This window comes from Vitis riparia, chromosome 16 (genome assembly GCF_004353265.1).
Source record: "Vitis riparia cultivar Riparia Gloire de Montpellier isolate 1030 chromosome 16, EGFV_Vit.rip_1.0, whole genome shotgun sequence".
Lineage (NCBI taxonomy): Eukaryota > Viridiplantae > Streptophyta > Magnoliopsida > Vitales > Vitaceae > Vitis > Vitis riparia.
This window is the reverse complement of record NC_048446.1, coordinates 1,007,587-1,079,675: the sequence shown is the minus strand read 5'-3', so window position 1 is coordinate 1,079,675 and position 72,089 is coordinate 1,007,587. Positions and strand designations below refer to the sequence as shown.

Genomic DNA, 72,089 nt, shown 5'->3' with positions numbered 1-72,089 from the left:
ATGGTGGTGGCTCTGAACACCCAAATTGAGAAAAGATGGTGGCTCTGAACGCCCAAACTGAGAAGATAGTGGCTCTGAACGCTGAAACTAAGAAGAAATGGTGGCTCTGAACGCCTAAACTGAGAAGATATAGTGGCTTTGAACGCCGAAACTAAGAAGAGATGGTGGCTCTGAATACCCAAATTGAGAAGATAGTGGCTCTGAACGCCAAGCTGTGAAGGACAACTGTGAACGTCGTAACTGAGAAAATGTGGTGACTCTGAACGTCGAGCTGTAAGGACATGATGAGAGGGGGGATATGCCCCAATGTAGCATGCCTCCACAACTCTCAATCCATTGGAAGGGTCTGAAAGAGGCTCCTTGAGTCTTAAAAGATGCTCTATGTGTCACAATAAGTTAAATGCCTCTAACTCAAAATGCTCCGCTGGAGGAGTCCATGTCATCTCAAATGAATGATCCACTGGGAAGTCTCAAAAAAATACTTCGTCAGGGTAACTACCACGATCTCAATCTACTGAAAAGTCATGGATAGTAAGACGGTCAAACCCCTTAGGTCGGTCTCTGTTGAAGGCTCATCTCGACAAAAATCATCGAAACTGTCGCTAGTAATGCAAATAAACATCCCTTAGCCGAATAATGGAGACTATAATAGGTCTGTGAGGAAACAATCATCTCCATAACTAAAAAAAATGGAAATATACCCTATTATGGCAATTAGGGCATCCAGTCGGTCTTGGTGACTCGAGAATAGCTCCATGGGATGTATAAGAGATCTGACATGTACTCCACTGAAATGGTGATATGAGAGTCTATGCATATGGGATAATTACATCCAAGAATCACGAAAATATCATAAAGCCCGAGCCTGATGGAATGACTCAAGAAAGGCTCCACTAGAGAATGAGGACAAAATGAAAGCAAATCATCAACTCGGTGTGTATCTCATAAATGAAGATGATCATGCAAATCAATGGTGACCTACAAATCTCAACCAAAACGGAAATATGCCCCAGTATAACATCAAATGTGTGGTAGGTCAGAAAACCAGATGGCACCAAATCATCCATCACCAAGTGTGAAATTCTGGTCATCCATGTCTGCAGCTGAATCGGATCAACAGATCAAAGAAGCGTCTCCTAGAAGAAGAAACATGATGACGTCCAAATGCCAAAAGGGGTGAGTCTGACTGAATGGCTCAAGAGAGGCTTCCATGGGAGATCTTGATAAGATAACAAGCAAGTCATCGTCTCAACATGTATCTCGTAAGTGGGAATGAACATGCAAATCAATGGAGATCTACAAATCTAAACCAAAATGGAAATATGCCCTAGTATGACATCAAATGCATGGTAGATCGAATAACCGAACAATATCAAATCATCCATCATCAAATGTGCAATCTCGGTCATCCATATCCACAACTGAATCAGGTTTAAACATTAAAGAGGCATCTCCCAGAAGAAGAAGCATGATGATATCTAAATATCAACCAAATCTCAAATACCTGTCCAAGTAGGGGTTGTCGAAAACGACATCTGATCCCATGACCTCAAGGTGGTCTTAAGACACGGGATGTAACATAGGCTAGAGTGATAAGGTAATAGAAATGAAGGGAAACTAGGCCTAAATACCCAATGATGAAAAACCCATGTCCTCATGTATAAAATGCAACATGTATAGAAAAGCTCGTGAGTCATGGACCTGAGGGTGCCCAATGTGAATATAATATCAATAATGAGACGATGAAGCAAATCGAACTGGTAATGAGATACGTAAGAATGATGCAAGGGAAATATCAAACCTGGAATAGGTCAGTGTAAGAAAAGAACAAGGGGGGTGAAGCGAATGGGCTAAATCACAAGCAATGACAAGGATGATAGCAAAAAAATGAATATACGAAGAAAAGTGGTGATCAACTCAAATCAAACATGGAGTGAAGTCACATCAATAATAAACGTAATGATGGAAAGGACAATGACCCAGAGTCCCTAGGAGAAGATCACTCATCTCACTCTCAAAGAGATGTGGCAAAGTGAATACAAAGAAAAAGATGATCTTAGAAAGCTCACATACGAATTCTCACCAACAATCATACTCGATAAAGTGACCTCGAATATCAACATACACGCCCAGCAATGGAGGATACTATGCACATACACACAAGTGCTTATTTTTCTTTTCTTTTCATTCTCATTCATCATTTTTTTTTTACATATATATAAATGCACATACCCTGAACATAAAAAAATGAACCCCAAAGATGATATCAATAATATATAGATACGCTCTCAAGTGCTAAGGTAACAAAAACTCTCTCTGACGAAATAACCTTCTCAAACTAAGGATCTCTGAATTAGTGTCCGTGGGACAGATGGTGGAAATGATGTGACCATCCTCCATGAAATAAACTGAGGAGGATCACCACTCAAGATGAAGAGAATAGGAAACAAAACAAACATTAGATAGAATAAAGATGAAGAGATGAAGAACACAAACAATGAGATATGAAGGAATGCAGTAGTGCGATGGTAGGAAAAATAATGAGAGAAAGATGCACCCGTAGGCCCAAGGCTCATGAGACTTCCAAACAATGCATGCATACACTAAAGGGCCCCTATTCTGGTATAGAAATGTAAGAAAGACAATAAGAAAGAAATGCTTTGATGCATATGCGAGACTCAATGGGCTAGCAACGGTCTGTATGTCAAAAGAGAATAACAAGGTATATGGCTAACTGAAATGATGACCACCCATCCTGCGACCATGGTCTCAAACATAATACTTCTTCAGCTGATTTACGGTAGTTGGCTCTAAGAATTGGTTTCCATCTAGATCCATCAACCACACTACACCCTCCGGGGACAACTCCCTAATGAAATAAGGTCTTCTCCAATTGGGTCTGAACTTCCCTCTAGGATCTCTAATCAAACCTTTGATGACCCTCAAGATTGAGTCACCCCTCTGTAATGGTCTATCAACAATCTTTGCTATCTTCTCCTGCCAGTGGAGGATGAAGGAATAAACAGACTCATCTGATCTCTGTTTGAAACCATCAAGCTCTTTTCTCGACACATCTACGACGGTATTAAATGAAAACAGTCACAAACTCCTGAGCTAGGTCATCTCATGTCCTGCATCGCGAGGACTCCAAGATGTGAACCAACGCTGGGCTGCACCACTCAAAGATAAAGGAAACATGGTGATCATATGTGACTCGTCTAACCCATGGGCCCTCATCACAGTATTGTAGAGTCGAAGATGAATGCAGGGACAACCAACGCTCGTGTACCTTTCACTGTCAAGCATCCTAAACTTGGTCGGTAGACTAGCCACTGATATACTATCAAGATCATCCCAAGCCGATGAACTGTCAGATACTCTCAACTGCCTGATACATTACTCAATACGATCCATACGTGTATGAGTATCCTCAAGGACTGTGGTATGGACTACTGCAAACGGGGCAACCTCAGAATGACCATGTAATATATAAGGTGGGGCTTGTGACACTATCAGAACAGATGGTAGTGGTGGAGGTGGCAATTAGTCATAAGGTGTCTCATCCTGAACTATGGGTTGTCTAGTCTACTGACTACCTATCTCTTGCTTGAGACTGGCCAAAGCCTCCTGAATAGAAGTCATGGCGGCTGTGAACTGATTAACTGTGACAACCCGCTAATCTATGTCTGATCTCTCGAAAAAGCGAACTAATCTCCCCTCTACTCTGACCTAAGATGGTAAATACACACTGAGAATGAAGAACCAATCCTGAAGAGCACGAAACACAAGATATGGTATGCATAGGGAAAACATGGAAGAAATGCTAGTTTGAACTGGATAAGCAAGGCATCAAAGTGTAGAAGGACTGTCCGACTGTAACTTAAACCCGTATTGATCCCTGTGCACTCTCAATTGGAGACCAAATGAGGGAGTACTGGACCCAAAGTGTAACCAAAGAGGCCCTGAAGTCCCTCAGATGCACCCACGTGTAGAGAGGGAATCCTTGTCGAAGGATTTAAAGCTCAACCTACAGGGTCAAGGTGGCTATAAAAGGAGAATGATGGACTTTAAAAAAATCCCTATCAAAAGTGATCATACTCTCCGGTGGTATGCAACCCTCTGCACACCTTCGAATAGACGAGACGCTTCTACACAAGATGGTCATCATCTCCACACATGTACTACCTCGACATCCCAAGGGGTTTCTTATAGTCAAAGCTCTCGCAACTCTCGACACTCAATAGTTAACTAAAGTGCAAAGTGAGTGGTGAGGGTGCATTCGAAAAATCCTATAAAGCTAAAGTAGAAAAATAAACACACTGATCACACAAATATCTATGAAACCTAGCTCTGGGCTATACAGGTCTTCAAAGATCGGACTCCAATTAGTATCAATGTGTCGGCCTCCTCCAGAATGCTCCCAAACATCGATATAGTTCGTCGCTAGGCCCTACTCCTAACCTCTAACTCGATCAGAGAAGCAAACACACACAAGGTCTCACACTTGCAAAAGTAAGAGCCGTAATGAAATAAATGACTGAAACCAGAGGGTTAGAGGTAAAGGGATAGATGTGCGACCCACACAGACAAGCGACATGCAATCATACAGGAGAAGAGCAGTCATGCACCATACAGTCAAGCAAAGTACAGATATATCACTCATGTCCACACACAAGCTATGACAATCAAGATGAATAGTGACAAAGACAGCATGCTCAAAGATGATCAAGATGATATACAAGCGAGAGAATCAACACATCAAGTCAAACGATATACAACTATGAGTCTATACATGCGAGGTGAGCAGAATAAACATGGCAAGATCAAAGTCACTATGTAAGACAAGCAAGATAATCAATCATCACAATCAGCATGTCAATGTCCCAAATGGGTATAACAATGAAGCACAGAAAAAACGTTACATCGGAATCCTCAATCCAGATAATCAATCAACACAATCAGCATGTCAACATCCCAAATGAGTACAATAACCAAGTATGCATCCAATGATATCAGGAGCTCTCAATGTGCAATCAAGAGATAGGTACCCACTGATCGACCCATCAAATGTCACATTTGCCTCATCTTAAGTTCAAGCTTGACCCTTTAGATGATCCCTAGTGGAGTCGTCATTTTTTTAACCCCGTATTTTTGCTCGATGCGTTCTCACTCGATGACAAAACTCGTTTTTTATTTATTTGGTGAAAAATATGATTTTTTTTTTTTTTTTTTTTTTAGAAAATGCTTGGAGTCACCAATTATTTTTGTTTTATTTTTTAAGGGAAAAACAAAATAAAAAAGAAAAAAACCCTAATGTGACTCCTGAAAGAAAAGCAGGTTTGCGAAAAATCGAGTCTGGGTCCAGAGGTTAGGTTACTTATTGGGAATGTACGGTAAAGATTATAGCACCCCTCTAAGCCCTAAAAATGGGTCTCTACTAAATAAGGTGAAACTAGTGTGACAATTGATAAGGAAATTAATGGATACAAATGAAATGATCAGATAATAAAACGAATCGAGCATGATAACGAATAAATAAATGAAGTAGGATTGAGAACGTACCTTTAAGAATTGGAATTTTGGAAATTAAATTTGAAAGAAATTGGAATTTTGAAAATTATTTCGAGAATTGAATTTCGAAGAATTAAATTTAAAAAATTGGAGTTTTGGAATATTGAATTTAAGAATTAGAGTTTCGTAAACTAACTTTAGAATAAGATTTTACAAGATTATTTCGAAAATGATTTTTTTTTATTTAAAAAAGAATAGATAAATGAGTAGATAAATAAACTTGGAACTTTGGAATTTTAGGAGATTTTAAAGAGTTATTTGAGAATAAAAAAAATAAAGAAATAAAGCTTTTATCATTAAAAGTTTTTAAAAAATGAATAAAAATATGGCATGGCTACTACATGTGCATTGTTTTTCCCAATCACATCTGTCTGTCATGATTGCCAATAGTAAAGTTTGAACAAGAATTCCACTTAGCATTCTAGTCTAGATACTTTTGATGCCCGAAATGAAACAACCATCCCAAAAGAAACCAAAAGTAACTGCAATCCCAACAAAACCAACCTTGAGCTTATAAACCAAGAGCCAAGTAACAAACACGTGGACTAAAAGAGCTAACCCAGAAACCCAAGCAATCATTGCAACCCAACAACATGGAATCCAAATCAATTCCACAATTAGGCCAAGCCCAAAAACCAACCCAAACTGATATCTACATATAACATCTCAAAATAATCCATTCAAGTCAACAATCCAACCAAAAGGAGACCCAAAACACATATTCAAAGCCCAAAATCCAAACCCAATATTGAAAATAATTACTATAGAAATCAAAGAGGAAATAAATAAATAAATAAAACCTCACATTCGAAACCCTATGATTGGAGATGGAATGCAACAATACGCGATAGAAGGGGTGGCGGTGATGATCGAAGCATCGGGAGGTGGAGGTCGGCAGTGCTTGCATCTTCGACAACAAGATCTAGTAGGTGAAGGCCATAATAACCAAAGGAAAGAAGAAAAGGAAAACGAGAAAGAGAAAGAGAGGGAATGATGTCGAGGGTGGAATGTGGTCAGATTAGTGGCCAACGGTGAGAGAAATGATGACGGTGATGAATGACGATGATGAATGGGAGTCGTGGGTATGGTGTCGGTGAGGGAAGAGAAGGGGAAAAAGAATGATGCTCCCTAAAAAAATGGGTCGGCCGCCTAGAAATAAAGAAAAATCGGGGAGTAGAATCTAGAAAGGGCCATGGAAAAGAGAGAAAATGGAAGAAAGTGGGGGAGTGTGGTGACGTGAGGGTATGTAGACAAACCTGAATTCATTGTTGATCTTGAAGAAATATGGTTCTTCTAAGGCAATAGAGGAGGAAACCACATTTTTGTTTTCTCTTTTGTGATGGGAGGAAGGAGAGAGAACGTTTTTTTTTTTTTCTCTTTAGAGAAGAAAACTAAAAGACACCAAACTTTAGTTTTCTTTTCCCTTTTATTAACTTCCTCTATGTCTTAAGGACCATACCCATTGGGCTGTTGGGCCACATGTGTCTTAGGCCCATCATGTAAGACACATGTGACTTGGGCTCTACACACAAGGTGACTCATACTTAATAAATATAAATTGAATATATATAGATAGCTTAATCATAAACAATTATTAATATATGTGAGTCCATAATTATTTTAACAATAATAACTTAAGTATAATTTAACTTAAAGTCAACTTAAGTTGTTAAGTAATAAATATCAAATACTCCCTAAGTTTGATAAAAATTATAAATAAGCAAAATATTTGAGTGCATGTGACAATATTTTAAAAAAAAAAACACTTTTAATCTAAAAAGTGTTATTTAAAATAATAAAAAAAAGTGTTTGACAAAATTTAAAAAATATATTTAAAAATCTAAAAAATTACTTATAGTATTAAAAGAGAAACACTTAATATGTGATTATTTTAAAAACACTTCAACCACATTTTAAAAATATCGATATTAGAAAAGAAGCTTATAATTAAGAGTACTTGCAAGTAATTTTAAAAGGGATAGAAGCTCTTTCAAGTATAGAAAGAACTTTTGAAAAACTCTTAAAAAACAGTTCTAATTTTTTTTTAAATTACTTGAAGTTTACATTATAGTGATTTTGTTTTTTAAAGATAACTTTATATATATAATACATTATGAAAAATTTTATGAGAACCTTTTTTGAGTTAATATCCAAGCATCAGTAGTTCTCTTTGCAAGTGTCTATAATAGAAGTTGTGAAGACTAAAAAAGTTTTTTTCATGGCCACTTTCAAATGGGCTCTAGCCTATGGTAAATTCTATAGATTTCATTCTATAGATTTCATTAACGTTTTATAACAATAAGATAATTTAATTACAAAAACTTAAGGATAGAATATTGTCTCATTATTTTAAAGATAATTTGTTTTTTTGGAAAGTGTGAGAAAGGTTTTCAAATATTTAGAAATGTTTTTCTTAGAAAAATTAAGAGTTTGACAAAGTTTTGAATATCACTTTAAAAATCCAATAAGTTTTAATTAAATAATTCTTTTTTTTTGTGTTTTAATATTTTAAATAAATTGAAATAAGAGGAACTAGTTCTAACTTTTTAATATGATGAAAAAGAAAATGATTTATTGTTTAGTAGTTCAATGAATTTCTCATTTTTTTAGGATTATCTTGAAGTAATGTGAAAAGACACTGACTCACTTTGAAAATTTTATTCCACCCATTTTGTTTTTGTATGAAAAAGGGGATCTTTTTGTATGGATTTCGTCGAGTGATCTTTTCATTTGCTTTCTCTTTAATTAAAAAAAAAAAAAAAGACTCAATAATATTTGGGTCATTTTCACCTCATTAGGCTTTCGAGTTTAGCAATTAAGCCAAATTTGAATAATCCCATATTCTCAATGACAAGACATGACGAGCCAAGCCCACAGAGTGAATGATCAATCATCCTCTCTAAGGATTAGTCTTTGGTGTGGAAATGAAATAATTTTAGTCATAACATTCAGTCAAAACCGGTTTAAGTTACCTTAATGGAATTTCTAGAGTAATGATTTTGTAAGGTATGTCTAATCATTTTTGCTTAGTGGCAAAATGACTGATCTTTATTAGTTGATTGAAGAAGTATTTAAAGAAGAAAAATGTTAAGATGTTGTAGTGGTACTTATAGAATAAAAGACTCAAAATATTGAATATGTGTAGTGAGATTTAGGTCCTTGAATGAAAGTATAAACAAATGAGATTAAAGTATTAGAGTATAAATAACTGAGATTAAGGTACAAATGATATGACTTAAAAATGTGTTATCACATCAAATATGAGATTATGGTACAAATAAATAAAATTAAAATGCAAATAAATTCCAAGAATTTATTCTTGGAAGCAACATCTATTATTTATCAATCAAGTATTAGTAAAAAAAAAAAAAAAACATTTTAAGCAATTATCTAAAATATTAAAAATTTGTTAAAATTGTAATTTTATTTTAAGTAGAAAATGTTATATTACATCATATAAGAGAGAAAGTTACTAATATTATATAAGTGTAAGTTTTTATTAATCATATAGACGTGTTTTAAAATCGTGAAGGCTCTTATAGGTCCAAAGTAAATAATATCTATATAGTTGGAAATAAACATTGCGTCTACATGGGGAGTAATTGTGATATCTTATATCGAATATGAGGGAAATTTTTTTAACATAAGAATATGAGCTTCTTTTAATCATGTAGATGCATTTTAAAGTCGTGAGAGTCTTTTAAGTTTAGAATAAACAATATTTACACGATTGAGTGCAGATCATTACAAAAAAACATTTCTAATCCTTTAAAATTAATTTGAAATAGAGTTCAAAATAGACTCCAAATAAATGCACTTGCTAGAAAAAGGAAGCATTATTCATAACTTAGTAAACCATGCCTATGCCTATAAAATTTGAGACAACACCTAAAAATCGAAAGTTTTCAAGTAAATTTAGATTGGGGGATTGGTAATAATAAATTTTATATAAAGGTAAATTTCACACCATTTATAAAGAGAATGGATAAATTTCTCTTGTTTGGAGTTTACAAATTTCTCAAGTATATTATTAATATTTTTTATTTTTCACTTCTAAGTTTAGAAAAAGAAAAATTATATTATAGAATATAAACATGGAGCTAATCCATTTTTCTTTTTTCCAACTTTTTTAATCGTAAGAATACCATCCACTATAATTAGTCAATAAACGTACAAAGAAAGAAGTTGCTTCATTTTATTTTATTTTATTATTTATTTATTTATTTATTTTTAGGTTGAAGTCACTTTCAAGAAACAACTTCTTAGTTAACATCTCAACAAAGATGTGACTTTGATGTATATATTTTTTTAATCCTCTTTTTTAAAATAAATGGGATCCAAGTGTACCTCACGCAAAGTATCTTTGGTTCTTGTTTGACTTAATCCATCTATGAGCCTCAATTATTGACATTATCTACTATAGAAATTGTTACTTTATTTTATAGATCATAGGCTATGTACTAAATTATAGATCATAAAAAAAAAATTAAAAAAAAAAATCGATTTGGAAGATTTCAATGTCTACCAAGTTGCCATCATATATTCCACATCCAAATCTCTTTGTGGTAATCGCTTCACAATTTTAAACTTTGAGAGGTGGAGCTCAAAGATTCTCCCACTATCATCATGGTCTTTTGTCTTTTGTCTTTTGTCCCTTTTTTTTTCTTTTAAAAAAAAATTAGAAATCAAACATTCCATTCAAATATCCTTCTCTCATGTCAATGCTACCATTCTCCATAAAAGGTAATAGGAATTTGGCAAACTCATTCCCTTATATATCCAACAATTTATTTGTTCCAATTTCATGTCAATAAGCTAAAAGCTCCATTCTATGACAGCTTAGTAACAACTAACAAGGCAATTATGTGTTTATATATGTATATATACAACTCTGGAATCTTTCCATGATCAAACCATTCATACTCTTGGGGACTCAAACCTCAAGATGCTGATTGAATCTGTCACAACCAACACCAAATAATTTAAGGCATTCAACCAATGTTGGGATTCCAAACCCTTGGATATTGCACCTCTACCACACATCCTAGCATTCGTCCTAAGGCACCTGACAGGCACAATTATGTGTTTAATATTGTTGATTGACCTATAAGGAACATTACCTAGCCATGACGGCAAGCAAACACATTTATATATATAAAATGTATTTCTTATGGGCCACCATGCCTATGTTTAAAATAATTTATTGATAAGAATACATAGCTGTAATTGCCAAAATCTTTTGGTTATTACATGGACAGTGAGAATAATCTCAATGAGTTCAGTAATTATCTGTTAATCAAACCCAAATCGGTACAATGAGTTGAAATTGCAAAGTTGGCCTTACCCATTTGAGGTGAGAGGTTGTTTTTTCAACACTCTTCATACAATTATACATATGAATCTCCAATCTCCAGTCATGGAAATAACCCAGGTGATTTCCATGGAATAGAACTTCTACCTCCTCAGCAATGCTGCTGAAAAAAATTATTGGGGAGGTGACAAATAAAGATACAAATGCACACAAAGATCAAAACCTTATGTATCTGAATGATCATTGGTGTCCATCAGTTGTTGTGTCCTGCATCAATAGATGAGAACTGTAAGCATTTTTGCAGATTAATGTAATTAAGGTATGAAAAGCTTTAGAAAGTTCCCATAATATACAAGTTCTTAATGAATTATTAATTATTCATGTCTTAGAAATTTTAAGATGACAATTCATGGGATTCTTTTAGGAGAGAATGGATCTTACAGTTTTGAGGAAAACCAATGTAGATATCAAATACAATCCAAAAAAGAAATGCTATGAAGGTGAGTTTAAAATGTAGTAACCCAAAAAAAAAACATATAAGAGAAAAAAAAAAAAAGCACCAAATCACTATAGCCTTTTTAAGACTAAAGGCTTAGAAAATGTCAGAGACATCCAAAAGCTACATCCATAACTAAGAAACTTCCCAATGTAATAAGAGGAAAGCTTTTGTATCGAAAGAATGAATTGTACAAATATTCGATTTTTTGATCCTGGAGATATTCCAAAATTGATGCAAGTGCACTTCCCAGAGGAAGTTTTATAATGCCAATGAGCTCTTAACATTGAGGTGCCTGGGCTAAAGTGAGGCCCCGCCTCCTACTTCTATGTGTTTAGAGTATTCTGCATTTTTTTTCCTTTTTGGATAGATAAAAATTGATTGTATTAAACAACACAGAAGTATGCATGTTGTATACAAGGATGCCAACCGGCCAAAATATCAAGGCAAGGGGAACACAAAAATTAGAGAATTCTACAAAATCCAGTTCTAAACTGTTCCAAGGCACTCTAAACTGTTTAGAGAGTTCCACAATACTGTAGAGCACTCAAAGCTTTTGGAATATCCCGACGGTCTCTAAAAAGGTCAGGTGAGGGGGCAGATTTATGTAGAGTTTATTGAGCACTGATAGATAATATCTAGAACCTTCTGTCTAATGGGAGAGGATTTGCATAGGGCATTGAACTTACCTCAACACAATCTTAATGCAACCACTACCACCTTCCCTCTTCACCTAATGTACTTCTTCCACTCCTTGACTTCATTCCAAACTCCAACCTGTTTTCTCACTTTGTTCTCTAGCTACAACTGATAAAAATCAGTAACACATCCTTTAACATCTTACATAACATTACATTTATGTCCAATCCTTCATTTGATTCACCCTCCTACACAAACTCCCAAAACAACAGGCAAATTTGGAATTATCCATCCCTCTATTTATTAGCCACTGATTTTCAAGTCCAACTAGCTTCTTAAATTCCAATTTGACTCATTCCTTACACCAATCTTTCGTTCAATAACTTCATTCAAAGAAATTTCTATAACGCTATCAAAAGCCATAAAAATTCAGAGAAACATCAGATAAATGGATTTCTTTTCAATAAGATTATAAATTCCATTAGAGAATGGGGAAATTCTTTCATGATGCTTCTGAAAATAATCGTAAAATTATGAAATAGATGTCCCGGTGAGCAAAGCATCTTGCCTGTTGCAAATGACTTCCTTCAACAGAGTTGGAAGTTCTCATTAGTAAACTCATCCATTTGTTCAATTCTTGTAGTTATGGTAGAGTAAATAAAGGGTGGAAAAAATTCTCATAATAGTCAATTGCTATGTGGCCAACAGTTTACTTTCAATGTGGGTTTTTACTATTTAAACAAAGGCCACAGTTGAAAAGAAAATGTTACCATATGGATGTGTGACTAATTCCGAGCCCATTGCAGGTAAGTATCATTCCTTTAAATCTGGTAAGATATTCCTGCAGTGCAATGGCATAACATGCCATAAAATCAGTTTAAAGCACCATTGTATCACAAATCAAGAACATTTTACAATCCTCCTAAACAAATGAAAGTTGGCAATTCTACACCTGATGAGATTACAAAACTTCTTACCCGTAAAGTGTACTTATCAATCTCATAGTTTCCAGTTAAATCATAGTCAAGTCGTTTAGCAGGATCACTCAACACTGCAAAAGAATATAATAAGAATAAAACACAATGAATTCATGAACTACTAAATAAGATAATAATGGTTTTACCACATTATCTGATTCCCCAAAAATATTTGAAAACGACCATCAAATATAACAAAGTTTTACACAAATAGCAGTGAATAACTCTGGAATGAGATTAGATATATATTTTTAAAATTTCAGCCTACTTTTACCAAACAACATGGGTGGACTATGGGTATGTCTTGTTCTAGGAGAGTAGAAGTTGGTTATCATGGTACTGAATCTACACTAATCAATGAATAGCTTAGAAATGCAGAATATCATTTGGGTTCCAATAGCTCAATATAAAAATGGAGAACATCAGAATTCTGCCACAGAATGACTTAAACCATTTCTCGTCTTTTCCTAATCACAGGTTGAATCATCCTACCTCGAATATGGGAGACCAAATGATTAATAAGTTACTCAAGATGAGAAATCAAATAGATTTGTAAGGCATATAACTCCCATAAGTGGGTGACCACAAAAAAATGCAGATTGCGCATCATATAGCATGCAGGGATACAAGTCATTTGGCTAGCATGCAGGATACAAACCATTTGGCTTGCCACAAATAAGAATATTACCTTTATAAGCTTCATTGATCAGTTGAAATTTTTCTGTAACAGCATTGTCACCCTTATGCTTGTCGGGATGCCACTTCTATGCACGGACAGCAATATCTTCATCAAGTTCCCATTTATATTTTTAAGCAAGAAAAACTTATAAGCACCATCTAAGAAGCTACTAAAAAAAGATCGATCACTAACCAGTGCAAGCCTTCTGTAATTTAACTTGATCTTCTCATTAGTTGCATCATAATCAACCTCCAAAACTTTGTAGTAATCCTTGAAACAAGTAAAAAAATTGTGATCAGATTGTACATTGTCGTAGCCCAATTTTATCATAAATATAAACACATGAAGAACAAAAAGTTAAAATTGTGGTTCAAGCAACTGATAAATGGGTCCCAAAAAGAGATTTTGTATTGTAGAAATTAAGTGAACTGGAAAACAGATTGCCTTTTGGTACCCCCTGTATATATCTTTTATACTTTAGTGTATAGAATTCTTGTTCTTTAATTATAAAATTCCCCCCGTTACTGATCAAAATAATAGATTGCAGCCATCAGATATATGACACTGTTTTGGAAATTCAGTGTAGGTGAATTGGTAGAAAAAGATGAAAAATGTGGCATATCATCATTAAAAATGATATGAGCATCTTCTATTCTGTCTTTGAATCCTTTCCTACTGGAGAGAACTCCGGGGGAAACATTCAAAAGGAGAAGTTCCACATTGTAAACTGAAACCACTGGTAGACAACCGTCAAGGTTTACCATGTACTGGTACAAGCACAACTGATTAGAACGTTTATTCTGACAGTATGTATCACTTAGACGTAACTTATTAAAGGAAAGTACAGGGTCCCATTGGTGTACCGAGGTAACTGTAATCCTAAATGGGTAAACATTAAATCCTTGATTCAGCCCCCCTATTCCTCAATCACATGATTCCAAAGCCACAACTGACCATCTTATGGATTTGCATAAGCCGCCCATATATCTTCAGTTCCCGAGCATTTCTTGGTTTGCAGTTCACACTTCACAGCCAATTTAAATAGGGAAAAAAAATTTATCATAGTGTATTCTAATCATGAAACGACATATGAACCTAGAGGATTTGGGCCAAAAATGAGGTATTGGGCATAAAGTATGCTTTTCTTTTTCCCAGGTTTGCCTTGACTTTCTTGGCAACCAAACGGATCTAAAATATGAAAACACCAAGAAATCTCTTCCCCGTCTGTTCCGAAACCAGCAAAATTGTTATGCTTTCATAAGCATATCCCAAATTGCAACCTCCTTTACCCCAACTTTCTTGGCAACCAAACAGAGGGCAAGTATGAGTGAGCACAAACATATCCAATCCCCCCAAAATAGTTACATTTCCTTAAGTATATTCCAAATTCGAATCCCGGCTTCCCGGAAAATTTCAGAGAAATTCCTGCATCACTCTGCAACAAAACAAACAAAGATTTCCCAGAAACTACAGCTCTAACATGTAACAATTCAGTATCCAAACAACAAAATGCAAAAATTGATGATAAACCCCAACAATACTTTCGCTCCTCAATACTCAAAGAGTTCAAGAATTCCAAATAATGAAGAATCAAAATCACACATACGAATCACCAATAATATGGAGAAAACAAAATTGAAGCAAAAAAACTCCTGAATCTGAAATGGGCAATGACTGAATGGAGCCGTTATTACTTGCAACAGAAGAAAACAGCATCACCCATAGAAGGAATAGAACAGAAACATAGAGATAGTATGGAATATTGGGTACCTTGTGGGTGGAACTATCATTGCTTTCCATTTGCTGCCACAGCTACATACTTCATTGATGGAGAAAACAGTGATTGACCCAGCTCTGATTGATGATATATAACTGAAATTTGCAAGATTTTTTTTTCTTTTCCTATGTTTTTTGAAAAATTAATTTCAAATTATTTTGGGAAAAAGAAAATTAGGGTTTTTGTGGTGGAGCGTGGAAGGGGTGAGGAATGGGAATTCTGTGTACCACAATCTGAGGGCTTTGGTATTTTGTCCCAAACTACATGGGTCTTGTCTTTATCTCAAGGCCATTTTTCTTTCCTTCTTTCCTTTTTTATTTATTTATTTTTCTTATTCATCTACCAATAAGATATTTATCCTGAGATTTATTGAGTGGTTCCAGGGCTAAAAATAATTTATTTTAAAAAATGATTATTTGATCAAAAAGTTCATTCAAAACCCAATTTTAAAATTTTAATATTTCATCATTTTTTTTATATCACTTTGACTAAAATACCCTTATTTTTTCTTATAAAAAAACAATTTCTTTTTATAATATTATAATTATGAATATTATTAATAAAAAATAAAATTAATTATTAAAATATAAATTATATATAAATATGGAAATAATGTTAAATATGACAAAGTTTTCATAGTTTTGAAATATCAAAACATTTAGAGACAATATATACATTTGATATTTTTTTTTTTTATAAAAAATATCAAACATTGAGATGGGGTATAATTTCTGTTCTAAATTTAAAGTAGTATAATATATTCTATTCGAAAAAATATCTTAAAACATCATTTTCTCTTTAATATAATACATACATATATATATATATATATATATATATATATAATGCATTTGAAATTTGCCCCATCACCAAAATAAATAAATAAATAAAATCATGGAATTGAAAAGAAATATTGGTGTTGGCAATTTCACCATCTTCCCCCTTTTGTCTTCTCTCTCTCCAATGGGATTCAACCTTCTTCATTTCCTTCTCAAGCACATGTATTTGTCTTGGAATGGAGACTTAATTTTCTCCATTCTCCAAAACAAAAAAACAAAAAAAGCATTTAGCAACTAAAAAATAAAAAATTGTTTTTATTCTTAACACCAGAAAACATAATGTTTTTCAATAACATCTTTTAGTTATTTAATTATTTTTTTTAAGAACTGCTTTAAAAAATAATTATACAAATATAAAAAATGATTAAAAACAAAATTCTACATATAAAAGTTATTTTTAAAACATAGATAATATGTTAAAAATATTTAAGTTCTCGAATAGATATTTGTTTTATAAAACATTAAATGACAATTTTCAAATCCTATTCTTAAAAACGATATTTTAAAACTACTTTGGAAAATAATTATCAAATAAGACCTAAGTTTTCTTGTCACCTTACTAAGAATATATCTCGTTTCTTTTCTTTAAGGAATGTATATTTTGGCTAGAAGTTATCATTTTTGTCTTTATTAGCATAAATTAAGTATTTTTAGTTTTATTGGTAATGGGTTACATATTATAAAATAATTGAAGAATTTTTCTACTTTAATTGTCAAAATAAAATACCAATATATATATATATATATATATATATATATATATATATATATATATACACACATATGTATATAGATATATACACATATGTATATAGATATATACACATATGTATATAGATATCTTATGTCTCTACAAGATTCTTACTCAAATGAGGTCCAACACATGGATGGTGGGGCGTCTTGCTTGGAAGGGAGAGATGGATATAGGAATCTTTGAAAGAACTCAATTTAAAACTAACAAAAATGAAATTTAAGATGAAGAGAATTTACATTTTTGAGAGAAAATTTCTGATCCTTCAAATAATCAAGATCCCCTGAGTTCATGGATAAGAGTAAACTAAATGTCATATGAATATTGATCAATGACATTTTCAAGCCAAATATAGAGATAATATCTAGGGATGCTGGAAACCCAAAAATAGTAGATAATATCTAGGCCAAATATAGAGATAAAATAAAAGGGTCTAGTATAATTTTTCAATTTTCTTTCTATTCTTTGTAAACATTAATACATGTTTTGATACGATGATTTTTCATGAACCTCAAATTTTATAAATCAGTTTTGTCTTTCTTCATTTAAAAATATTTTAAAAATATATGCACTTTTTTCATAAATCCGATAATTATTTTTTGAAATGACATTTTTTCTTACCAGATTAATAACACCAATTTACAATTTAAAAAAATTAAAATTAAAATTAAAATTTAAAAAAATATTAAAATAAAATATTAACTTTCACTTCACTAAAGCACACTAATAGAAAATATAGATATTGAGAAAGAGTTGAAAATATAATGAGAGTCAATATTTTATTTCTTTAATTTGTAAGTTTTTGGTTTTAATTGTATTTAATTTTTAAGTATTTTAGTTTCAATTGTATTTTAAATTCTTAAAATTTCTTATTTTACTGTTGATGTAAACTAACAAAATTTTTATTCAATTTCATTAAAAAAAAAAAAAGATGAATGGATTTATATAATACATGATATAAAATCATTATTAATTAGGGAATTAGAAAATTTTTATTTATCACTCGAGAATCATGGAGAATTTTTACATAATTTTTGTATCTTATATTATATAATAAAAAATTTATAATATATTTATTTATAAGATACTTCAATAAAATTAAAATGGTAAATTAATTTTTTTTGATAATTTTATTTAATATTTTCGTGTAATACCCCAAACCCAATTTAGGGGTAAAATTGTAATTTATAAATTATTAATTAATTAAAGTAACTTAATAAGGGTAAAAAAGTCTTTTCATATTTAAAACCCTAGATATAAATTAGATTTTTCCTACCTTCTTTATTCAGAAAACCTTTTTACACAAAGATCATAAAAATCAGAAAGCATAGGCCTGAAGATTTGGAGGTTTAGGATATGAAGATCAATTTTTCAGGTAAGATTTTAATCCTTAAATTAATATTTTATATTCATTAATTAGTTTTGAACACTTTAGATATTATTTGGAATATCTCAATTTTGATTAAAGTTCGTTTCATTAATTTATAGGTCAAAAAGATTAAAAATTTATGAACACAGATTGATTTATTAATGGAGATCAACATATTTTGATTACTCAAATTAAGAGATCTAGAAAAAATAAATAAATAAAATAAGAGTAACATGATTTTCTGGAACAGTGAAGAGAAAATAATAATAATAATAATAATAATAATAATAATAATAATAATAATAATAATAATGTAGATATGTGTCGTGTAGTAGAGGGTTTAAAAGAAAAAAAAAACAAGGATACGTGTGGACATCTAGGAAGGAATAAACAAAGGAAGAAAAAAAAATGTTATTATAATAATAATAATTATGGGTGTAGTTGGTGGCTTGGAGTAATGGTGTTACAGGGTCTTTGAAAGCAATAATAATAATATATACGTGTGGGGGTGAAATTGTGGTTAAGTGACACTTGGATTATGGGAACAATAATAATAATAATAATAATAATAATAATAGTTTCTTGCATAGGTTTTAATTTAATTTAAGTATATAAAGAAATAAATAGTGAGGGTAAGATTATGAAAGAAAATGAATTTTACAATAATTTGGAAACTTAATAAATTAATTTATTATTGTTTAGTAAGTTGAAAATAATTTTGGGTAGTAATAATATTAGCAAGATAAATTAATTAGGATCCCTAATACTAAATAAAATATTTTTTAGGATTGTCAAATTTTTACCTTTAGATAATTGTGTATGATATTATGTTAGGTGAAGAGTAAATTCGTCAAGCTAAATACTTCAAGTTTTTTAGCACTTCTTCAAGGTAAGGGAAATTAATGCAAATTTTTATAAAAGAAAATAATTTTCTTTTTATATTGTATTTTGAAATGTGTAAAAATATTATTTTTATCTTTACGCATGGATCAAATATGTCTTTTGTATGAAAAATATATTTGAGAATTTTCTTTGTTTATAAAAAATGAAAAATTGAGGAGATATGATATTTTGTTTTGTAAGTTTGAATTAATGAAATAAAGTGTTTAACTCTAGATTATATGACCTTAGTCAACGGGTTATAATAGTTAATCTTATAACCCTAGTCAACAAGTTATAATTCTTGACATTTGGTTTTGTTCACCTTAAATGGAACAAATTTAAAACTAGTTACTCAATTGTAAAGTCCCACCTACTTGGGCACCCTTTGTCATACGATAATCAGAGTAAAAGATATTTTGAATGTATTCAATTTGGTTTTGATAAGAAATTGTTTTCAAATGAATATGAGAAAGTTTTGTTGAAAAGTTTGAATGTATTAGTATTTTGAACTCAAAAGTTTTTATGAAAATAAGTATATGTTATATCTTTTATTTGCAAGTATGATTGAAAATGTTTGATCCATGAAACTATATTAATGTTCCTTATTGGGCTTTGAGTTTATCCTATTTGTTGATAATCTTTCAGGTAACCTCGGGCGAGGAGTGACCATTAGGAGGGAAATTTGGCTTTATTATGACATTTGTTTAAACTCTCTTTATTTTGGACATTATTTAGATGTTAAAACTTAATTCTCGTTTGAATTATTTTGAGTTTGGAGTTATTTGGACAATAACACTTTAATTGATGTATTAGTTTTTTTTTTTAAAAGTTGATACTCAGAGATTTTAGAATTTTGTTTTACTACTCTAAACAGGAATTTAGTAATTGGTAAATGTCCAGTTAGAATACGAATGTTGTGTCGTTTCTACTTTGAACCTTTGGGTTTGAGCTGTGAAATGACCGTCATTCTCTTGAAGTAGGTTAAAGGGCATGACATTTCGAGTAAAAGGGTATTTCAAGAAATAATTATTTGATTTATGAATATATATATATATATATATATTATCTTTAAATAAATTTAATTTATGAAAGTCCACTTATACCTTTCATTTTTATTGATAGAAAAGAAATTTTCTCTTTGGATTTCTACCTTATTTAGGAAGGTTTTTTTATGTTATATTTAATGTTATTTTACTCAAATATTTTGAAGGCAATCCTCTGACTCTAATAACTCTTGAATCTATATTTCATATATTATTACATGGCAAGCAAATTAAGCCTAAAATCCAAATAAACCAAGTTCAATTAGATTTTCTAAGTCCCACTCTCAAGTTAGTGAAGTATAAAACATTTGTGTTAGAGCCTTAGAGGTGGCAATGGACAGCTTGGATATGGGTCGCCCCTATCCTATTCCTATTATTTATACTTATCCTCATTATTTATAATTATTCTCATCCTTATAAAATAAATACATAAATAAACATTCGGGTAAGTGAAAATCTTTGTACTTGTCCCACATTGTTTAATATTTTATTATTTACAAAAAAAAATATTTTACTTTTATGAAAAGTAATTCTTTATTATATGTATTAAAAAGGGAAAATGAAAAAAATAAATTAAATTAATTTTTTATTTAATTAACATATAACGAGAGGGTTGGAGCGAGGGGTTTGTGATTGAAGTAAAAATATATATTCCAATGACACATATATGACATGATTTATATGATATAAATAGTTCAAACCATCCACCTTTAACTTAAAGTGATGCTAAAACCCTAGTTATGAATTTCACTTTTATTTTTAATCTAATTTCAGGTTTAAAAGATGAAAAAAAAAATATGATAAATGCAAAAATCATTATTAACCAATGAAGCAGAAGTTAAACATACATCTCAAGACTTGTGAACCATGAAAAGTCCAAGCAATGGTGTAATGAGCAAGTCATAGGCATGAAATATTAGTAACAGATGTTATGGAGTGAGATAAATGACAAACAACCATAATGGAAGAGGTTTGAAGCAAATGCAATCAAGTTCACATAGAAATTCGGAACTCAAAATATGGCAACAATATGTATTATGAATTTGAGATTAAATCAAGAGCATTTCATAAGGCTATTTTTGAGAAAACTATATATGTTTTTAAATTTTGGAAAGTTAGGAGTCCAATGCTTCAAACGATATGCGAATCGGAGGTGAAATGAGGAAGTTATGTGCATTTGAAGCAAATTGCGCAGAGAAGAATGTTGAGTTTGAAATTGATAATTTGATTTCGAAATGGTTTTTTAGTCATTTAAAACTCAAAGGAACACAATGATACTTTTGGTTGATGCTGAGTTCAAATCCTTCTACCTATTTCGAACAAGAGGTAGGCATTTCGAACTCGAAAATACGGCGAAACAACATGGACAGTGGTGGTGATTAGTTTGAAATTCATAGTGAATTTCAAACTTACTTCCTAAATTTTGAATTCGACAATTTTCCTTCACATATGAGTTTGAGATTGATTGGGAATTCATCCCAATTTTGAATTCGACAATTTTCCTTCACATATGAGTTTGAGATTGATTTGGAATTCATCCCAATTTTGAAGTTAACCACTGGTGATTGAGTTTTAAGTCGTGAAACATGTCAAAATGAGTTACAAATGCCTTCATTCAAGCTGAAATGCATGGTACTCGTTTAGAACTTGTAATATTTTAAGTCTTTTAGGTTGTTTATAACTTTTCTTTCATCTTTCTACTTTATTTTCTTGGCAACCAAATATAGCTTATGAGGAGAAATCCTCCACCATGTTTGGCTAACTTAATTGTTCCGAAGATGCCAACAAGAAGGTGAAGAATCCAAATAAGAGTATCAAGAAACGATAATGTATTGAATGGTTTGATCATGTTTTCATATTTTAATTGGTAGGAATAAATCCTCTATGTTATGTCACCATGGATAAATTATAAAGGATTCTTATTAATATATTAGTAATTCTTGGGATGACCTTGATTACTAGTTACTATAATTTGATCCTCTAAAGGTCAAATCCACAAAGATGGATATGGGTTTTTGATTGAATAAAATTGAAAATCAAAATTAATCATCATATTTAATTGGTTTAAGAATTATAAAAATGAGAATGGTTGGATTACAAATTATGAATCTTTAGTCCTATCTTTGTAAGATGTATTAGGGAATGATATGGTAAATTCTTACCCAATACTAGGGATTCTTAGTAGCTCTTTTACCATTAGTTATCCTGGTTTTCTCTATTATTGATAGCCCCAAAACAAAGCTACAAAAGTAAGACAGGTTAAAAAGTCAATCCTTAAACCGATAATTAATTTCATTCACTTCATAGTTTTAGGAATCTTTTTTAAAAAGGAAAATTGGAGTTCTAGATGCAATATTGGTCTTAAGATTCAATTTGTTCATGAATTGATTTTGATCCTAAACCTTAAATTTTATAATGCTCTCTCTCTAAGGATTTGACATTGGATTGCGAAACTCTCTGAAACATTTTCTTTTGTTTGATTTATTTCATTAAATGTGCTAGGAGATTTTTATTCATATGTTTGTCTTTATTTCTTTAAATTAAAATTTCATTAATTTTAGCAAATAATTAATCAATTTAATTTAAAAACAAATAAACACATCAAAATTAATCCTAAATGACGATAACCAGAAGTACTATAAAGTTGTGGAAACTCTATTTCTTATTTTTCTTGGATAGAGTTATCACGTATTTAAGTTTTAATATTTCAAGACAAGGTAATACTTGAACCCAAACTTAATCACTGGGTTTTAAAAAGAATTTTAAAATTTGTCTCTAATCTATTATGCTTCTTCCAAATCCATCTTATTAGGGATGAAGCGAGGCGAATATTTGAGAACAGTACCCATTCCATTTTCATCCCTAATATCAATATTATATGATTGCACACATTTGGAAGAAATATAGATGATAGGCAACAAAATGATAACTTCATACGATTTTCTCTCGGAAAATTCTATAGTACCACTTTGGTACCTATCGAAAAAACAATTTTGACCATTGGATGAAGATGGTTCAATCCGGACCGTCCAATTGGCTTATGTATTTTAAAAAATTTTAAAAATATATAAAAAAATAAAAGCAGGTTGTCGATCACCTAATTTCCTGCTTCTATCTTGCTTAATCTTGTCTAAAGACAAAAATTTGTCTGATGGGTATTACACTTGACACCTATTTTCGGAGAGGTGAGCTATTAGTTTGATGGGCATTACAACTTTTCCCAAATTTTAGAGAGTTAAGCTTCAGAAATTTGAGGGTGTGGAGATGGAATTTTCAGGTGAAATGAATATTTACAAAAAGAGTGAGCTAAGTGGGGATTTTGAAGGAGAAATCAGAGAGAGGAGAAATCAGCAAGAAAAGAATCAGGCGGGCTTTGGCGGATCCGAAACCAATCTCCCCCTGTAGGCAACTCTACCCACTCTCCTAGAACAGGTACTTCACTCATCTTATGTCATATGGTAGTGATTGAAATGTCGAAAATTTCGACGATATTTATGAGAAAGACATAATATTTTTACCGATTTTTTAGAAAATTTCTCGATATTTCCTACCAGTCTAGGCCGCGCACAAACACGATATTTTGACTGATTCAAAAATATCACTAAAATTTTGGTATTTTTACCGATTTTTTTTAGGAAATTTCCTGATATTTCCTACCAGTCCAGGCCACGCACAGGATATAAAATCTATCCATTTTTTTTTAAAAAAAAAAAAACAGAAGATGCTATTTGGTAATATAGTCATGATTTGCAAGCAAAGGTTGTGTTTTTCAGCTTGGCTAAAAAATTGTGGATTTAGGGTTCATGAAATTTAAATCGAATGGCACAAAAGCAAAAAGACTCCTAAAACATATCCAAAAAATCGAATGGGGGATGGATTTTGTTGGGAATCAAATGGGTATTGAAAAAAAAATGATAACATGATTAGATTAGTACCTACGAGGATTGAGAGTGGCAAAGTAAACTGGAGCCCTTTTAGGGATTCTCTGGTCTGGAGGGAGAAAAGGGCTTCTTGACGCCCCAGCCCCGAGTGTGAGAGGTAGTAAAAATAGGGCCTTTTAGGAATTCCTCTCTATATATAAATAATTAGTAATTATCCATGTATATTTTGATTAAATCTTTACCATTGAACTTTCGAATTTTCTTACCGATATTTTATGAATTAAAATTAATTTGATAAGATAAATTATTAATAATTTTAATTATTTAAATACATTAATGTTAATAGAAAAAATTGTTATCACATATTTTTAATAAAATTTTAGAAATTAAATCTCAAACAAAATATTTTATATAAATTAATTTTATTTTTCATTTAAAATGTAATAAAATTCTAGACTTTTGAACCTTTTAGTGTTAGAAATAATAATGCAACATGGATTTGAACCTAAATCTCATATAAAATATTTTATAGAAATTGAACTTTCGAATTTGCCCAAAACAGGTTTGCTAGATGGTTGTCTTCATCAACATTGTACTTGTAATAAAATGATGAATCCATTTCAGACTTTCCACACAAATATGCCAAAGCACCCTCTGCATCACCATTTCTTAGATGAACTCTACGATCAGCATCAACATGGTTATATAGATCTTTTTTTGTGAAGCCAACATTGTTATATCCACCTGATTGTTGCACCATGTAATCCATAATTTGGCTAGTTCCCATGCCAACACCTCGCATTGCATTCAATTGAGTTTTATCTGCATTTTTAATGACCCTATGGGATCAAAGGAATTGGGTATTTTTTTGTTCCACCAAAGGATGATTACGATCAGCCATAAACACTTTCACAACCCACTTGTTCATTTGTTTGTTAAACCCAATCCGAAATGTTACCTCACAACCAACTCGAGTTACTGCCTTAGGTTCTCGTTTTCGATTTTCATTCTCTAAACACACTTATGTCGATATCCTTCTTTCAAACAAACCCACTTACGAGATACTATATTTTGATTTTTATCTCGTTTCACATCATCCTTTCTAACTCTGAATCCGGTAACTTTAGCAAATAAATTATAAAATTCTTCTGACTCTTCTACTGAGCTAAACTCCATCTTCCATACATCTTCAACAGTTAAATCATTAAAAATATTGTCCAAAACTAGAATGGCCTCTTAATCAGACTCAGTTTTAACAATGCTATCATATTGGTAATCAAAGTCTTCATCGTTCAAATCAATGACAAATTCCTTTCCTTTGCCTTTGTCCATCGTATCTATGAAGAAACTGAAATATAAAAGATAGAGTAGTTAGAAAATTACATTATCTAGTTCGTACATATCTTAGAAAATTCGTACCTTGTCTTAGAAAGTTTGTACCTTGTCTTAGAAAGTTCGTACCATCTCTTAGAAAGTTCGTACCTTGTCTTAGAAAGTTCGTACCCTCTCTTAGAAAGTTCGTACCCTCTCTTAGAAAGTTCGTACCTTCTCTTAGAAAGTTCGTATCCACTCTTAGAAAGTTCGTACCATCTCTTAAAAAGTTCGTACCCTCTCTTAGAAAGTTCGTACCACTCTTAGAAAGTTCGTACCATCTCTTAAAAAGTTCGTACCATCTCTTAGAAAGTTCGTACCCTATCCTGGAAAATTCGTACCATCTCTTAGAAAGTTCGTACTTTATCTTAGAAAGTTCGTACCCACTCTTAGAAAGTTCGTACCCTGTCTTAGAAAGTTCGTATTTTATCTTAAAAAGTTCGTACCATGTCTTAGAAAGTTCGTATCCACTCTTACAAAGTTCGTACCCTATCTTAAAAAGTTCGTACCTTCTCCTAGAACATTCGTACCCACTCTTAGAAAGTTTGTACCCTCTTTTAGAAAGTTCGTACCCTTTCTTAGAAAGTTCGTACCCACTCTTACAAAGTTCGTACCCTCTCTTAGAAAGTTCATACCCCTTCTTAGAAAGTTCGTACCCGCTCTTAAAAAGTTTGTACCCTCTCTTAGAAAGTTCGTACTCACTCTTAAAAAGTTCTTACTCTCTCTTAGAAAGTTCGTACCCTCTCTTAGAAAGTTCGTACCATCTCTTAGTACAATCTCTTACAAAATTCGTACACTCTCTTACAAAATATTGATGACAATTTCATAACAAATTACTAAATGCTTTCAATTTGATTAAAAATAACTCAGAAAAAAATTTAAAAATCTAGATATTATAAATCATTACATATTTAAATGTCATTTAACATGACATTTCTACCTACAATAGTTATATGTAAATGGAAAAAAAAAAAAAATCAAATGTTACCTTTGAACACTTGTAATCACTTGACATCCTTCAAGACATATAAAGCTTCATCTTCAAATTTAATCTATGAACAAAAAAAAAATTATATAAAAATATTAATAACAATTTGATAACAAAATTTTATAATAAACTCATAAAAAATTCTAAAATCATTATTTAACATCACATTTCTTCCTACAACAATTATATTTGGATAGAAAAAATATCAAATATTACCTTTGACACTTGAAATCCTTCATCTTCTTCATATAATACAAATTTTAAATTTTCTCTCTCAAAAAGTTTTAAACTTGATCTTGAAATTTGATTCATCAAAATACATCTTACATATTTTGTAATTTGGTAGTTGAAATTATTTAATTTTCATATTAAATTACTATCCTTTTTTTTATATATGAATAATGAGAGTATAAGAGTAGTAGATAAGATTTTCTTTTTTTAGATAGAGTTAGGTAATGCATTAAATAACAAATTATATTTAATATTTGATAATAAATTATAAAAAACTTGTAATATTTAGATATATATGAAGTGCATGTGATTATTTCTCACCAACAAGTCATCTTTACTGGTTTGATAAATTTTTATAAATTTTTTAATGATATATACTTTACACATGTCATATTTTTATTGGGGTCAAATGGAGGTATGTACCCCCAAAATGAAGAGTGGGTACCATAGAACAACCCTTTTCTCTCATGAATGAAAATGGAACTGAGGAAATCAATCCCTCACCACTCAACTTCGTTGTTGGGGCTGATCCCTTCATCGATAATACCAGGTGAGTGAAAGATAGGTAAGAGACTTTACTCAACATGCACCATGAGTAAGCAAGCTATGAGAAAGGATGCTACGACAAAGGGCCAATACACATATCAGACAGAGCAAGCTGTACACATACTATTAAAATAGCAATAATAACTACTGTATATACACTAACTTCACCATCATTATATGCAGCAGAGCCAGATGAAATAAGAGCATCTACAGACTAATAAATCAGCAATGAATTCAGCAAAATAAAGAATTGTATACAGATTACAGACTACTAAATTATGAATGAATAAGAAGAATTCAGTCTTCATCTTTCACAGCTTCACCAACTGAATATGGATTTCCAGAAAAATCATGCTGCCAATTTTGCCATCTTGTGTCTCCTGTTCCTTGGTTTACTCTATGTTTTCGTGTGGACGCCGTCTCTCGACAAGCCTTTCTTCCCATTCCAGAACTATCAGTGTAGATCCTCCACCTCGAAGATGATGGTATGTAACTTTCTTTGATCTACTTCGAATTTAATTTTCTTACAAATTTTCAGAGAAAATTATGTAGAATGTATGTATATATAGCTCATTACCTAAATGATATTTTTAATATCTTGGTTTAGGAGTCTGGGGACAGCCATACAAATGAGCTAGAAAGAGCTTTATCAAAAGCTTCCATGGCGGACAAGACTGTAATACTCGCAATGATAAATAAGGCCTACGTTGATGGGGACAAGACGATGCTAGATCTTTTCTTAGACGGTTTTTGGCTAGGCGAGGGCACACGAGGCTTGCTCGATCACCTCCTATTGGTTGCTGTGGATCAAACATCGCTCGAACGATGCAAGTTCCTTCATCTTCATTGCTATAAACTTGAAACCGAAGGCGTGGATTTCAGTGGAGAGAAGATGTATTTGTCTGAGGATTTCATGAAGATGATGTGGAGAAGAACCTTGTTTCTTGGCGAAGTACTCAAGAAAGGCTACAACTTCGTCTTTACGGTAAGTGAACAACTTCATCTTGCATGTTGATTTTGAGATGATTGATTTGAAAAATCATTTAAGCAAAGAATGTTTGTCGCTAAATAATTCCAAAAATTATATATATATTAATAAATTTTTTATTTAAAATGTTTTAGCTTAGTTTTACTTTTAACCATTAGGATTAACAATTTTTTTTAAAATTATTAAATTGACATATTTAATTAACTTGTTAATTTTAATTTATATTTGTATTTATTAATTATAACTAATATTTAATTTCAATACTCTTAAGTAGTGAATTTGTTTACTAAATATTCACATTAAAAGTATTATAGAACAAATAAAATAACTATAAAATATTTACAATAAAAATTGAGTTGTGAATATGGAGTCGTGACTATGAAAGAAACTTTTATTAGATGTCAACAAATAGGATAAAAGAAATTTGAGATTTAGGATAAGTTAATTATTTGAATTCAATACTTGAAGTTATTTTTAATTTTAAGTTATATTATAAAGCTAATTTACTAAATTTATTAAATCATTAAATTGATTTGTCAAATACACTCAAAGCACAGAAATCAAAAATGGTCAAAATAAGAGTGATGAAGTTTCAAAATAAGAATTGTAAAGTTGGATTTTCAAAAATAAACCAAGAAAAAAAAATGTTCTTCATAACTCTTTCAATGGTAAGAGAGAGAGTAAAACCAAGGTTTACAAAATTAGTCCATATGACACCTACCAATCCTTTGAATAAAAAGGAAAAAGGCCACACATTTTTCAGTGGTATTGAATTATTTATACATTTCCCTATCCCAATTCATTAAAACTTTTTAATCCCTTTTCTAGTCAAAGTATTTTATTAGCACCCCAGAGAATTTTAATTCTAAATAATGTCATAGCCAATACGATTTTCTACCCCCCAGGAAAAAAAAAAAAAAAAGTCAACTTTTTGGCCATTTTTCTTAGGTGTTAGGCATGCAATATTGAGCCATCCAACCCAGCCGATTTTAAAGAAAAAAAAATTGCTCTCAAGATATACTTTTTTTTTAACCTTGGATGTAAACCGGTAAACCTCTAGTGACCCTAAGAGGACTCAAACTAATAATCATTGAGAGCAAACCCAAGGCGGAACCAACTGAACTATCCCTCAAGATTTGCTCTCAAGATGTACTTGAGGTGTGTTTTCCAATACAAATTTAATTTAGGATGGGCTCAATCAAGTGTTAGATTAACCCAAGCTTAATTCCAACTAAATTTAATATTTTTACAATATTATATATATATATATATATATATATATATATATATATATATATATAACTTGAAACCCGAGCTTAAAAGAATGTAACCACATCCAACTTTAGTTGAGCATTTAAGACTTAAAAGTTCTATTTTAGTGAGTTTAAATTTGAGTCAAGTTTTAAAAAATAATGTAATCATATCCAATTTCAAGTAATCACTTAAGAGTCAAAAGTTTTAATTCAATATATTTAAATTGATCAAACTCACAATGGTCACATATCCAACCCAATCCTTGAGGTATGACCTTATTACTCTCTCTCTCTCCCCTTTTTTTTTTTCTCAAATGTTCAAAAATTTTGGTGATTATACTTTTTCCTAAAACTTTCACTTGATTGACTCAACTAATGAATCGATCTTTTTATACCAGGACATTGACATAATGTGGTTAAGGAACCCATTCCCGAGGTTAACCCTAAACCAAAGCGTCGATCTCCAAATTAGCACTGATGACTTCAACGGTGACGAATGGTCAGAATCTAACCACATCAACACCGGCTTCTACATGATCAAATCCAACAATAAGACCATCCAATTGTTTGGGATGTGGTATGCTCAGAGGAACAACTCTAATGGTCTGAAAGAACAAGATGTTTTGGATGGAATGCAGAAAGATGGTGTGTTTAGGGACTTGGGAGTGAAAGCCAGGTTTTTGGATTCCCTCTATTTTAGTGGCTTCTGCAAAGAGAGTAAGGACTTTAAAGTTGTGACCACTGTTCATGCCACGTGTTGTCGAAGCATTCATGCCAAGGTGGCAGATCTGACGGTGGTGCTTCATGATTGGCTAAGGTTCAAGAACTCTCCCACCAATGAGGCTTCGACATTTCAATGGTCGAGCCATATTGCATGTATGCGTTCTTGGTGATTTCCATGTCGATGGCTCAAGTGATCCTCAAGGTCTCATTAATTATAAAGTTATTATGAAAGATATTTTATGAATGTAATCTTAATTTTAGATATATAAATAAATAAGTTTAATATTTAAGTATAATATGATAAAATTACAAAATAAATTTTTTTACAATATTTCAGTCTTAAAAGGAAAAAATGTGTTTCCACACTCATATAAAAAAATAATTACAAAATAAAACTCTCTAAAAATAATTAAAGTTTCATGTATTCACCAGTTAAAGGTAGTACGTAGATGATCAAAGTAATACCTATATCATTAAAAGATAGTACCTGAATGGTTAACGAAAAAAATGTGTTTTTACACATTCATGTAAAAATATGTATAAAATAGTAACTCTCTAATTATGTTTATGTAACTATTTAAAATTTATATTATATAAACTCGATTTGTATTTTGTAATTTTTTTCATATAAATGTATGGAAACATATTTTTTTTTTCTTTTTTAAAATATTCATTGTATAGTCAAATTTTGATAAATAATATTAATTTTTAAACATTATAAAATTGGTAAATATTTACTAAATTAAAGAATGATCTTTAAAATTCAATGTTTTTTTATACTTTGTTAAACACTTATTGTAATGGATATTTTATCATTAAAATGTTATAGCTTGTTGGGGCTCAAAAATAAAATAATAAATAATAATATAAATTTGAATTTGATTAATTTATAATTTTTTAATATTTTTTTTTTCTTCAAATGAAAAATAGAGCCATTGAATAATACAGTCAAAGTTTTGTTATTTAAATGGTTGTTCAAATTTGATGTGCCCATGAAGGTAATTAAAAAAATTTATTATTTGATCACCATGGTTGTACATAGTTGACTTTTTCAATGACCAAGTTTAAAATATTGAAATATTGTTTTAAAAAATAATTTTTAAAAATCGATTTTTATTCCACTTGTCCTAAAAATACAAAATAATAATAATAATAATAATACAAAGCAACAAATTCACTAAAAAAACTTGCATAATTTTTTTTTTTTTTTTTGTTATCCATGTAAATGAGGAATTTTATTTTATTTTTTTTTAATAAACAAGGAATGTTAAAATTTGAAAACAACCCACAAATACCAATAAATTCAAGTAAAATTAAATGTCCTTGGATTGCTAGAGCCTTACACCCTCACTATTTATATATGCTTTTGTTTTCCCTTCCCGCATCTTTATGTCATAAGTCTTCAACATCTACCGCACAAGCAAAGCCATCACCAAAACAATTTCTTTCTTTCACAAACATGAGCACGCAAGCCAACCAAGTCATAACATGCAAAGGGTAAATCCCCATCCAAACTTTTCGTTTCTATGTCTATCAATTTAAGTTTTTAGGTCAATTGTGTAGGGACCACCCCTAAACGAACACGTGGCAACCTCGCAAAGCACTCCTCCATTGGACACGTGACACGCCCAACCCCCTGTTCGGATGTACACAAGGACCGACACGTGGCACGTCCAACCCTCCATCCAGACTACCATGGGACTGACACACCTCCCCTGTCCGGATGTCCTATCCGGACTCAGTGAATAGCATCTCAAACAAGAGTCATGACCGCGTCTTGCGAGCAATCATTATTCATTTTACCAAAAGCATGCTCGACGGGACCTTCTTGGGTCACTTCAGGCGACCTGCCACCACCTGCCCTGCGCCGCTTGCAGAGCGAAAAGACAAGGATGGCGGCAAGTCATCCCTCCCACAATCTCTAATAGCCGCCTACAGGATAATGATGGCTCTGCAACCATCTAAGAACCATCATAACAAGCCAAAAAGTCTTCCCACCATTAAAGAGGACAAATCTCCTGACACTATAAAAGACCCTCACACAGTCAAAAAATGTAAGCATTCCTAAGGAGAAGGGCTCAAGAGAGAATATCAAAATGTTAGAAAGCAAAACTAACAGAACCATCGAAGGGTGTGTTTGAACCCCCTGTTCGGACATCTTTTGCAAGTTGAATAAAGGAAGCATCATCTTCGATTGAGGAGGCTTGTCCATCAAGCAATTGCAGTGGTCCTGGTAACGCGAGCCCTCAACAAATTGGTAGTTTAATAGAACCTTCTTCTCCTGATGTCTTGCAGCGGCTGTCTGTTGGGGACTTGGGGAGCAGGTGAAGATCGAGGAGATACAAGTTGATCCGCCGAGGTCGTTGGAGGCTAGGGTTAGGGTGCTCTATGCTAGTCTATGCCACACAGACATTGTGTACTGCAGAGGAGGATCAGTAGTAAGTTCTAATTAGAATTCAGTTCATCTCTTTGGCTCTTGGTTTGGTTTGTTTTGGTTTTGTTAGTCTGAGTTGTGTCATTTTGGTGCCTTTCCTCAGCCTTTGTTTCCAAGAGTTCCTGGGCATGAAGGTGTTGGGTAACTTTTCTATCACTCACCAACTTCTTAATCTCTCAAAAATTCTAAATTAATATCATATTTTTTTTGTGAGTTTCATGTGAAGTAGATGTTGTGGGGGCTCCCCTCCACGTGTCACTTACCAACCCACAATTGTCTAGATAGTGGGAGCAAGCAGTGTCTAGATTCTTCCATCCGGACCACGTCCAATACATCTGGTCACAAGGGGCCCTTCCCCTATGTGGACAAACAACAAGAAAGACCGGACTCCCCAACAGACGGAACCACCTAGTCAAGCCCTCAAGGCCTACTATTATGTGTAATCATTCATGTTTGACGTAGGAATAGCTGATGGGATCTCTCCCAACCCTCAAGTCCATGTCAATTAATTACCACGCACAACCCCATACCACCAGCATGTTGAAGGAACGGGCGGCTACACAATCAAACATCATGGCTTATCATCTGACAGTACCTATCAACCGTCTAAAACTGTAATGATTGTCCTGTCACCTACAAAACAGTCATCATTACAAAGAAGGTCAAAGTGTTTAATCAGCACTACAGTGATTTTCTCCTTAGCACTATAAAAACCCTCTTAAGGCACAAACAAAGTACGCACACGCATAAGTTGACCTACTCACTCCCTCCTTTAAGGAGCCTAAACTATCTTTGCCTAACTTAAGTCTCAGAGGGGCGTATCCAAACCATCTATCCAGATATCCTTTGTGCAGGAAAAAAGCTTGCCCAGACTTCTCCTTTGTTGGATAGAAGCTCTGAGAAGTATAACGTAAGAAGGAAGGCTATCTAACCTCAGTTAACTTAGACGGATATGACTTCAGTAGGCTCTGTTTCAACCGATGTGATTAAAAAAGAGAGAATATAGGATTTTTTTTTTTCGTCTGACACGAAGTAGATATGAGTGATAGAGAGAGATGGATTGAGAGAGATAGTGAGAATATTGGAATTTCTGTGCAATGGCTCAGTGGATAGGACTGACAGAGAGATGAATTGAGAGAGAGAATAATGGAATTTTTGTGGATTGCAGGTGATGTGGATGTGGTTAAGAGAGAGAGAGGGGATTGGATTTTTTTGTGGGTTTCAAGGGAAGCAGATATGATTGAAAGAGAGAGAGGAGGGAGGGAGGGAAAAGTTGAGTTGATGGGGAGAGAGGAGAGAGAAAGAGAGCGAGAATTTTGGAGTTTTTGTGGGTTTCGGGTGAATGCATATGATTGAGAGTGAGAAAAAATTGAACTGAGAGAGAGAGAGAGAGTTGAACTATGTGAGAGAGAGAGAGAATTGAACTGTGAGAGAGAGGAGAGACTTGAACTCAAAGAGAGAGAGATGGAGAGTTGAAAATGACACAGTTGCAACAATTGCAGTTCTCAAGAAGTCTACAGACTAGTCAATGTTGTGGTTTTACCAGATTTTGGAAAGTTAGGTGACGGAACTTGAAAATGGGTCTTTGGGAAGATTATGAATGTATATATACACACATTGGGAAGATTGCATATAAAAAACATTTTATATAACTTTTAATAACATTTTGTTTTCGGAGAGTCAGAAGAGACTCTGCATATAAAAGCTTTAAATGAAATTATTTGGCCCTTAGATATAAAATTCATTCTTGTTTTAAGTTATTGCAGATCTTCTTTTAAATTCCACTAAATGAAAATAGGATAAAAATAATAAAATAGGGAAAACTAAAAATAAGAAAAGATTAAATTTGGGGATGATTGATGGATTATAAACATTCTTTGGGACAAGGCCTGACCTCTACACATTAGGCAATAGAAGAAGCAAGAACAAAAATAATAAAATAGTAATTATTCCTTTATATTTAGTAATAGAAGATGCACAAGTAAAAATAATAAAGTTGGAAACTTTATTTTAAAAGTGTTTTTGTTGAAAATAAAGATAATATTAATATTTAAATTTTAATTAAATAAGAATATTCTTAGAGAAAAAAACATGAATCTCCTTATTTCTCCAAATTGCTAAGAACCAAAATGACACTCAAAGTTTGTGTTTCACAATCAATAAATGTTTTTACCATTTATGAAGTTCTTCGGTTTACATTGGATTTGGATTAGATTCAGCTTCTTGGGGAAAAAAAAAAAAACAAACTCAAGCCCAACCCCAGTTTTAAGAATGATTTTATAGACAACCCCGTCAAAGATCTAATCTAAAACTCACAAATTTCTCATTCTTCTATCCAAATGAATAAGAAAACAACACAATGTGAATGCAGTATTGTTGAGAGTGTGGGAGAAGATGTAACAAGCTTGAAGGAAGGGGACCTTGTGATCCCAACCTATGTAGGAGTATGTGGAGAATGTGAGAATTGTCTATCAGGAAGGAGCAATCTATGCAGAAAACACCCACTAATTCACAATGGGTTAATGCCTGATGGCACCTCAAGAATGTCTGCCAAAGGGCAAAGGCTCTCTACCATTTGTCTAGCTGCTCTACATGGACTGAGTACATGGTTGCCACTGCCAACTACCTTGTCAAGATTGATCCCAGGGCTTCTATGGCTGATGCTAGCTTCATCTCTTGTGGCTTCTCAACTGGTTATGGGGCAGCTTGGAAGGAAGCCAAGGTTGAGAACGGCTCAAGCGTCGCAGTTCAGGGTCTTGGTCCTGTTGGATTAGGGGTACATACTCTCTATTGCGCTAAAGCTAAGTCATGGTTTTAAAGACAATCTCAATACTGTGAGATTCCTATAAAATCTAAAAACGGAGTCCATGGGAAGCACCATTGTCCTTTTGCTTTCATGTCAAGCTCTTTTCACAGTCTGGAATGTCTGATTCAAGGTTTACCCTCAAATAATGAAATCTATTCAGCATAAGGAAAAAGAACTAAATGTTTCAAGACTTTCATGGCAGCAAAGCTCACATAACTTCACATTGTTTACTTCATTGACATTATATGTTTTGATATGATTGTAACTGCAGGTGCTAGTAGGGGCTCGGATTCAAGGGGCAACCAGAATAATTGGGATTGACATAATTGAAAGGAAACGTGAACTGGGAAAAGCTTTTGGAATGACTGATTTCATAAACCCTAGTGAATCTGATAAGACCATTTCGCAACTGGTTAAAGAGTTGACAGAAGAAGAGGGTGTGGATTATAGTTTTGAATGCACTGGAAATATGAATTTGATTAATGAAGCTCTTCAAGCAACAAAAGCGGTATGTCTCTAGATTCACATGAATCAAATCTATATTCCATGTAGAATAACTTGGAAACAATACTAATAAGGTTTTCTTCTATGATGGTTGCATGGGAGATCAGGGGAAAGGGATGTTGACTGTAGTTGGTGCAGGAAAGAACGCACCTGTACAGATTGATTTCATGACCCTCATTGCTGGGAGAACAATGAAAGGATCCATCTTTGGAGGGATCAAAGTCCAATCAGACATTCCTGTTATAGTTGAAAAAGGCATAAACAAGGCAAGTTCCATACGGTGAACGTTTTTTAACTCAACAAACCACCTAGGAAACCTGTTCCAAGTATCCTGAATTTCTAGGTATCTGGTTTAGTGTTACTGAAAACCCTTAATAGTATTAACTAATCTTTCACGCTAACAGCTAAGAGAGTGCTGTTTAAAAGACCTATTTCATTTGAACTCTAATTAGGTTTCTTCTTTCCCACAGGAAATTCAACTTGATGAACTTTTGACTCATGAGGTTCAATTGGAAGATATGACTAAAGCATACGAGCTTTTGAAGGACCCAGATTGTGTAAAGGCTCTAATCAAGATTTAATTGATCTCAGCAACAACTATACTGTGTGTATTGTCTTAATAAGAAAGTTCATATATGAGTTTTTGGAGCAGTTATTATATGTATTCTACAACAGCCAGCAAGTACAATCATTCAATCAGAAGAGCTAGCAAACTTCAAGATAGAACTCTTTGCAAGTCAAGTCAAGTCAGTTTGTAATTCTATTCATATTCATATCATTCAGACTTTCACAACAGGAAATTATACAGAAGCTTAAAAAATGAAGGGAAATGTATTCATCAAGCTAATGGTGTCGATTGATTAGATAAGTGTCATCACAAAAGGATTTCAAACTACACAAAGGGCATCTACTTGTTGTGGCAATTGATGGAAGGGAATACCACATCTACCCCTGATGTAGTCAGGAATGCTTAACTAACAATCGACATCCTATCTGCAATTGTCATTCAGTAGAATTACTTACAGTTCTTGATGATTCTTCCTTTCTCAAATCTAGACCGAGGAGAAAATAAGCGATCTAAGGCTTATGAAATTTAAGGTGCTATGTGAAATAGAGAAAATTGGTCTTTTACACGGTTCAGGACTCAGTTCAAGTGTGCCTAGATGATGGCAATCCACGCTTAAGAACTAATTTCAGTAAATACCTTTTTTAGAGTAGTGTATCGATTCAATTGATGATATAGATGACTGTAACTTGTCTCTTCCCTGGTATGACAGGCAAAAGGAGAAGATAATTAAGTTTCTCAATTGCCTTTGGGTTTAAAGCTTATTTTAATCAGATGAGAGATCAATCATGACGATCCATATTAACAAGGCTTCCTGACTTTAGACAGCAGTATTTCTGCTACAGAACTGAAACATTCGAAGCTGTTTCTCAAGGGTTGCTCAGTGGAAAACAAAGAATATAAATAAGAGACTACCAGTATGGTTAACCAGACCTCTAATATAATTGACAAGGAAAAGAAAAGGAACGATCTGTTTCTGCAGCTTCAAATATGCAGACTATTACTAAAAGACTACTAGTATGGTTAACCAAACAGCTAATATAATCAAGAAGAAAAATAAAAGGAACAATCTGTTTATGCAGCTTCAAATATGCTGACTATTGCACTGAAAATTTGTAGACAAAACTTAAGAAAGCAACCTCAAGCAAATTAATGACAAGAACAAATTGTTGCAGATTCAATTTACAGCACTATGTGATCTTTCAAAGTTCAAAATTCATTGTCCATATCAAGATTTAACCAGTTGATTTGAAACTCAAACAAGCTGAAGACATTAGCAAACAGAAGAAAATCTCACATTGTAGCTTCGACTTCGGGATCAGTTTCAATAGGTACTGAAGGTGAACTATTACCGCCTCTCAAGCGTGAAGATACATTGTCAATGGCAGAATTGAGTTGGCTTATTTTTGCATTTAATGTCTGCCTGGTCTTCTGCTTTGCAGAAAAGGAAGATAAATAAATAAAGGAAAGTAAATGCAAACTTCAATTAGTAGGAAAAGATGCATTCAGAATCTAATAGTATTCAAATCACCTCTAAGCCTTCATCATAATACATTGGTCGTTTTGCTCTTCGAAACCCATATTCATCTTCATTCAGCAGGGATCTTCTAATCTGAATGGTCAGAGAACAGAGCAAACCAGGATCAAACCCCACACAGCATAAACCAAAATCCAAAGAGGAATATGACAGAGAGTGAACAAGATTCAAGCACAAAGGATGAGGGAAATAACATGCTTTCTCATGCAAGTTCCAGTTGCCCCTGATGTCACAACAATATACTGGATTATGCATGCAAGCAACTTTAAGATCGGGTTGCAAAAGTGGATCATTATGGACACAGGCATTTGGAAATAGATGGAATGCAGAGACCAATAGACATAGACAACAATTATCAACAATGAAGCAATTTTTCTAACTACCAATCACTTTCTTGAACATTTTGTGTATATTGAATTGCTGGATTGTCCTCTACACATAATTTTATGCACAAATTGATCATGGTGAATGGAGTCGATATAGCAAATGGGTGCCACAAGCACAAAAGATGGTAAAGTTTGTACTCTGAGCATTTCATAAAATTCAAAAGATCATATTATCCATTCGACAGGTCAAATTTTCTTTACCACCACTGTTTTGACTAACAGATCATTACCTTAAAATACCATGTAAAGCACAAACAAGTCATTCAGTTAAGTTATGGACTCCAGGTAAATACATAAATCAGAACAGAACTATGCACTGTGATCAAATTATTGATTGTTGGCTTTCACACTCAATTATAGAGCTGCATCACAAAGGACTCCTTACAACCGCAATTCAAAGCATTGAGTGGGGTAAATCAGAGAAAAAAATTATAGAAGAAGATGCAAAAATAAGGCAGGTGAATGATCTAGTATTTTCTCATATTTTCATAATGAAAATCATTGTTCCTTGGCACATAAATAGGAAACTACTAATTTGCTCTCCTTAAAAATGTTCAATTGGACATCATTTATTTTAGAAATTATCAATATTGACTATCCTTGCTTAATTGTGTCATGCAAAACTTCACTTGACCATGGTTTGTTTGGTTGTTTGGTTGCAATTTTATAATAAGTCATGCTTAGAGTTTGTGGGCTCTTAGTAGGGTGAGGTTGCTGGTTTTTGTGTTTCTGAGCTTTTTTTTGGTTGCTTTGTATACATCGTGTATACTTCATTTTTTCTCTAATAAATTTACAGAACATAAATAATAAAGATGCAAGGAAATGTATAACTAACCTGTGGAGCAAACACATATGCTAAAGTTCCAAACACTGCACCTCCGAGAAGGAAACCAGCAACAAAATCACCACCTCCACCTTTATTACCACCACTACATACATCAAATGAAAAGAAAAGGATGAGCACTGCATAATCCATCAAATGACAGATAAATAAGGTCTCCATATTTTTAAAAACAGAGCGAGCAAATGCTAAGCATGAGGGGTAGTAAGAACCAGCTTCATTTACATATAGAACAATAAATTTTACCTTCCACCTTTAACACAAAACCCGCACACATCAACTCCCAACAATTATAAAAGTGTACAATCAATAAATCATCTCAGCCAATATGCAACCAAAAATTGAAAAGATCCTCTCTAAAACACATAATTATGTGTGATGTTATTCTAGTCAACCACAATTTGATATTTTCAAATCCCGTCAAATGATAAGGGATCTCTTCAAGTCAACCCTTGTTCGTAAAAAACATATGAGCTAAAATAACTTTCAAGTTGTTATTTTTCCCTAGGTATCCCCTCATTATCAAAGATTTTCTATTCCTCACCTTCTAGACAACAAAGACAACAATGTACAATTTTACAAATCTTTCCAAGTGTCAAAGCAACTCCTTATTGGCCCTACAATTGATTTTCAAACATCATATCTTTACAAGGAACCTTATATACATTTTAGCCACAACAACTCAACTTCCCCAGCAATAGTGGTTAAGTAATAAAAGGAAATACAATTGGAAAAAGCAAAAAGAGTATCTTCCTTTTACCTCCCACCCTCAACAGGCTAGAAGGTGTTCCACCATTAATTCCATCCAAAAACAGTCTTATTTGGTTATTAAAAAGGATTGGAAGGGTGATGCATATAAATCAAAGAATCATAATAGAAATTCATTCAGGTTTCCATTCCACAGTTTACTTACAAGAAGACTCGTCAATTAAAAATAGAAATATTATATAAAAAATAGAAACGCTCACACAAAAAGTATAGACTTAACTTATACCCTTAAAAATTACTTTTGAAATTTTAAAAATCTGAGGTAATAAAAGATTACTTTTATAGAAGTTACTACTATTTTCTGTTATTAAAAAATAAAAGACAGTAAGTGTATTCAAATGGATACTAAATTACTTAATTGCAAAAAAAAAAAAAAAAAAAAAAAAAAAAAAGCATTTAGGCCAGTTCACAAAAACAATACAAACTAAGGAGAACCGGCATCCAATGGAGATTGGTGCTTGCTAGAGGTGGAGCAATGCTTGAAAATTCTAGTGAATGTGTTAGTGTTCCAAAGTTTTCTTTTTTTTTTTGGTGGGGGGCTGCATGGGGTAAAGCTTTAACCCTAGATCTTGTTCAGAAAAGAGGATGGTCCTTGGCAAATAGATGCTTTATGTGTCTTGAGAATGAGGAGACCATAGATCATTTGCTTCTTCATTGTTCAAAAACAAGGGCTTTATGGGAGTTACTCTTTACCTTGGTTGGGGTGTCTTGGGTGTTGCCCTCTTCAATTAGAGAGACTCTTCTTAGCTGGCATGGTTCATTTGTGGGCAAAAAGCGCAAGAAGGTGTGGAGAGGTGCTCCTCTTCATATATTTTGGACGGTGTGGAAGACGAGAAATAGATTGGCATTCAAGGATGATGAGTTGTCAATCCAAAGATTGAAATATTCCTTTCTTCTCTCTCTTTGGTCTGAGGCTAAGTTGTTGATAGTTGAATGCCCTCTAACTATGGTTAATTTTATTGATTGGTTGGGATCCTTTTAAGGCTGTTTTTTGGGCTAGGTGACTTTTTGGGTCTCTTTCTTTTTCTTTAGCCTTTTTGGTGGTGGGTGTTTAGGTTTGTATACCTTGCATAGTTCTGTATACCTTGAGTCGCTTTTTTGGCGTCTCTTTTTAATGAAATTATCTTTACCTATCAAAAAAAAAGTTTTTTTTTTTGTTTCATAATAGTTTCCTTTTGCCAAAACTCAAACTTTCAAAACAAATAAATTCAAAGTGATATGTAGATTACTCTCCTTATACAACAGCATCCTCTAATTCCATCTCCTAACTCATAGACAACATTTTCATTCTTTTTCAAATTCATAAACAAGGAGACTTATCTAGGAATGTTTTAACACAAATGGAGTTCAACATGTCATACTTGTGCTCTGCACAAACAGATAACTTGCGGACATTTCTGTTCGATTTCCTTTGAATTGTCAGCCTTGGTGTTTTCCCAAATGAATTGGGCTTTGTGGACCAAAGTTCATGTGCCTTCAAATGAGATCCACCTATATCCAAACAAAAGCAGTTATCATGATATACAAACCATCATATAGAAGTATCAACAATGTAGTAAATAGAAAAGATCTCACATAAAACAGTTCTAAAATGCTTTTCAAAAAGAAAAAGAAAAAGAAAAAGCTACATCAAATCTGAGTTTCATTTAAAATATATGATACCAGGACTCAAGTATACTGGTTGAATGGAGGTCCATTTCCAGATGTGGGTTTATATATCACCAAATTTAGGAAAAGGCAACATGGTTGGTTAAATTGTCTCCAACTATCCAATTCCCTTCTTTTACACCCTAAAGGCAAATGAAGTGCAATACAACAGAAACTTTCCAACAACAGCACTCCATTAATTTTTTTTTAAATAACCATGTAAAATAGGCAACATTAATGAAGTATGTCAAGGATCCTTACGCTTGTATGCATAGACCATGTGCATCAATTCCAAATTTTACAAGAACAGTTCTCAACAGTCTCAGAGAAAGGAATAGTTTTAAACAATTTTGAGACTTACAACTCTAGGCTCATTTTGAGGTGAGCTTGAGATAAATGCCTTGAAGCACAATCATAAGGCTTTAAGTAATTAAAGGTCCACAACACAATTTACAAGGCTAAACACTGTGGAATCATCTCATGTTTGAAACAGGCACCTCTGCCACCTCATAAATTAAACAAATATATGAGGCCTCATTACAAGTTGAAGATTTGGAACTTCTACTTCAAAATCAAGGGCATCTGATTCCGTTTTTTTTATTTTTCTTCCTGATTCAGCTTTGTAACTTTAATATACCCCTATAACCTTTCTTCTAAAAATCTGATCAATCATAAAGGACATAACACCAAATTACAATCCAAGATATCTATATCAGACCTGCTAATGTAAAGTATCATTCAAGTCAGTAGACAAATAAAACTCACTTTCATGAGAAATGCTGAGATAAGCAAAAGTTATTACTAAAATATGAGAAAAATTAAGAATGCAAAAGTCCCAAAGTAAAAGAAAACAAAGTTAACACATAAAATGGCCTGAAATTCCATTTTAGCCCTTACCATAATGGTTTGCCATCACAAAATATTGTGTATTAGGTGCCCAATACAATCAAAAACTACAACTCATAAGATATGGTAGAAAGAGTGTTTCAATGTACCTATTACTCTTGCATTTATCAAAAAAAAAAAATGTACCTATTACTCTTGCACTAACACACATCTACACCCTGATTTCCCCTTCAAGAGAATTCAGGATTTGCATCTACTCTCCCAACCTTACATGCTACAACACATCATAGATCATGCAAAATGAATTGGCTTTAATGTTGAATTTTCATATCCTTAATTCCAAAAATTAAAAAAAAAAAATCAAAAAATCAAAAAATGGGATTAGTAAAGTTCTCACATAATCCTTTGTGAAAACAGAAACTCTTCCAAATGATATCTTAAATAGAAACCACACACAAGTATACATACATATGTATATAGGGGAATCTCCATTTGGTAGGTGAAAAAACCAAGGAAAAGAAAAGAAAGGAATTTTTTTAGGAAAACAAGAAATATCACTTGGATTAAGCTAAACATTTGTACTAGGCTTAGCCGAGTGAAGTTCTCTAATTTCTTAGCTTCCAAATAATGAAAAAAATATATTTGGAAGAGATTTAATTTCTTTGATTTTTCTCTCATTCCCTTAGAAACCAAATAGAAAACAACCTAAAAAATACCCTAAACATTTAAGATAAACCTCCCTTAAAACTTGAGATATACCTGAGTTTGCAAAGGAAGCCAAAGAGGTCACCATGAAAGAGTTTAGAGAGAGAAAGCTCAGAAATGGGAAAGAAATGGAGAGGCAAAGTGGGTTATAAATGAGTTCTTTTCCATAAATACCCCAATTCTTAGTAACAATTACTGAATAATGTATCTCCAAAAAGCAAATTTTTAAATTTAAATCTTTGAGATTAACATTAAAAAAATAAAATAAAATAAAACCATACATTATGATTTTCTAAAAATTAATCATCTTATTAGAAATGTACAAAGAAGAAAATCTAGTTGTTATTACATCATTATAAACATTTGATGTTAAGTTTTTCTTTCTTTTATTAACAAAATATTATTTTTAAAATGTGTGATTATCGGAATTGTGGTGTCAGACATATTAGAGCAATGGATCTAGTTTTATTAGTTTTCTCAGATCTAAAATAATGAAAAATCTTAGACCTAGAATTGCAGTTCCTTTTCCTTTTGCTCCCTTAATTTTTTTAGCTACCAAGATAGCATACCTATTATGAGACAATTCAAATATCTACAATATAATAATATGTGTCAAAATCTTTCATATGCAAGTAATATCACGCAAAAAAGACAAAAAAAATTACATATAAAAAGAATTCCATTGTAAAGTGGATAAGACTTTTGAAATAAATGAATAATGAGATCTAATTAAGTAATTTTGTATATAGTTTTGTAAAAACGTGTTTTATACAATTGAATCTTAGAAAACCTTAGCAGCTTAACTCCAAGATTTTTACTTTGGTTACTCCGCCCTCTTGCTAAACGCCAATGATTCTAATTCATTATAATTATCACATCTCCTTTTTGTGATTGCAAAAGGTGGAAAAAAAAAGTTTAATACCAAGGAAACAGAAACTAAGGTTTGCTTTACCTAATATCAAATGAGAGATACAAACAAAGCTACAGATAAATGAAACACCTTTTGAATCACAAATGTATAAATGTGATGTACCAAAAACTGTATGGTTTCTAATGAAAGAGACCACAAAGCTACTTTGCCACAGACTACTGCTGGATCACCATCCCACAAGGTGCTTTGGATGGTTAGAGAAAAATGGATTTGCAATTATATAAAAGTATTAGCAAAGGGAGATATCCCATTTATCAACCTACCCTGCTTATCCATTTATCAACAGTTCTCATTAACACTTTTGCTTAACACCTAAAATCCAGTATTGAGCTTAAATCGACATAATTGAATAATTAAGTTCTAAGTTTCCACACCTGAAATTTTGAACCACTATCAAATACCAGATGGGTTTCATGCAAGATGACAACCCAGATGGATATATTCTATTCCTTCACCAAGAAAAATTAAGAATTCCATGAATCACGAAGTAACAGAGAACAAACTTGACACATAAATTGGCCCACCCACAATGTTTTTCCATGAGGCAACATTTTTGAATTAAGTGTCACTACAATCAACACATACATCTACACCTGATTTCACCTTGCGCAGCAGCACTCAGGATTCTCATCTTGCCTTACATGCTACAAGGCATCATAGATCCATGCAATATGAATTGGCTTTAATATTAGATTTTTCATATGCTTAATTCCAGCAATTTAAAAAAATAAAAACGGGTCTACAGTTTGGTTGCTGAGAAAGGTGAGGAAAATATAAGGGGGGGAAATCACTTGAGCGAAGCCAAAAGAGTTGTAGTAGGCCTAGCAGAGTGGAGGTTTCTGATTTCTTGGTTTCCAAATAATGAATGGCAGGTATGTAATTTCTGTTATTTTTCTCGCATTTTCTCAGCAACCAAACAAAAGATATTTTCTTTCTTTGATTTTTCTGACATTTTCTCAGCAACCGAACAGAAAACAGCCTAAGAAAAAATCTGGAGATATACCTGAGATTGGAACGGAAGCCAAAGAAGCCGCCATGAGAGAGAATTTTAGAGAGAGAAAGCTGAGAAATGGGAAGCAAAGAGAAAGGAGACGTGGGTTGTGATGGAGTTTGTTTCCGTAAATATCCCCTTACCTGGAAATACTTACCATATCATGCGCATCTCCAAATAAAAAAATAAAATAAAAAATTAAATATCATGGATTTTGAAAAATGTTTTCCAAAAATAGGTTTAAAAAACAGTATTTAAGAATTGTTTTTTAAACTAATGATGTTTTGTAAAATAGAATTTTATTTAATAACTTAAAATATTTTTTTAAGTTATTTTCTTTTTTTATATATTATTTTATTTTCAATCATTCTCATATTGATATAATTATTTCTTTAAATAATCCTTAAAACAAGTGAAAGCAACTTGGCATATGCATCCACGAACTTTACTATGCTCTTAGAGAGCTATTTACTAAAATATGTTCCCAAAAACACTACGGGTATGTTTAATAATTGTTTTAAAAAATAATTCTAAAAAATAGTTTTTAAAAACTATTCTTTGAATTTTGTAGAGCAAAAGCTTGTTTGGAAACCTACAATTTTTTTAACTTGTTCTTAATAATTTTAAATATGTTTTGAAAATAATTTTTATATTTAGCATTTTATTTTTAATTATTCTATATATTTGTATAATTATTTCTTAAAACGGTTCTTATAAAACAACAGAAAACGACTAAAAGATGTTCTTTGAAAAGACTATATTTTTGTTCTTAAGAATAATAAACAGAAAATAGAAAATAGATTTTAGTTGTCAAATGTTTTTTTTATAAATTCTAAAGAACATAAAACTATTATAAAAAATAGTTCCCAAACAAATATATTTTCTATTCTTAAAAATAAAAATCATTGTCTATTTTTTTTATTGACAAAAATGTTTTCATGTTTTTTTTTCTTCCAAATATATCCTAATTTTCTATCTTTAAAAATTAAAATTAAAATTTAAAGTATATTTGAAACAAAAAAAAAATTCTCTAAAAAATTAGAGAAATGAGCGGAAGTCAAAAAATCCTCTTATAACCTTAGTTACAAGGCATATTAAAACTCTCCTCCAAGTATAGGTGAATAAAAAGAACTCCAAAGTTTTTCATTGTAAAACAATTTGGAATCATATCATTGGGAAAGATGTGTTTATGGTATTCCAAAATTGATGTAGAACAATTTTGTTGTTTACGATTAATAGGAGATTAGGGTTTCAATCTTCTAGGCTATATTTGGTTAACTAGATGTAAGATAAAGACGAAATAATATATCATATCCTACATTTAGTTGGTAATGGATATTATCATATATTTAACCAAATATAAGATAAAATAAGTGATGAGATATATTAACCAATTTTATTTTTATATACAAGTTAATCTTAAGGTAAAAGTTATAACATAAAGACATGTATTAATTATGTCACCTTTCTATCAATTTTTAAACTAAGTTTTTATTATAACTTTTATTAGTCAATTTTTAGGTTGAAATTTATGAATATTATTTTTTATTAAATAATATATGTAATCATATTTAACATATTTAATTTTAGAATAAAGCCCAAAGAAATTAAATATAAAATTGAATATCTATATATAAATATATATATATATATATATATATATATATATATATATATATATATATATATATATATATATATATGAGAACATACCATATTATCTAATAAGATAAAGATTAGTAAAAAAAAATCAAAGGATAAATCTTTCCTTGTCGAAAAAAATGAATTGAGACATTATTCGCCACAATTAAAAAGTGAGATAATATCCGATACAATTGAGAAGTATACGCCTAATTGAGATTCCATAAAGGAAGATGAGCTCAAGAGTGTGATGCTTTGATGAAGATGACCTTTTACATGGTGGGAGACATAAACTAAGTTGCGCATGGAATTTGAAAAATGGCTCAACTCATTTATAGGCGTGAGATACCAATATATACACTTTCACAAGCTATAAACAAGTTTCAATCACAAATAGAGATTTTAGGATACAATTAAGTTATAAGAAATCAAAAGAGATTGTCCATAATCATAAGATTAGTTACAACTAGTTGTCGTGGTGAATCATTGATTGATAATTTTGGATTCAAATTGTTAAGTCAATTCTCTCCCCCACAAGATAGTACTCCCATTAGAGACACCAATCTTGGACCTGAGAAGTTGATGATGTTGTTTAGAGAGTGGTTTGGTTTAGGTAAGCAAGCTAATCATGCATGGAGACATGAGACTTTAAATTGTCCATTAGCAACCTTGTCCCAAACAAAATGAAAATTGATTACAATATGCTTCATACAAAAGTGAAATATCGAGTTAGCACAAAGACACATAGATCCAACATTATCACAATAGATGAAAGGTAAGGGAACCTTAACAGTGAGCTCATGAAGAAAGGATAGAACCTATGCTAATTCCATAATGGTAAAGGCAACATTGCAGGACTCAACTTCTATGGAGGACCTCACAACCATCGTTTTCTTTCAAGATGACCATGAGATGGAATTACCATCTAAGTATACAATATAGGTAGTTATTGAAATTTAATCATGATAATTATCAGCCTAATCAACATCAAAGAATGCATGAAGAGATAAAGGTTGATTTCTCTTGAGATTTAAATCATAATGAAATGTGTTATTCAAGTAATAGAGAAGTTGTTTTGCAGTTGTCTAATGAAATTGAGTCAAATCATGCATAAATTGTGTCACTTGTCAATAATGAACAAAATACCTAGACAGGTAAGTGATAAAGGCTAGAGAGAACCAATTACTTACTAGTAATCTTTGGCATCAACAAAAGTTCTCATTAAGAACAAGAGGCTCAATGATTGTCATTGGTGTGAGGACTTCTTTGACTCCATCCATTTTGGTGCTAGTTAAGAGACCCCTTATGTACTTATGTTGTGTGAGAAAGAGACCATACAATATGGGCAATACTTTGATGCCCAAGAAGTAATGCAAGTCGCAATGATCTTTGAATGAATCAATTAGAGAGGGCATTTATAAGCTATTGAAATCGCATCAAGTTGCTACCTATAACAAGAAGATAATCTATATACACAAGGAAATACATTAATGAGCCATAGACACTATAAGCAAATAGAGAGGCATTAGATTTGTAGTTTTGAAACCTATTGGAGATGAAGAACTCCTTCAACTTGTTGTACCAAGCATGAGACACTTGTTTGAGCCCATATATTACCTTCTAAAGCTAACAAACATGGTTTGGGAGAGATTGATCAATAAAGCCAAGAGGTTGCAACATGTAAACTTTCTCATGAGGAGTGTAACATAAGAAAGTATTTTGACATCTATTTGACAAAGCAGTCAACCATTACTCAAGACAAAAGAAATGATAGTTAGCTTAATTACTACATTAAAAGTATCATGGTAATTAAACTTAGGTTATTAGTGCCCTTAGCAACTCGACCGGCTTTTTATCTTACAATATGGACATCCAGATGATGATATACAAGGAATACCCATTGATATTTGACAAGATTTTGATGAGGTCGAGAGGAAACTAATTTCGAAGTGTCATTCTTGGTAAGATCACTGAGCTCTTAAATCAACGGTGACGTTGATAGATTCAAGATGTTAGTTTTGGAGAGAAAGGGCTATGAAATATACAGTAGAAATTTAAACTTTTAAATCTTTTAAGGTTTTTAGAAAATACCTAGACTTGAATGTTCCTAAGTCTGATTGCTGATGATGAAAGGAAGATCTTGATAATCACTAGTCGTCTACCATGATGACTCATATCACAATCTTGCATAAGGTAGTATGGGCAACCTCTTGAGGAAGAAGACAATAAAGCAAAAGGGGGATTTATTCAATTGAACATGTATATATCACTATCTCTAGCCCTAAACCCATCATAGGTTTATATGGAGATATAAATTGGGCTTTAAATACAAAAAATTGTGAAACATGTTTGGTATAATATAAGAAATTAATGGGTCTTATTAAATTGGATTTATTGAAAACATAACTTTTGGAAAACAAAATTGAAAAACGGTGAAAACGAAATTTTGATATTTAGTGCATTAGCCAAAAACCAGAAGTTTTTTATGCATGGATTATATCCCTGCTTTTAAAAATCTAGAATATTATTTGAATTGGCTGCCAAACAATACCCAATTATTATTAGAGATTCACAAAAGGAAAATGGATTATTATAGTGTTAAGTTTTATCTCCTTTTTTTCATTAATAAGATAACCTTTCAAAATTAGAATAGTAGTTTTCTCTCATCTTACACAATGGAAAGTCGTTAAAAGTTTTTTCTTCTTTTATCATTTTCCTCCCTTAATTTTCTTGGCCACCAAACATAGCTTACGTAGAGAAGATGAGCCTTTGGAATAGGAAGAAGTCGGCCACTCTTAAATTTTCGAAAAACCCAGCAGCTAAACTCCAAGCTTTCGCCTTTGGTTGCTCCGTCCTCTTGCTAAAGGCCAGCAGTTCTAATTTATTATAGAGAAAAAACAATAAACAAAGAGGAAAGAAAAATCCAAGGTCGGCATTGAATTAGACCTCCATAAATGTGATATACCAAAAATCTAAGGTGAATCCAACCAACTTCGAGGTATTTATCTCCATTATCAATAAAGCAAACTTAAATAATATGAGTCAACCCTTATCATTGTCTATAAAGCTAAAAATATCTTATCAGTATGTTTTATGCTTTATTCCATCACATTCAAAACTCGATACTTTATCCCTCAAATTTGCTGAAGAGCAACAGAGTACCCGAAAACTTGTTAAAAAAAAAAAAAAAAAAAAAAAACAAAGTTGAAATACAAAGAAAAAAATTTATCATCCAAATTTGAAGTTGTCATATTTCATAACCGTATAATCATAAATAGTCATGCGAATATCTCTTTAAAATCAAAAATCAAAACTGATGATTATTATATTTTGAAAGTATTTGGGAAATTTCACTCCAAGACTATCAATTCAAGGTTAGTTTTACCTAAATTTGAATCGATATTCAAACAAAGTGTTCAAAAGAGTAATCTCTTTTATAATTTTGTGGAGTTTGTAATAGAAGATAAAATATTGTTTTTTTAACAAATTTGAACGGCAAGGTATTAGATTTTGAATGTGCAATGACAGTATAAAACCTATCAAAGATCGAGATGATAAAATGTATTTAACCCTTATCAATAAAGCAACCCCAAAAATACACATGTCAACCCTTTCATCTTATTCAACTTAAGTACCCTCACCCCCACTTAAAAGACTAGGAAAACTCACATTGGAAACTCTATTTCATTGTCAGAAGGCGCTACCCATAACATTAGTAGATGGCAACAAAGCTATTTTATCAGTCATTGCTACCAAAGTGTCATCGCACAATATGCAAAAAATCTATGGCAAATCAAACCAAAGATCAAGGTATTTATCGGAAGAGACTAGCCACACCACTTAAATACTAGGAAGGCTCAAGGTCGAAACCGAAGACTCGAGTCATTGTTAGAAGGCACTGCCGACAGCACAAGTAGATGGCAACAAAGCTAACTTTGCCATCTACTGCTGTTGAATCAATGCTACATGAGCATGAGAATATCACATCCATTGAGCAAAGACAGGTTGTAATCGTATAATAATATCTATAAAAGCATGTCTTAAAAACAACCAACTCTTCTCATCAACATATCAACTCCATTAGTAATCTCAATAAAATGAGAATGGAGGGGATGGGCAAACCCTCCACTGCAAACCAAGTCCATCACAAGTCTCACCTGTTAATACCCTATGATCCTGGTGCCAGCAATTCAGATATAGAGAAGAAAAACAGAGACAAAAACCTAAAAAACCAACACATTGTTCTGGAAATCCCTCATGGCATTTCGAAACTGTGTCGGCTTTCATCCTCTTTATATACAAACCGCCGTTACTATGCACTCAAAAAAAGGAAACTGAGAAAACAAAGGCGAAAAAGAAAATTATTACTTGATCTTGTATGGGTTATATGAACAGATGGAAATAGATTATGGTTCTAAGCGATGGGGGCATCATAATGTATACAATGTGCATCACCACGAGTCTGTCTAACTGTCTGGGAAGCCCCTCCCGAATAGGAGGAAGGATGTATTCACATTGGGCCTTTCAGGAAGGAGCTGCTCGGTTCTGGGGACAGGTTTCACAGCTCGTTCCTTCTCTGGGATTGGAAAGGAAAGAGAAAGGGAAAGAGAAGCTGCATCTTCGTCTTCCTTGATTGTCACCATATCAGGAGGCTTGTCCTGCTCGGTTTTCTTGTCTGCACTCCCAAGATACCAAGGCAGGATCCCTTGTTTTGATGGTTTCTTTTCAGCCCCCAAGGCAAGCTCAAGATTTGGGACTGTATCATGAAGTCGATCCTCATATTCTGGTGAGAATGCTTTCCGAGGCATGGAGTCATCCCCCAAGAGGAAGTTCCTCACAGGATGCAAATCTACAGGAAAGAATCTTTTTTCATTGATAGGTGGAACAACAGGAGCCGGATCGTTTATGGGTGATGCAAAACCATCACTCAAAGAACTCGTATTTCTAGAACTGTTACAAACAAATGCTCCACTATAACTTGTCTTCAGTTTCTTGCGCTCACTCTCTCCATCAACCAAAATACTATTCCCAGTATTCCATGGCAATCCTTGACTTGTACCAGTAGAAGAAGGTTGTGACACTGTCTCTGTAGGATCAGAGCGTGGCCGTTTAGTGTTGAATTGCCAACCCTCTCCATCAGCTTCTGTGTCCATAACCCTATCTTCGTCCATCAAGACAATCTCAAATTTTGCTCGACTCGTGATGCTGCTCATTCTATCATGTAGCTTCTCCTCACTGATGCTTCCCATGACACCTACCTCTTGAGAACCAATGGGAAGCATCTTGAAAGGATGATGCAGAACATCCTGCCTATCAAGTGATGCGGCCCGATGCACTGGCAACTTCTCAACTCTATTCGAACCACTTCCTATCTTAGTTAATGGAACAGAAGGTTGAAGCTTCGACTCCAGTTTGCCATCTGGATTGCTATGCTCTTTCTGCAGGAAGAAAGGATAACATTAACATACACTGTAAGGCCAGTGATAAGAATGCTTCAAAAATTGTTTTTAATTCTGGGGAATAACAATGCTTTTATATTCATGCCCATGGAGATCAAAAAAATATAATAAAAAAAAAAGGGGAGAAGGTAAACAATTTACTTCTTTGAGACACTCTTCTAACTGGATTTCCACACAACATGGAATTCAATTTTGGCATGCATGAATATTATTTAATTATCAGACAATAAGACCCATTAAAATGTAGAACCTCAAAAGAACAGAAATTTTGCCTTGGGGTTTCATTCTGATAAAAACCCTTTTTGTCCCACAGAGCTCATCCAAAGCTTAGACCAACAACTCCACTGCAAATGATCTCTCCATTAGGTATTCTATATCTAGATGAATCTAAGCCAGCTCCATTAAAGGAAGGTTAACCTCAGAGTTCATAATTTACCTCTAGCTCCATAATGAGGTTGACCATGGTGAGAAGATCTCTTCTCTGGATTTCTATTCCATCCTTCGAAGCCAACCTCCACATTCCCCAGTTTCTTAATGGTAAATGAAAAAACAAAAAGGGATTTCCGCTAACCAATGCATGTTTGTTCCATGGACAATGTTCCAAAGAATAAAATCCAGTAATTAATTGAGTTACTAATTAGGCAGTTAGCATGTGATAAGTAACGAAACATTACCAGGGAAGTACTGGTGCATCTCACTTCCGGGCACAACTGTGAACTGCCTGTTGGAATCCTGGACAAGAAGTGGACATCAAGTTTGGTCTCCTGCTGCTCCATTTTTTCTTGTGAACCTAAGCACTTATCATCGCATGAAGGTATTTTCGTATTGTGATTTCCATTTACAGTTTCAGATGATGAAACAAAGGGTATGTCCACTAAGGCAGGAGCCATGGATGACAGGTCTACATCGCATGATCTGTCACATGTGTTTACATCTTTAGCCATACGTTCAGGTGAGCATGTGTTCTCAGATGAAGTCATGGCAATGCTGGGAATATCATCATCCTCGGGTACTGTATTCAAACTAGGAATACAGACAACCTTTGAAGAACCAGATGTCTGTTCTGAGCAATTCAATCTCCTTCCTTTGAATACACCCCATAAGAAAAACATCATATTCCAACCTGCCAACAATGGATCATATATTTTGTAAGTTACAGAAATCTATTCAAAACCAGAACTGGGAGTTCAATAAAAGTTCATATTTCTGCATAATGGCATAATCACAGGCATTATTAAACAAAGATGGGGGTTGCGACCCAAAATTTGTCCTTGCAATAAGTTGTAAACCTCAAAGAACATAATTGGCATAGGAAAACAAATGTATTACATGTCAGAGAAGTTTGAGACAGAATAGTTACAACTAAACCTTAGTCATGTGTAGTGTGTTTGGTAAAGCTGTTGGGACTGATCTAACTCTAGCAAAATACTTTGGGAGGTGATGAGGTTGTAAAGCCCCAAAAGCAAGTTCACCAAAAAAATAAAAAGAGAAAGAAAAAGGAAGGTAAGATTTCCACTCATCACAGATTCAAAAAGCGATGACAAGACCAACCACATTAGCATTTATTTTACATCATTTGATGTTTGTCTGAGTTTGGTATACATTATTTAAAAAAGCTTGGTTACATTCCATGAAGATAGATAACTCACTACATCTACAAAACGGATGATCTGATCCAAGATGAGGGAAACATGACAGCCTACAGTTTCCACTGGATAGAATGACCCTAACTAGAGGATAATGAAGAAAAGGGATTTGTGATACCAAGATAAGTCATTATAGAAAGGCTTTGCTTAGTTGAATTGTAACCATTTATATTGGGTGTATGAATATGGAGAACATTTAGAAAGCATGAGTAACCTCAAAGTAACATGGGCCTCACGAATCCACATAGTTTGTGTTGCAAATTTCAAAAAGGTCAAGCCCCATAGATTGCATTTTTCCTTAAGCCTCACTTCAAGGCAAACCTTGAGTAAGCCACAAAGACATTCTAGAACAATGATTATAAGGAACAAAACAGAATTTTGTTTTACAAGTAATTCTTACGCTGAGATTTCTCAGGAAGCTGGTTGGATGGGAATATCAGGAGTTCAACACCATCAATGTTTCCTTTAAGAGCTAAATCATTCTTCATCATGCTCTCCAACAAACTCCTGTAGTTTCTCTCGTAACTGGACCACAGAGAAAAATTTAAGAGAACAGGTAAAATTATACGCATTAAAGAGACCATTAAGAAGGAAATTATCTGTAATCATTAACCTTTCAAGATCTTTAGCAAAAAAATAGAGCCCAATGTTATCTTCTTTAACACTGCAATCTTGAAACTGTGCTGGCCACATACTCAAGCGAGGAACTTCATTCAAGAGAACCTTGTGGGGAAACTTATTTGCCACTTCAAGAACTTTAGGTGACGCACAGGTTGATAAGTGTGCTTGCACTCCACCACATAAGTCTGGCACTTTTCCACTTCTATGGACTTCAAAAACCCCTCTGCATGTTAAATTTTTCAAGATGTAAACTATTTCCAAAGATGAATATGATGAAACTAACAGACTTCATATATATATATATATATACATATGATGAAACTAAAAGACACAAAAGTTTCAAGGTCTCAGGCTGACAAACAGAGGTATTGAGACAGGAAAAGTGAAAGAATCATACTGCCAAATATATTCATGCTCTGGAATGACAGGCATCTTCCAAAGAACATTAGCTGCAGTGGAAGCATCACTAGAAATGTCTCTCATAGAAGGCTTTACATCAGCAGGGACAATAGAATCTACTTCTCCCACTTTGGAAGAGAATACAGATCCAGTAGGGAGCACAGAAAGTTGCTTCAAGTTGTTGACAGCTGTTTGTTTGGAAGAGTCAACAGTATAATTCTGGACTATTGCTTTCCCTTCATCCATTCCTTCAGCAGAAACCATATTCTTTGTACTACTCGAAATTGATAATTGATCTTGAGAAGCCATTTGACCATTCAAATCTGTGCTTGACAAGGAAGCCTCATCAGATTGATCAAGAACTTTGTTCCTTTTGTATATTCCAGGCCTTTTAAGCATGGCTGCTTCAATTGCAGCTTTCAACTTATTACCCTTGTTCATCAACTCTTTTGAACTTTTTGCAGCTGATGCATCAACAGTAGAAGGCCGAGGACTGCTAGTTGTGCAAGATTGTGAAGAATGACCAATTTCTTTACATTTTTCACAGGGAAGATTTCTTCCACCAGTGGTGGAACTCTGCTTTGGGCGATTAACAGAAGTCTCTCTCGTTTTCTCACCCTGATTTGTTGATTCCCGAGACCAAGGCGACCCATCTTGTGGTGTTTCATTAGCATGAACAGATTTCTCAGTGTTCCACGAATTTGATGAAGGTTCATCCTTCAAGCTAGCATGGTTAGGCTTCTGTTCAGAAGAACTGCATGTTCCATTGGTAGATGAAGAAGACTGCCTCTTAACTTCACCTAATGCAGATGGACAGCATTAAAAACTAAGTAAACACCATAAGAGGCAAAAAAAGGGGATTCACAAACAAGCAACTCAGATGTTGTTCGGATGCACTTCTTGTTTTCTGTTTTTGAAAACAGAAAATGATAGTAAATCCTATATCAAATGTAAGAATTCTTGGAGACTTACATTAAAAAAATAACGGCTTTTAAAAACCAACTAAAAAATTTGAGATATTAAAAATATTTTACTACCTCAAATTTTAAAAGTTTTAAAAATAATTCTAAAGGACACAAAGTAAGTCCATATTTTTAATATAAGAATTACTATATTTTATAAAAAAGTTACTACTATTTTTCTAATTCTATAAACAGAAAACACAAAGTATATCCAAACAAGCACTAAGTTAATGCATTAAGAGATGATAAAAAAATAATAAATAAATAAAATAAAATAAAACACATGGAATATGCACACTTTATATCAAGAAAGTAGTACATACCTAAAGTAACTGGAATTTCTGAACCTTTACGACTTGGATGGCAAGTTGGCTTTGGAGAAGTTAATTTCCCATCAGACTGCACAGCCTTCGAATCACGGTTATTGCTTATAGAAGAAAGTGAAACAGATTCGCCACGAGATGCAGGTTTTTGATCAGGCTTTGGTGTAGAAACACTAGAACCAGCCATTGCTGAACTACCCAATGTACGTTCTGATTTAAACGAATTCTTCCTATCAAATGAGTTTCGTTCTATAGCCTGTTTTAATCCTTTTGGATTCTGAACATGAGAAAAATTAGGGGAGAGCATTTTAACTTTTGATTCAGTAGCATTTAAACGGCCTGAGGATTTAAATGACATGGATTTTCCCATCATTTTACTAATACCCTCCTTCATATCAAGGGAAGCAGGTTCCCTAACCCTCTTCTGCTTTTCAGGAAGAACTTCCTCTACAGGTTTCACTTTTGGTTTTGTGTTTGAAGTGCTGAAAGAATTAGACTTTAACAAAGCACCTGCATAAAATCATAAATTAGTGCTTAAAATGGTAAAAAGATGGAAGTCAAGATAAACATCACAATAAGCAGACAAAAGCTTCCATCCAAGTAATATGACGAAGTCTTAATATGAATAAGTCTCATCAGCAAATGCAATTTACATGAAACTTACCACGAGGTGTAAGTCGTGGACCTGCAGTTGGAGATCGTGCAGTTTCCGGAATATCACTGGAGTGTGTGGTAGAAGACGTTTGATGGACTGGCCTAACTTTCCCCTTATCTGAATTCTTGAATGAACCATTCCGAGATAATGCAGCTATTCTGCTAGGGCTAGATGACTTTGGCGATCCCGAGCTTAGTTCAACAGCCTGCCTTTTCACCACTGGACCAACTTCTGTATTCTCAGCATGTCTCTTACCAGAGACTTGTGTACCTGAAACAACTTTGTGGGTACTGTTTCCCTCAACATCCGAATCTTTTGTATCCAACTTCACAAGTACATCAGCATTTACAGCATTTACAGCATTTGCTTGTCCAGAAAGTTGATTTTTCTCAGTACCCTCCATTTCAACTTTCACTTGCTTCTGGATTTCAATTTCCTTCTCAAACCTGCATTCTTCACACATCCAATTACCTTCTGGAACTTTATCCAGCATTTCTCGCATGCAATAGCTGATCAACAGCAATAAAAACGTTAAGAATCATATCAGATACAAAAAATATAAAAAAATAAAAATAAAACCAAAAAAAAAAAAAAAGGCAAGTGGGAATATAAATAACAAAGCTATACAATCTTACGTGTGCTCAGCACCATCACTGCATCTACTACAAATAGCAAGTAAATCCTCCCGACCTGCATCTCCACAGATATCACAAACTTTGACCTGTTCGAAAACAGTAAAAAAAATTTACCAAGCTTATCATATACAGATAGGCATCAGACAAAATGGGGAGGCAACAATTTGGCAAGTATTTTGTTATGGGAACAACTTAACCACCAATGTTTTCCTCTAGTAATAACCACTGAGAGGAAACTGTAATAGTTCAAGTAGAGATATACTAGTTGAACTGTAGAAGTACTTAAAGACAACCTTGGAATGAACAAAACAATTGAACAGCAATATTAGAGAAATATTTTAGTGATTCACATAGAGCAGTTTCCTCCAGTAGAGAAATATTAACTGAGTGAAATCCAAGGGTCAAAACTTCACCACTTAAAAAAAAAGAAACTAGTTTTTGAAAATTTGTAGTAATTCATAGAGAGCAGTTTCCTCCTGTAGAACAGTGTCCATATAACATGTGTTCTAGCACAACAGTGAAAGAATCGTGTTAGCAGTTTAATATTTTAGCAATTCACATAGAGCAGTTTCCTCCGGTAGAAGAAATATTAACTGAGTGAAATCCAAGGGTCAAAACTTCACTACTTATTAGATTTCATTTTTGTGTGTGTTTAAAAATGAAACCAACTCTCTAGTCTTGATCCCACATCAAGTTTAAGAATAAAGATTGTGCTTGAACTTTAATCCTCCAAGGAATTTAGAAACTTTTTATGTTTATACGACACCAATTTCCCTAAAGTATTTTCAATGATTTTCCCATCTTTTAGCTACTACAAAACTTGGGGTTTTGGTGAGAGACATTCATAGTAATTGGTATGCTTGACATTTATGAATGTTAATAAAGCAAAATTTTCTTCTTCTTTTTTACTATGAAATAGAATATTAGCAAAGGAGAATATAGAATGTAGAAAAAAGGATTGGCAGATCCTTCAACCAGATGGAGGAGGCACACCTCTTAAGTGTAAAGACTATATTCTTATTTCCTTTGCCATTTCCTATCTTTTTGAACTTATTCAGTTAAGAATGGGCAGGATGCCAATGCTATGGTCAAAAACTTGCATCTATGCCCTAGGAAAGCTATAGCTTAAATTTATCCTAATTTAATGAATTAAATTTCTCCTCTTGTTGATGGCAAATACTCTATTCTTTTTTGGGAGGATCTATGGCAAAGAGATAAACCCTTATGCCCTCTCCTCCCCCATTTTATTCTTTTTTTTTTAATATCGAGGGGTCTCCTATTGCTAGGTTATACTTGTTTCTTCATGACCCTCCCTCTTAGAATCTTAAATTCTATCGGGGTATCTTATTTTGAAAAATTATAAGACTTTTTAGCTCTTTTGTTTTTTTTTTTTTTTTTTTTGATAGGCAAATAATAAGACTTTATGAATAAGCACCAAATGAACAGCATACCAAAGCACACAAAGCATATACAATGGGTGCCAAGAAGGCATATCCAAAAAGAGGGGAAACAAAAAAACTACTTCCCACACTGTGAGAGCCTAGCTAATCAACAAAATTGATTAAAGGCATAAAACCTACATCCATATACAACTTCAGCTACAAATAAAAGATTACTAAAGAAAGAACTTTTCAAAGCATGATCCGATTGATCCTCATGATCAAATGACCTTCTATTCCTTTCTTTCCATATTATCCAAAAAATGCACAATGGAGCCACTCTCCAAACCTTCTTACATTTTTTGCCCACAAGGTATCCATACCACCTTAAAAGATTCTCTTTGACCATGGGAGATTGTACCCAAGAAATGCCAACTATAGTGAAAAACAACTGCCAAAAGACCCATATCTTGGTACAATGAAGGAGGATGTGATCAATGGTTTGTGCTTCGACTTTACAAAGACAATATCTATTAGCCAACAACCACCCTCCCCTTTGAAATTGATCTAGGGTCAACACTTGTTTCCAACTAGCTTCTCATACTAAGAAACTTGCTTCAGACGGTACCCATGGATTCTAAATTACATCCATCAGAAAAGGGATTGAAGCCCCCGATTCCAATGCAGTGTATAAAGACTTCATAAAAAAATTATCCTTCCTTGAATCCATCCACACCACCTTGCGCTCCTTTTCACTATTTACCAACATTCCTTGCAACCTAGAAAGAATTCCTTTGCATTGTCCCTTAAGGCTTGGATCATGGTAAAGGATTGGGGTGGATTTGTGGGAAGTTCCATATTCAAGTCCCAATGGGAACCAAAAAATAAAAAACAAAAAAATATTCAAAACTTTACTATCCTTCCATTTCCCACACAAAAAAGGAAGTTCTACTTAAAAATTGTCTCAATCCTTCTTGATATCTTTCTATAACCTAACTCATACCCATCTTTCCCTTGACAAGATCGCCACACTCCTTATTACTTGTATTTTCCAAAAGCTCTTCTTTCAATTGCATAATGCCAACTCTACTTCCACAGAAGAGCCTTATTATTCGAAGAAAGGTACCTAATGAGTAATCCCCCCTTACTCTTCTTTGTACATACAATCAATGTTTTAAAAGGCTAGAAGTGAGCTTAAGGCGTTTTACCCAAATGATGTTAAGTATAAGCTTCAAGGCTGAACAGGGCATAAAAAAAAAATCTTCAAAATTAGAAAAATACTAATAAAATCACATGAAAAATAAATTATAAAAAAACCATACAATTTATAACAATCAAATTAATTCTGTCATTTTCAATAGCTTCTAATTTAGTTTCTCTTTGTCTTTCTTGGAAGGAAATTATTCTAAATGGTGCTATGACTTGCTTTTTTATATATTCATATGTAGTACATTATTGTTGTATAGGTTCACATAGTACTTGGGAGCTTCAAACATACTTTCTAATTAGTTTGTTGTTTTTTTTTAGGAGGAATCCTCCTTTTATATTCCTTTATCCTTAATTTCATACATTCATTGTTTCTAATAAAAAAAATTATTTTCTCTTTGTCTCTTCTAAAACCCAACTCTCTCTCAAGCCTATATTAAATAATCTTTAAAACTACCATCACTATCACTAGTAGGATCCTTTAATGAATCGTAATTATATCCAATTGCTCTTTATCCTCTCCATCAATGTGAATGTCACCCTATTTTTCTTCTTTATCCATTAACTACAGTAATCTTTTTTCCTTTATTCAACAATAATAAGATAATATGATTATAAATAAGCTCAATCACTATAGTGACCAACAATTCTTTTATTTCTTCTTCCCAATCTCTTCCTTTTATTTCCATTTAAAGGGTTAATTAGTAGTCAATTAAGCCCTTATTGTTTAAAAAGTTTAACCCTAATCGTGGATGTAAAACAAAACTTATAAATCTACACCAAAACCTCCTAAAAGCACAACTCATTGTAAGTAACAAATATTGAGGCTTAAACCTCTTATAAACTGTATACAAAAAGCCCCTAAAGGCCCTAAACCCATTGAAACCTTTTGAATATTTGAGGTTTAAGCCTCAATAGTCTCGAGGCTATAACCTCAAGGCTATAAAACTCAATAGGGTGAGGCTTAAGCCTCGATTACCCTTTACTAAGACTATAGCCTCAAGGCTAATTTGCATAGCCTCAATAGCCTTTTAAAACATTGCATATAATCAACCACTTCATTGGATGATATTTTTTCTCCAAAGCCTCGCCTCCCAAAAGGAAAAAATCCCTTTGAATCTTCTTAATCCTCAGTATGACTTTCCTCAAAGTGCTGAACAAAGAACAGAAAACATATGGGTAGACTGGATAATGTGCTCCTAATCAATGCAAGTCTTCCCACTTTGGATATATATTATCTTCTTCCACATTGACAACCTCTGCAAAACCATTCTTCCATCCCATCCCAAGTAGCTACTGATCCAAAAGGAGCACCAAGGGGAAGACCCAAGTAGGTAGATGGACGCCCACCTACTCTACACCCTAATTCAAAGGCCAACTCCTTTGCATTATCCACCCTTCTAAATTGGAATCAGCTCACTCTTTTCTAAGTTAACTTTCAGACGCAAGCTGGCTTCAAACCAAGTGCACAACCAACTTAGATGAGTCATTTGGTCCTTAGAAGCCTCACAAAAAAACAAGTGTCATCTATAAACAACAAATGGGACACCTCCTCCCCCCACCACCTCGCCCCCTCACCTTGACACCTCAAAAGCATCCTCCCTCCTTAGCCTTAAGAAAAAACACGAAGGGTCTCCATTGCTACTACAAATAAATAGGGAGGCAAAGGATCTGCTCACCTCAAACCCTAGAGCTTTGAAAGAAACCCAATGGAATGCTATTAACAATCACATAAAACTTTGCAGAGGATATATATCATTTAATCCATCATATCCATTTCTGACCAAAATTCATCCTATCAAGAACTGAAAGTAAGAAACTCCAATTGACATGGTGGCACTCCTTTTAGTGTCTAGCTTACACATGACACCACAAGCATTGCTCTTCAACATAGAGTCTACAAGTTCATTGGCTACAAGAACCGCATCAAGAATTTGTTTTCCCTCTATAAAAGCATTATAGAATTTGGACATCACTTTTTCCACCACCTTTTTTAGCTTACACATGACACCACAAGCATTGCTCTTCAACATAGAGTCTACAAGTTCATTGGCTACAAGAACCGCATCAAGAATTTGTTTTCCCTCTATCAAAGCATTATAGAATTTGGACATCACTTTTTCCACCACCTTTTTTAGTCTCTTTGCCAAAACTTTAGTTAGAAGTTCATACAGAACACCCACTAAGCTAATAGGCTAAAGTTTTTCAAGCCCTCTACAACCCTTTTCTTTAAGATTAATCCTAGCCATAAAATTTCTCCTTCTGTGAGAATTAACCATTTTATGAAAGAACTTTGTGTTTCTATCACCTTACACAAGGCTTCTTTAAAAAGAGCCCACCTACAATACTTCCTCCTTTGCAACTCCCCACTCTTCATCTTTCCTTATAAGAAAGGGGCCGCTCCCTCTCCTTAGAGTTCCAAAAGCTTGCCTCATTGAAGGACATCTCCTTCCTAATTGAAACATTACCAAACACCTCTATTCTGAATTTTAAAATGTGATTTCCACGCTTTCAATTTCACAGCCAAAATGAAGCCATAAGAGCCTCTAAAATCATACCACATCCACCACCCTTTAAGTCTTTGAAGCCCACCTCCTTCAACCACATATTTTTGAACCTGAAAAGGATAAAACCTTTCCTGATCCATCCCCAATCTAGCAAAATAGGTGTGATCCAACACAGGGTTTGGCAGTGTACACTAAAATGACCTTCCTGCCCTTTTAACACCAAGAATCAGTCTAGATTGACTGTCAAACCCCCACCCCCCTCAATGACTCATCTTTGGGAGAATATCTATTGCCTCACATTTTCTCAACGTCAATCACCAAGGAGTTTTAGATAGTTCCTTTTAACATTATTTTGCAAGGTTAGTATGTTTTGTTTGTTATACAGGCTGAGTGGGTTTGTCCATCAATTGGTGTTTTGAAGCTTAATTAATCCAAACCAAATGGAATGAAGGATTCATTCAGGACCATAGGGGTGAGAATATTCAAGCTTTGTTTAAGGAAGCGAATTATGGGCTAACTATTGAAAAAGAAATATTTGTTTTATTTGACGGTCTCAAAACTATGAGAAAGTTAGGTTGTCACCAATTTACCATTGGAGGGGATTCCGCGACAATTGTGTCTTGGGTGGTTAAAGGTTTTATAGATACTGCCATTGGATACAAAGAATTAAGAGGGTATAGAGTTTCTCTATTTATGGAAGCTTAATTCAACTAATCAGGAAGGCATAGTTTGGCAAGAGATGAGTCTCTTCTCTAGTTGATTTCATTGGGGATCTCATACCTCATTGGGTTTACTGGTTTGTTTCCTTAGGGGTGAAAAGCCAAGGTTACTTACCATGGAGTTTTTCTCTTTTTATGCACTCATGCACTTTTCCCCCCTTTTTTAAAAGGATTTTTCATCCTTTGTTTTCTTGCACAGATTCTTACTTGTTCTAACACAAAACCAGATATTGATTCTTATTTAAAAAACTTAATTAGTATACATATTTGAGGAACCATGATGCAAACCTACAAAGCAATAACAAGTGGAGTATTTATATATATATACCTTGATATTGGCAAACATATTATTGAGTAAGCCTGATTCACTATGTTTTGATATACTATCCTATTATGAATTTATTTCTGAGTTGGTAGAAAAATAATGATATATAATTTATTGTTAATACTAATTTAAAATTTAACATAAAAGTGAAGACCTAAAGTAAATTATGCATGTAGGTTGAAGTCGTATTATCAACTGATATCGTGATATTGCTTTGGCATGAGATTTAACAAATAAATTAAGTCCTATTCAAGCTTATGGCATATTACACCATAATGATTTTTTTATGAAAATAATAGATGCCCTATTACTTTATACAGGGAAAATCATCATCATAAAAGAAAAAGATTTCCTGATTTTAGTAAAATGATAGTTAATTAAGATAAAAACAAATGAAAATCATGGTAAACTTATCTCACAAAGCTTCCAAGGCAAAATTCAATAGATGCTACTTCAGGATGAACAAGATATACAAAACATAAACTACATTACTAAATAAAAAAGATGAATAGGTCTTAAACTAATACATCTTATTTGTTTGTTTGTTTGTTTTTAATTAATCATCAAGTAGTAAGAAACCAGTATGTTTTATTAATATAAGCAAAGAAAAAGCATCAATACTTACATCATGTTCCACAACGTCTGATTCATCACTCTCATCCACAAGCTGAGATTGCAAAGAAGGTTTCTCAATATCAGGTAACTTAGGCAACTCATTGCACTTCTTGACCTCCTCATCTTGGTCTACACATTTCAATGCTTCAGTCGGCCTGTCCTTACCATCCTTGTCAGTCTCTACTTCTAAGTCTGTATGAACTTCAATTGAAACCACAGAACTGCCTCCAATAAAACTAGTTTTACTATTTGCAATAGTATCAGCAGAGTCATATCCAGCAGATTTCTCACCAGATACAACATTCAGTGCTGCCTCTTTTGTCGATGATGAATTCATATGCCCCATTGAGCACTCGGGCAATTCTTCCTTGAGATGAGAAGAGAAATCCTCTTCCAAATCCTTAACTTTTGGGTCGCAGGAAGGCAATCCACTGCCCTGTGAGCCAGTGCCAATATCAATATCTTTTAGGGAAGGAACCTCTGAAGGTGTTGATAAACTAGGAGGCACCTTCTGAATAGAATCTTGAGTATAACAACTCACTTGCCCACTGTTATTATGGCTCTTTTTCATATCACTGACATCATGACTGCCTGAGGCAGTTTGAAAATGAACAGTCTTTCCAAATCCCTCTTGACAAACACTACTAACTGAACCTGCACTACATTTTCTGTCAGCATTATAACTGGTCTTTTCATCTTTATTCTCAATAATACATGAGATGTTATCATCATGCACTTCTAAACCCTTTGGATCATCATACTTATTTGGAAGGCTTCTTTGATCAGAAACACATTTTGGTTTCGAAGCAAGGTGATCCTCTACAATATTTTCACTTGGAAGCATCTCAACATCTTCAGACGCATCCAATGCTGCTTGACTTTGAGCATTTTCAGAGAATGAATCATGACTTGAATTAGCACTGACTAGATTACTTATCTCACTGGCAGTATTTTGTAAGTTATCACATGTTCTACTCTTAAAAGGAGGTTGCACATCATTAACAGAATACTGGCTAACAGCATTTCCCCGGCAGTTTTCATCAGAAGATTCATCAGACTTTGACCCCATGAGAGCTTGGTTAAAATGCATGCAAGATGAGCAAGGAGTGGAGCACACGTTACAGGTCCCAGATTCTGCCCTAATATAAGCTTTCCGACTTCCCTTTTCAGCTGATGCCTGATAAATAGAAGCAGAAAATAAGTGACCATGCAACATAAACTAATGCAAACAACAAGTTACACACGACAATTTACACCTTATCATTAAAAATTCAGTTCTGTCATAGTATGAAGAAAAATAGTTTTTTACTTTGCTAATATGTAGAAAAGAAAAATTAAAGAATTGTGAAACAAGGGGGGGAGGGTGGACCTCAACATTAAGGATGAGATAAGTTAAGGAGTGATATATAGATAATAAGAGAATGGCAACAATTCAAATCAGGCTTTTTATTTTGGTCCCTGTTGAGACTCAAAAATAGAACCTCCCACATCTGCATCCTCACCCCTTGCCACTTAAGGAAGTTCTTTATGAGTTCTTCATCCCCATCAAAAAGAAAAAAAAGGCAATCCCATCTAACAAGTCCCCAACTCAAGTCCTCTCTAGCAAACATTTTTCAGTTAAACTTTTTGTTTCCTCCAAATGTGCTCCTTTGTGCTTTAACCTAATATCACCTGAATGGATGGATATCTTAACAACCCTAGCCTTTCATCTACTATTGTCCATGTCCTACTTCAATTATTTCAAAATCCCCAATATATAGCAAAAAGAAAAAAATAAAAAAACCATAATGCTCTCTCTTTCACTTATTTTTATCAAAATACATTGCATTGTTCATTATCAGTATCAATCATCATGCAAAAATACAAAGATCCAACACAACCAACTCAAAAGATAGGATATTTATACAATTATATCAGGCAAGTTTGTGTTGATCTCACGTGACAAAATCCACTGTTGTCAAAACTATTATATGCCATTCAGCCAACCATACCACAATGTCTTAAAAGAAAAGCAGGTTGTCTCAATCAACTTTGTCAAAACTATTTATTTCTAATTCAAAAGGCCCTGATCTAGTGATTATGATTAACACTAACATGTTGTCTCAATCAACAGTTCATTTTGTTTTTTCCAAATGTGATATCATTTTCTTTCTTTTTTATCAGACTAAATGTGATATATTATTTGAATATGTAGTGTGATCAAAGTGGCAGCAAAACCTATATACCAACCATTTCAGCTAAATTCTTCTTCTTCTCCCTTCTTTGTTTCTTTTTTACTTATTTGTGTGTGTGTGTGTAGCAGATGGATAGGAAAGTAAGAACATATTAATAAGCCACAGTGTTGGGGGGCAGCCAACCCACAACATGAATCTTATCTGCCATTCAACTCTATCAAAGACCTAAGGCCATGGCCAGTAAATTAAAGGCCTTATGTATTTTACTATCTCAAGTTGAGTTTTTTCGCCTTGCTCAAATGCTTTGAGCATCACCATGCTTGGAGCATCACCATGCTTGAATCAAATAATCTCTACCTTACTGGCACATTCATTGGTCCACATTGAATCATGCACTCACCTGCTACCTCATCTTCTCGTATTGCCATTCATCCATCTTAACATCCTTACTTGGGCACACTTGTTATTTGAAGGATTTTTCTTGACCCATGAAATAATGTAGGCCTCACAGTTATATCATAAAGTTTTTTCTATGACTCAACTGGTATTCAACAATACCTATAAAAAAATGGTATTCAACAATGAGGCAGCACTCATCCCCTTTTAACTCCAAAAGTCATAGAAATGAGCTAATAGTATTTTGAAAAAATCAAATAATTACACTTAACTTGGTTAAGAACTTATAATCACTTTTAGTATATTTCATGATCCAGTACAACAAATATAATTAGTATATCAGTAATTACAGAATAGAATGTGTCATATTAAATAAACAGAAGCAAAAATGTCAAAATAAATATCCTAGGCTCAAATTAAAAGACAATATGCTTAACCCGATTAATGTGTGAGAAGAAAGTTTTAAATTAGTGAATAACCATTTTCAAGATGTCTGTGGCAAAAACACAAGAATAAGCTCTCTAGGATAGACACGACCTTAAAAACTTATCCCACTTAGAAAGAAAATTTTAAAAGCATTTCAACCACAAAAACCCAAAAAAAAAACCCAAAAAACCCAAAAAACCAAAAAACCCTAAGGAAGTTGCTGGAGTAATTAGGGTTTCATTTGACATACATTTCGAACAATCACATAAACTAAACTAACTACAACCCTAGGGAGCATGCAGGGCTAAGTTGGATTTCATTTGGTAAAGTCACTTACTCATCCAACTTTAGAAAAGAAAAGCTTAAAAGCATTTCAATCACCAAAGAAAAAAACCCCACAACTCTAAGGACCTTGATGGAGTAATTAGGGTTTCATTTGTATATATTTTGAACACAAATAAACTAAACTAACTACAACCCTAAGATGCTTGCAGGACTAATTTGGATTTCATTTGGCAAAGTCACATACATATATTCGAACAATCACAAAAACTATTAAATCAATGAACATATGTGAATTTTTTTCTTTATCAGAAACAAACATAAGTAAATACAAAGGATGAGAAATCCTTTCCCCAGATGTAACCACGATCAAATGCAAGAAAAACCATCCACTCCAGATATCAATGGAAATGCACAACTAAAAGCGATTACAACTGCAAGTACAGGTGAATACAATAAACACAATGAAAGATTTAGAGTAGTGGTGAATTCAATAAACCCAATGAAAGATACCGCAAATTACCCTGTTTTCTCACCGTATTGGTCTGAATATCATAATCCGTCTCGTCCACAGGCCCTTGCATCCGACAGCTCCCTCTCAAAACTGGCGTGATCTAATAAGCACATCAAAAACCACATAAATCACTGTCCCAATAGCACTAGCATTATCAAAATTATTAGATCAACCTCAAAGCACAATCACTCGACCATTTCCAACAAAACAAAATTCATCCAAACAATCAAATGAATCAGCAACCAATCCAACTCCAAAACCCCCCCAAATTCCCCTCCCAAAACCATCAATTCAACAAAAATTCACCCCAAAAAAATCAAAACTTGAAATAAAACCACACAATCAACAACCAAACTCAAATCGAGGAAACCCTAATTCAAGTAAGGCAACATATTCCACATGCCTCTGGTTCCAAAATCATCTCCGTTCCATTGTAAAGCTCCGCCAGCGTCCGCTCCCTCCGCTTCGCCATCGCCGCCGCCGACACGATCGATCACAATCCAGTCCCCCACAATCGCACATCAAAGTAGGGGAAATTCCAATTGCGAACAACAAATCTCACCACTTTTTCTCTCTCTAGAATCTTCTTAAATTGAAGTGTGCCACATAACAAAATCAAAAAAACAAAAATCCAAAATCAAAAATCAAAAATCAAAATCAAAATCACTTCTCTCTAAACCACTTCCTCTCCCTCAAGAAAAAGATCTGAAAGAATTTTCTGACAGGAGATTGTGAGATACACTTCTTCTTCTTCTTCCTCCTCCTTCTTTCTCTCTTGTAGCTGTGCTCAGCCTTTGATATGCCCTCTTCTCTCTTTCCTTATTCCTTATTTCTATCTCTAGATTTCTTTTATCATTTTTTTCCTTTTCTATATTTTCTTATTTTCGAGATTTTGTAATTTTTTTTTATTTTAAGTTTTTCTGAGGTTCGATTTGTCGGGGGCGTTTGGAATGGGGGAAAAGCTGCGGACGAAATAAGCGAGCGTGGGAGGTCGCACGTGTGACATGTAAAACGTGCCCTGCACACTTGTGGGTTCGCACGTGTAAGTGGGTGAGATCAATTGGGAAGTTTTCTTTAAGAATGATACATCTTGGAAAAATTAGACCATCTTGACAAGGACGCTAATTAATATGACGTGTAACACGTTTTACTTTTTTAGCATATTTTTTATTTTTTATTTTTTAAAGATTCGATTTGAAAATACGAACATGATGTAAAATTGTAATCAATAATAGATGTTATGTACGCGTATAATAAATCTTATTCGATTTGATGTAAAATTATAAACCATGAAATATGATATATATATATATATATATATATATGTATAATTGGTATGGTAAAAATTTTAATAAATGATAAAAAAAAATTAATTTATTGATAATTCAGATAGAATTTTCTAATGTGTCTTATTGAGTTTGCACTACTTCATTGATGCAAACATTGTTGACATATTGGATATGTTTGTAAATTCTTGGACTCTTTATAAATTTTGAACAATCAAATTTTCTAAATATGGATTTAGAAAAATAAAACTCGTAACTTGATTGATTGAGTTTACACTATGCAATTGATAAAGACATGGTGGCAAATTAGACATATTTGTCAATTCTCTCTTAAAAAAAAATAAACAATCAAGACTTATGCAACCTTGAAAATGATTTGAAGGATAGTATGTTAATAAGAAATTATATTATTAAAAATGATTTTTTTTATAATAAGTGTTTAACCTTATTCTAGAAATGATCAATCAACTTTCACATGTCCCTATGTGAGTTATGATGAATTGAACTGTAAATTTTAAGAGTTAGGTTAAAGACATTTGATAAAATCGGTATATGTTTTTATTTTCATTAGAAGAAACAGTTTGACGCTAGAAGGACATTTGTTAAATGTCGCACTATTCGATCAAGTAAATAAAATATTTGATCATCCAAGTTAATATATATTTGTGATTTATTATGATATATTCTATGAAATGCGATATTTAAGTTTATGCATGTAAGTCTTCATTGTTAAGCAAAAGTATAACGTGTCCTTAACAAAATTTTACTTATATTTTAAATAGTTATCAATTGTTTTTAATTCACATATGTTATTTGATTCATTTGAATTGTATTTTAAGTCCTTATTTCCCTTTGCCCCTCTTTTCTAGTTAGTAACAACATAGAGATATAGTAATAGACTGATCGAGTAGTGGGTTCTTTCATGGGCGGGATTAGGACTAACTCATCAATCATGTACGTTGTTTATTAGATTTTGTTTCCTAAAGCCTTCGATTGGCATTTTTAGTTGAGATTTTCATTGTTGGATTAATTGGTTATACTAATAAATAATTTTTTTTGGAAACTAACTTTTACTATTGACATAGTAAATTATTCAACGTGTTTTGAATAATTAACTTGTTTGACTATTATCGACATTTGTTTGTGTCATATTATTGATCAATATGATGTGTGACATGATAGTTATGTCATTAAGTATTTTATGTCCTAGGTTTAGGAGGCATGACACAACTCCTTAACCTATTCATATTTTTTGAAAAAAATAAAATTTGAGAATCAACCAAGTAAAATATCATGATATGATTAGACGATACCATGTATAATGACATCAATCTAGCAAAGTATTTCTTCAACACCATCCAACCTATCTAAACAAGTTTGCTAGTTTTCGAGCGATCGTTGTACCGACCAACTTCAAATTTTATTTAAGAATTCAAGACCTATCGTTCTATTCGATGGGTCGATCATGCCTATCATTTGAGTGCACAAAGCCCATGTGAAAAATCTTCTATTCTACTTCTTAATTGGCCTAATAAGAAACATCAAAATGTTATAGTATTGTAAAGATAAAGTGTAAAACTATAACTTTAACGTGACAAAAGCATACCTAAGCCACCCAGCCTCCCTTCTTTCTTTTGTGTAAAGATGACGGTCAAAAATATCTTCTTAACGGGTGACAATAGACTTTTAAAGTCAATGAATAAAAACAAGAAGTCACCTCCAACCATTTTTCGTGTCATATGTAACAATTGATATACTAGGTTTCTATTAAGCCTATGGGTCTACACTAAGTCTAAATCCAATATAAAAACATAACCTCCCAAAGTAGCTAACCAAACAAACAAATAAATAAATAAATAAATAAATAAAATAAGCTAATAAAATAAAAAATAAATGCAATATCTCACGAGATCCAACAATAAAAACTATTAAGTAAATAATCGAAATAAGCTAATAAACGGAAATGATCGTGATATCCTAGAAGAAAGCTAATAAAATGAAATAATTGTAGTATCTCATGTGATTTTATAATAATTATAAAAAATATATAACTAACAATAAAATTACGAGGTATTCGCAATCCACAGATTGAGATAACAGAAATTATTGAAACATACCAAGTAAACAATCAAAAATAATTTTTAAATAAGATAATGAATCTATTAATTAATAAAAATAAATATGAATATTATGATGACAATCATACAATCAAATGAAAGAAAATCATCCAACTTCACATAAAAAAATATGAATATTCATAATATTGACTATAAATAAAGTTTAGTAACTATATAATAAAAAATTGGGAATGATGAGGCACCTACTTAAATCTTTTGATATTATTATTCATTTCTAGCAGGGATCAAGAAATATACAAGAAAAAAATAAAATTCAACTAACATAAAAATGAAAATCAACATGTTATTTGCTTCTTTTAATTCCTCTTATGATGCAACAAATGCTTTTATTTTATGATGGATGGAAAAATTTTCTTCATCATACACTCTAATTACTATCTTTAATTATTATAAAAAAAATGTAAGATTATGAGCAAGAAAATATTTGTTGCAAGGGGATGGACTAAAGGTCAATATTTTGATATTTAATTAGTTTTTAAACCAAGGCTTCTACGCAAGTTTCAAA

At 33.0% G+C, this 72,089-nt stretch overlaps 4 protein-coding genes, 1 long non-coding RNA gene and 1 pseudogene across 8 annotated transcripts; 2 read left to right on the top strand and 4 right to left on the bottom strand.

Annotated features, from left to right (window-relative positions):
- Positions 1-10,756: 10,756 nt before the first annotated feature.
- Positions 10,757-15,690, bottom strand: LOC117932911 (dnAJ-like protein slr0093). 3 transcript variants are annotated; one of them, XM_034854231.1, is made up of 6 exons: positions 15,444-15,690; positions 13,866-13,943; positions 13,683-13,758; positions 12,995-13,068; positions 12,788-12,858; positions 10,757-11,149 (listed from the first exon to the last, which is right to left on the bottom strand). In XM_034854231.1, exons 1-6 carry the CDS (start codon positions 15,471-15,473, stop codon positions 11,107-11,109), a joined length of 372 nt encoding a protein of 123 aa, XP_034710122.1. In that variant the 5' UTR covers positions 15,474-15,690; the 3' UTR covers positions 10,757-11,106. The 3 variants fall into 3 exon arrangements, with proteins under 3 accessions (XP_034710122.1, XP_034710123.1, XP_034710124.1); XM_034854232.1 differs by lacking the exon at positions 15,444-15,690 and adding an exon at positions 14,628-15,423; XM_034854233.1 differs by lacking the exon at positions 10,757-11,149 and adding an exon at positions 11,166-12,175.
- Positions 15,691-27,683: 11,993 nt separating this feature from the next.
- LOC117933887 (uncharacterized protein At1g28695-like) lies at positions 27,684-30,522 on the top strand. Its single transcript, XM_034855459.1, has 3 exons — positions 27,684-27,836; positions 27,959-28,336; positions 29,991-30,522. The coding sequence occupies exons 1-3, from the start codon at positions 27,684-27,686 to the stop codon at positions 30,483-30,485; spliced, it is 1,026 nt and encodes a 341-aa protein (XP_034711350.1). The 3' UTR covers positions 30,486-30,522.
- A 4,553-nt stretch (positions 30,523-35,075) lies between these two features.
- Positions 35,076-36,640, top strand: LOC117933886 (annotated as a pseudogene).
- Positions 36,641-37,681: 1,041 nt separating this feature from the next.
- Positions 37,682-45,395, bottom strand: LOC117932898. The gene is made up of 5 exons (XM_034854205.1): positions 45,289-45,395; positions 41,518-41,647; positions 39,383-39,476; positions 38,156-38,236; positions 37,682-38,055 (listed from the first exon to the last, which is right to left on the bottom strand). Exons 1-5 carry the CDS (start codon positions 45,320-45,322, stop codon positions 37,918-37,920), a joined length of 477 nt encoding a protein of 158 aa, XP_034710096.1. The 5' UTR covers positions 45,323-45,395; the 3' UTR covers positions 37,682-37,917.
- A 5,746-nt stretch (positions 45,396-51,141) lies between these two features.
- LOC117934240 lies at positions 51,142-68,989 on the bottom strand. Of its 2 annotated transcripts, XM_034855903.1 has the most exons (12): positions 68,884-68,987; positions 68,564-68,743; positions 68,183-68,260; positions 64,379-65,545; positions 57,618-57,703; positions 56,992-57,491; positions 56,328-56,837; positions 55,041-55,842; positions 54,636-54,866; positions 54,423-54,547; positions 53,051-53,499; positions 51,142-52,355 (listed from the first exon to the last, which is right to left on the bottom strand). In XM_034855903.1, the coding sequence occupies exons 2-12, from the start codon at positions 68,630-68,632 to the stop codon at positions 51,384-51,386; spliced, it is 4,989 nt and encodes a 1,662-aa protein (XP_034711794.1). In that variant the 5' UTR covers positions 68,633-68,743; positions 68,884-68,987; the 3' UTR covers positions 51,142-51,383. The 2 variants fall into 2 exon arrangements, with proteins under 2 accessions (XP_034711794.1, XP_034711795.1); XM_034855904.1 differs by having other exon boundaries at positions 68,183-68,250; positions 68,564-68,989.
- LOC117934241 lies at positions 62,056-64,367 on the bottom strand. The gene is made up of 2 exons (XR_004654452.1): positions 62,332-64,367; positions 62,056-62,190 (listed from the first exon to the last, which is right to left on the bottom strand). It is a non-coding gene; the product is annotated as an uncharacterized LOC117934241 (long non-coding RNA).
- Positions 68,990-72,089: the final 3,100 nt, after the last annotated feature.

Bases quoted from the DNA above. Each gene is read 5' to 3' on its own strand.
- LOC117934240 (XM_034855903.1), bottom strand. From the start codon at position 68,632: ATGGCGAAGCGGAGGGAGCGGACGCTGGCGGAGCTTTACAATGGAACG. The intron at 65,546-68,182 runs GTGAGAAAACAG...TCTATTTATCAG, and splicing joins ATGATATTCAGACCAATACG to GCATCAGCTGAAAAGGGAAG. The intron at 57,704-64,378 runs GTAAGTATTGAT...GTTTTCGAACAG, and splicing joins CAGACGTTGTGGAACATGAT to GTCAAAGTTTGTGATATCTG.
- LOC117933887 (XM_034855459.1), top strand. From the start codon at position 27,684: ATGGATTTCCAGAAAAATCATGCTGCCAATTTTGCCATCTTGTGTCTC. The intron at 27,837-27,958 runs GTATGTAACTTT...ATCTTGGTTTAG, and splicing joins CCTCCACCTCGAAGATGATG to GAGTCTGGGGACAGCCATAC. The intron at 28,337-29,990 runs GTAAGTGAACAA...TTTTTATACCAG, and splicing joins GCTACAACTTCGTCTTTACG to GACATTGACATAATGTGGTT.
- LOC117932911 (XM_034854231.1), bottom strand. From the start codon at position 15,473: ATGGAAAGCAATGATAGTTCCACCCACAAG. The intron at 13,944-15,443 runs GTACCCAATATT...ACTTGTTTCAAG, and splicing joins ATGATAGTTCCACCCACAAG to GATTACTACAAAGTTTTGGA. The intron at 13,759-13,865 runs GTTAGTGATCGA...GTCCGTGCATAG, and splicing joins ATTACAGAAGGCTTGCACTG to AAGTGGCATCCCGACAAGCA.
- LOC117932898 (XM_034854205.1), bottom strand. From the start codon at position 45,322: ATGGCGGCTTCTTTGGCTTCCGTTCCAATCTCAG. The intron at 41,648-45,288 runs GTATATCTCCAG...GTTTGGATATAG, and splicing joins GGCTTCCGTTCCAATCTCAG to GTGGATCTCATTTGAAGGCA. The intron at 38,056-38,155 runs GTGATTTGAATA...TCTGCAAAGCAG, and splicing joins ATTATGATGAAGGCTTAGAG to AAGACCAGGCAGACATTAAA.